Below are 67,696 nucleotides of genomic sequence, written 5' to 3'. Positions count from 1 at the left end.
TGTTAAATTTCATTTATTTATGCCTGTGCTGAGTCATGGCTGCTTTGCATGGGCTTTCCGTAGTTGCAGCAAGCAACTAGGTGGGGTTGGGGTGAGGGAGAACTTCTCTTCGTAGCTGTGTCTGGGCTTCTTCTTGCAGTGGTTTCTCTTGTGGTGCATGGGCTATAGGCACGCACGCTTTAGTAATTATAGCATGCAGGCTCAGTGGTTGCAGCGTGTGGACTCTAGGGTACATGGGCTTCAGTAGTTGTGGCACGCAGGCTCAGTAGCTGTGGCTCACTGCCCTAGAATGTGTGGGCTTCAGTAATTGTGGCACACGGGCTTAGTTGCTCCACTGCATGTGAAATCTTCCTGGACCAGGGAAGGAACCTGTCTCCTGCATTGGCAGGCAGATTCTTTATTCACTGCGCCACCAAGGAAGTCCCTCTGTGTCCCATTTAAGCAAACTTTGCTTACTCCCAGGTCATGAAGACTCCCTCCATGTTTTCTTCCAAATGTCTTTGTTTTGTCTTTCACGTTAGATCTGCAGTCCTTCTGGAATTAATTTTTTTTGCATATCATGTGAGATAGGGATCAAAGTACATTTTTTTTCATATGAATATCTAATTGTCCCTACATTATTTATTGAAAAGACCATACTTTCCCTCCCTATACTGCAGTCTCACCTTTATCATAATCCAGGTAACTGTAGCTATATCTCTATCTCACTAGTATCTCTATCTCTCTCTCCCTGTCTCTGAATTCTTTTCTACTATATTGATCCCCTCATTTGTTTTTATATCTAGGTGATTTTATTAAAGCTATATTAATGAATTTTAATTTTTCTTCTTGTGGCTAGGACAGTACTTGAACTTGAGATTTTTCACCTGCAGTGAAAAGTCTCACCTGAGACTTCCATCCTGGGGATAATGCTGTGCAAAAGACATCCCAATCATTTTTTCCCACTGTTATCTGTCCCATGTTCACCCTACGTCTGTATTCACTCTCTTATCTTTCTCTCTGAATGTTTGTCTTTCCATAAGTATAAAATCATACTCTCATCATTTATTTTACTTATTGAATGTCTTCTCTTCCTTGTGCATTATTTCAAAAGTAGACAAGGGATTTAAATATATTTTTTAAATAAAACAGATATCAAATTACACTTATCTATATAGGCTTCAATAAAGTGTTTTCTACTGTAAATAAAAGTGTTTTCTACTATAAATTCAATGTTTTTTTTGTTTTAGAAAAATATTTTCCACTCACCCTAAAACAACATGGTTATCTGAATTCTACAAAGAAATGATTTTGTTCTAATTAACAACCATTACAAAATATGTCCTTTCTATTATAAGTTTAAAATCTTTAACAAAAAATGGATATTGTGATAACTGTGGCTTCCTAGAATGTTTGCTCACAGCTACAATATTGTAGGATCAAATAAACTTTATCTCATATTCCTTGATTTAGAGTAGATTCATGTTAGTAATATGGGAAGCAGATCCCCTGTTGATGTCTCTTGGCCTTACTGGCTCACTTGCAGGGTGAAGACTTGACTAAAACAGAGATTGTGGGCCATGTCCAGCAGTTCCTTATTTCTGCTTATGGTTTATCAAGTTTCCAGAAGTAAACCTCAGGACCATCAGTTTACTCCTCCCTCTTCCTCATGTCTGAGCTTCAATATTGACCTAATTCCCTCGCCCAGAATTTCTTGTTCCAGTTACTTCTCTTGTGAATTCACTCTTACTGTCTTCTCTTAGCCTTTATATCAGGATGTTCATATTGGCTTAAATAAAAAGGAAGTTTATTATCCCATGCAACAAGAAATACACAGAGAGAATGACACTGTCCCTGTTTCTCTGCAATTTTCTTGGCCCCACCGAACTGGTGACCTGACTCTGTACCCAAGCTTGAGGCAGTTCTAGGTTCCACACCCAGCCAATCATACCTCATGTCTCATTGGCCTTCCAGGCCACATATCTACTCTCAAACCAGTTGTTGGCAAGGATTTACCCAGTAGCCAGGGATGAGATCATCTTCTTCTGTGTCACATGAGATAAGATACCTGAATAAAATCAGGGTCTTGTACCATGCAAAATAGCATTTGAATGCTGATAGATATAACCAATAGTGTCTGTCTCGCTTTAAATAATTGCAGCCGCCTCCTAACTGTGCTCCCTGCCTTTTGTTTTTAGCCCCCATTCTCTCAACATTTATAATATTGAGAAGCCAGTGCAGTCCTCTTTAAACACAATTTTGTCACCATAGGCAGACACTCTTGGTTGGTGGCCTAGGTGTCTCCCTTCTAATTGAAGGATAAAGTCCAAATACCTTGGCCTCTCCAATCAAGATCCCCATAATCCACCCTATGCCTGTTTTCGTCTTCTTTTTTTTTTCCCAAAAAATTTTACTGAAGTATGGTTAATTTACAATGCTGTGTTACTTTATGCTATACAGCAAAGTGATTCTGTTCTATAGACATATACACATGTATTTTTTTCCCATTATGGTATTTATCACAGGATGTTGAATATATTTCCCAGTGTTATACAATAGGACCTTATAATTTATCCATCCTATATATAATGCTTTGCATCTGTTAATCCCAAACTCCCAATGTGTCTCTCTCCCACCCCTATTTTTTGTGTCTGTGAGTCTGTTTCTGTTTTGTAAATATGTTCATTTGGGTTGTATTTTAGATTCCATGTGTGAGTGATATGGTATTTGCCTTTCTCTGACTTACTTCACTTAGTATGATAATGTCTAGGTTCATCCATGTTGCTGCAAATGGCAATATTTCATTCTTTTTGTGGCTGAGTAATAGTCCATTGTATGTATGTATGTATGTATGTATGTATGTATGTATGTATGTATACACACACAAACACACACACCACATTTTCCTTATCCATTCATCTGTCAATGAACGTTTAGGTTGTCTCCATGTCTTGGCCATAAATAGTGCTGCTATGAACATTGGGGTGAATGTATCTTTTTGAATTATAGTTTTGTCCAGATATATGCCCAGAAGTGGGATTGCTGGATCATGTGGCAACAATATCTTTAGTTTTTTGAGAAACCTCCATACAATTCTCCATAGCGGCTGCCCCAATTTCCCTACCAACAGTATAAGAGGGTTCCCTTTTCTCTACACACTGTCCAACATTATTATTTGTAGACTTTTTGATGATCACCATTCTGACTGGTTTTAGGTGGTGCCTCATTGTCATTTTGATTTGCATTTCTCTAATTAGAAATGTAGAGCATCTTTTCATGTGCCTTTTGGCCATCTGTATGTCTTTGGAAAAATGTCTGTTTAGATCTTCTGCTTGTTTTCTGATTGTGTTGTTTATTTTTTCATTATCGAATTATATGAGTTTTTGAATATTTTAGAAATTAAGCCCTTGTAGGTCATATCATTGCAAATATTTTCTTCCAGTCTGTAAATTGTCTTTTGTTTATGGTTTCCTTTGTTTTGAAAAAGCTTATAAGCTTGATTAGGTCCTATATGTTTATTTTTCCTTTCATTTCTATTTCCTTGGAAGAGCAACCTAAGAAAATACTGGTGTGATTATCAGAGAATGTTTTGCCTATGTTCTCTTCTAGGCATTTTATGGTGTCGTGTCTCATATTTAAGTCTTCAAGCCATTTTATTTTTGTGTATGGTGTGATAGTGTGTTCTAAAATCCTCTGTCTTTATTCTTCCTTCTCTCTAGTTCCTTATAACAGGGGTGGACAAATTTTTTTTATAAAACATAAAATAATTATTTCAGGTTTTGTGGGCCATGTGGTTGCAACTACTCAACTCTCTCATTATAGTCAAAAGCAGCCATACTTAATAGGTAAATAAGTGCATGTGACTATGTTCCAATAAAATTTTATTGACAAAAGAGTCATAGATACAGAAGACAAACAGGTGGTGGCCAGAGAAGCAGCAAAGGAGAGAAATAGGTGAGGGAGATTAAGGGATGAAGTAATGTTGTGAAATAAATGACTGGAGACTAGAGAAACCAGGGGAGGTATGGTATAAGATGAGATGGAACCCTAAGGGCCATAGTGAAGAGTTTAGATTCCATTCTCAGTGTAGTGGGAAGTTGTTGAAAGTTTTAAGCCGGGGAATGATTGATCCAGCTTGTGTTATGAGATCACTTTTGTTGCAGTATGGATGAAGTATTAAAGGGGCCTGGAGACAGAGAGAACAGTTAGGTGACAGGTGTCATAAGCTGATGGCAGCTCAGCCATGGCAAGCCTGCTCAGCGTGACAGGGAGCATGTGTTCCTGTCATGTGCTTAGGGAGAAGAGGAGACTCTATGGCTTGGGGTCTATTCTTATTTCCCTCCCCTTCCTTACCCCACTTTTTATTTTTGCTGTTTTGTTGTTATGTTATCGACTTGTAAACAGCCTTAAATCTTTCCTGAATATCCCAAATACTCCTCAAATCCTATGATATAGATCTCTCTCTGATCCAAAATTATTTCATTATATTTCTCAAGAAGAAGAAATACTGCTTCTTATTGTTTCTCAAGAGGGTTGGCATTTCTGGATAGAGTGATTTAGTCCCAGCTGTGAAGATAGTTGGGACTTTTAGAGAAAGGGGATCCGAAAAACCTAAACTGCTGCTAAGGACAATTTATGAAGGTTGGTCATAAACCTTGGAATAAAGCTTTTCTGATATTTTTCTAGGCTTTTGTGAAAGGACGACACTTGGAAATTCTGTGGACAGCCAGGGGAACCTCAAGTTTGATAGCTTTGAAGAGAGGAGTTACAACTGGGGAAACAGTGGTGAAGGCAGAAAAGGTGAAGTAAGACAGGAGACTAGTTCCTCAGAGTCAGCAGGGTTATGAGAATGCTCTGGTCTGAACTTTAAGAGGTTACTGGAAATGGATAGTTGCATACACATGCACGTGCACTCACACATGCACCTCTGTCGAAAAGACAGAACAGGTGAGCCTGTGGCAAGTTAGGCTGGCATGATTATACTTAAAATCACCTGCCAGGGGAGAGAGGTGTAACTGCCCAGTGTGGCTGTCGACAGGGAGTAAAAATCTGGGCTGCTGTACCCGCAGTGGAAGTACAGTGCTCCCCCTCTTAGACCATACCTCTCGGCCAGCTCACTGTCCTTCCTTCCCATCCACTGCTCACTGGCTTGCTGACTCTGTCTGCTCTTTGGTCGCTTCTCCCAGCGTCTCTGTCTCTTCATTCTCAGTATCATATCATGGCTCTGGCCTCTGAATGGGTGTCTAACCATCTTAGGTACCTCATTTGACCCAACTCTTGTCCTGTTTTCTTGAGCAGTGAAGTCATAATTTCATGACCTTGTAAATACAGTACATGGAGTAAAACATTTCCTAAACCTGATGTCTTAATAACATTTTTAGAAAATGAACAATTCGTGGAGACAAATGTGTATGTATGAAATATATATATGTATAGATAGAAATGGATACAAAGATGTATAAATATATACATCTGTAAATTTGTGTGCCTGAATGAGAAATGAATAGTGTGTATGTCTGTTAGGTACAAAGAAGCTATAGCCTATGAGGAAGGGACAGAAGGAACAAGGAAGGAAAAGTAAAGAAACTAAAGCTGACAAAGAGAAAAAGCAAAGATGTCCACTTATCTCTGGCTTTTAATGCAAAACATGTAGCTGTCAGATAATATTACACATCCTCCAGCTAGAATCCCCAGGGTTCTGCCCTTAAAGATGGCGTTTTGTTTCCCAGTCCCTGACCTGGAGGGGCTCCATTCAATCTTCTTTTATTTATTTACTTTTGATCAGTCTTAAAAGGTTTTGCTTTGACCGACAGCTCAAGAACTCCCATTAGCTCTCTAAGGTTACTCCTGGTATGTATGTACATATGTATGTATGTGTATGTATATATTTCTGATTATTTCTGGAGTGTCTGGTTGAAGATGGAATCAGAGACACATATTCTTACCACAGTAAACAAAAATGATAGTAAATAAAGGAACCCCAGTATTAGACATGAGGGTTAAACCTCAATTCACCCATTTACCTGCTATGTGACCTTCACCAAATTGTCTGCCTTCTCTGGGCCTCAGTTTCCCTATCTATAAAATGGGATCCATGAGAGTACCTACCTCCTAGGTTTGCTGTGAGAGTTAAATGGCTTAATATACATAAAGTTATTGGAACTGCCCTGGCAATGTTTAGACCTCTATGAATGTTAGCCTATTACTGCATTCCACTTCGGTAAGAATACTAAAAGTAGTAGCAGACTGCACATTCCCCTAACTCCTTCTGATCAGTCCTCACCCACACCAAGCCTATGTGTCAGAATGTCCACCAAAGACAGTGTCTGAGTGGTCAGGGAGGCTGGAATGAAATGTGTGCAATGGCAGACCTCTGGTTATAGTGGTGGTCCAAGCATTCTCCTCACCTCCCTCCACCTGTGAAGGTCTGATCCAGCCAAATCCCTTGATGCATTTCAGTCTGTATTCATTTCCTTTCCACCTTCTCTTCATCTTTCATTACTCCCTGGTCAGCAGAAAGGGCTGAGTCTCAAGGCTACCACTCCCATTCCACATTCCAGCTTCATTTGCTAAGGAAAATGCTCAGGATCACTGGGCAATTGATGAAGAGAATTTGGAGCTAAGAAGAATCTTTCCCAAGCCTGATTGGTACAAAATACCCTTGGACATTATACCGTTAGAAGGTTCCTTAAAAGTTAAGTGACATTTTATAGCTAGTTAAACTTCCCTAATGGGTTTCCTAGAAAAGCCAGATATTCAGAGAAATTGTAGAGTACTGGTCCTCTAACAAAGAGGTCAGTAAATTCTCCACAGAGTTCCTTCACAGGTTTGAAAAATTACCTGCTCACATAGGAACATGTTGGGAACCTGACAGCAGGGACTGCCTCTCCATTTTTACCCTCCCACAAACTGACCACTGGCCTAGCTGTCCTCCCACAGCTAGTCGCTGCAGAAGCCACATTCACGTAAATTTCTGTCAAGCCAGCTGACTGGCCAGTCTGTTTCCTTGCAATATGAGCTACTTTACTGGGACATGTGTCTTTAGGTTAATACCCTTTTGATCCAGAGATTCCACTTACAGCAAGTTGTCCCAAGAAATAATCAGAGAAGTGCCCATGGCTGACTGTGTGGGTTCAATCAGTGGTGCCAACTGTTTTGTAATATCAACATTGGAAATAACCTAACTGACCAGAACTAGGGGATGGCATAAATTAATTATGTCGCAGTCATACAATGAAATACTTATCACTCTTTACAAATAAGTATGGGATCTATAATTATTGACATGGAAAGACACCCACAATATCTTTGATGAGTAACAATAGCCATTCACTGAATAGTATCCTCAGATAATGCCACTTATTAAAGTTGTATTCGTATAAATGTGTCCAGAGAGCTATAGAGAATTATGCTCACCAAAACATAAAACCAGTTATCTCTAGAATTAGGTAATGGGTAATCTTTACTTTTTTTCATTAAAAATATTTTACAATAATACAGTATATCATTTTACAATCTAAAAAAAGCTACATTTTATTTCTGAGGGAGGAAAATGAGCTAGGTTTCAGGTTTTCGGAGTGAGATCTGATTACACCAATCAGGTAATAACATAATAATAATTAACATTTACTGAGCACTTACTGTGCACCAGAGACTCTAAGTACTTTCCATGTCTCAAATCACTTAATCTATATGACAATGTAATGAGGCAAGCCTTTTACTGCTGGTATTTAATAAATAATAAAACAGAATCCAAGAGAGAAAGTCATTTGTTCAAGGTCTCAGGGCCAGGACATGGTGAAACAAAGATTTGGACAGAGATCTCTGGCCATGAGCCCTGTGCTCCTCCGAGTATGGTTCATCTGCTCCTTCTCGGCAAGGAGGAGTGGGGGTGCCGGGTCTGAGGAGCGGGCCGGTGACAGGAGCAGGACTCTGTCCTCTTTTCCCTGCTGTTCCCTAAGGCTCCTCAGCCTCCCACTGTCCATTTGTTTGCTTAACCCCTCTAAGCTTCAGCTTCCTCTTTTGTAAAACAAGGAAGCCTTCTTAAGCCATCCAACCTAGAATTAATCAGTTCCTTCTCTATGCTGTGTACCGACCTGGTAGCTCCTTCTGTTGTGGCACTTACATTGCTCCCCTACTGTCACCACCAACATCCCATCTCAGGCTGAGGGGCAGGCCCCAGCGTTCCCCGGTGGACAAGTTGTCACAGAGGCTGAAAGACCCCTGCACACTCTCTGTGCCTACATTTACCACCCTCTGTGAGAATCCTGTTCATTTGTCTTTCTCCCCATTGGACATGAACCCTTTGAGGCAGAAACAATGTCTTAGATACTTCTGCATCCTTCATGCCTGGAACATAACATTGTTCAATTATTAAACATTCTTTGTGGACTGAATATCTGAAAATCACAGCCATGTGGCCTTCAGATTCCAGAGTAATAGGAAAGCAGTACTTGTATATTAATTTATTTTTTTGTTTTTTGCTTTCTACCTCATCTGACACCAAGTTCAGAGTAAGAATGGTCATTAAATAAAGTCACTGTTTTTAAATATTTATTTATTTTTAATAGGTTGATGATTGCTTTACAATATTGGTTTGATTTCTGCCATACCTCAACTTGAATTAGCCATGGGTGTACATATGTCCCCTCCCTCGTGAACCTCCCTCCCACCTCCCACCCTTTCCCACCCCTTTAGGTTGTTCCAGACCTTGGTTTGAGTTCCCTGAGTCATAGAGCAAATTTCCATTGGCTCTCTGTTTCACATATGGTAGTGTATATGCTTCCATGCTACTCTCTCCACTCATCTCACCCTCTCCCTCCTCTCCCCCGCCTTGACCATAAGTCTGTTCTCCATTGCTGCCCTGCAAATAGGTTCATCAGTACCATCTTTCTAGATTTCATATATATGTGTTAATATACATTATTTGTTTTTCTCTTTCTGACTTACTTCACTCTGTATAATACGCTCCAGGTTCATCCACATCATTAGAACTGATTCAAATGCATTCCTTTTTATGGTTGAGTAGTATTCAGGTATATATCCCACAGCTTCTTTTTCCATTCATCTGTCGATGGACATCTACGTTGCTTCCATAGAGAAGTCACTAATTTTTGACATGCCACTTAAGCAAAAGGGACCAGAAGGCTCTATTTTACATTGATCATCTAATGTAAGATTCTATTCATTCTATGTAAATTATAAAATATCATGAACAGAACTCCTTCTCTTGTTTCAGGCATTTTACCTGTAGTGCTTAGTTAACTCACACAGCTGGTGAGGAGTGGAACCTGATCCAGCTTTTCAGCCCCTGTCTCAGCTGCTCTCCACTTTCTACATAGCACCACCCCTCTAACCAGTTACTGTGGTTTCTAAAAGCAAACCTGCCACTAACTCTGGCATCTTAGGAGAGATCAACTCATGTCTGAGTGCTTACACTTTTCTCCCCATGATATCACCTCTTTTTAGCCAAAAAAAAAAAAAACCACACAAAAAACCGAAGAGGCATGGACAGATATATTTAAACAGCCACTGTTAATCTCTGGGTACTCACCTACTTTTTCTCCCTTTCACTTACTTTTCTTCACAAGGACTGCTGTGACCATCATCACCTAGGAATTCCCTAATGTTGAGTCACCAATTAGGGCAGACTGGTTAATTCAGAACCACCTGAAAGAAGTTTTGAAAAATACATATTTTTGGATCGCACCTCTGGAGATTTTGAATCAAGAGGTCTGGAGTAATGCCCCGGCATCTGTATGTTTTTTGAAGTTCCCCAGGGGATTCTGCTGTGCAGCCAGATCTGGGAATCACTGATCTGACCCCAAAACATGAGTCAGCTGTCTTGTCCTGCCCTTGACTACATTTGAAACAATGAGTCATCATTTCACTTTTTTTTTTTCCCCAAAGTGAATTGAAGCCAAAGAGCCAAACCTCAGATTTCCTTTACCTGACTGTAACTTCAGATGTCCCCTTCACTTGGTCCAAGCACTGCATCTGCTTCCCCAGGTGAGGCTTCAGGTGATAGACTCCCTCCGCTGTTTAGTCCTGGGAAGATGTTGTAGTCTTGATCAGCCCTGGTTAGGAAGTCCCTGGATGAAATGGCTGTGTGATGTTTGATTTATAATAAGACATATCTATTTGGTCTTTTGTCTCCATTTCTGGCACAGAGTTCCTAAAAAGTTTGGAACTCTGGGGATCCTTCAGTCCTGAGTTGGCTGGGACCACACCGGGTTCATCTTAGAGCAAGCCTAGATGTTTGGGTTCGACACTAATGCCTCCCTCTGACCTCCCAGCGATGAGCCAGGACAAGGGAAAGAGAGACTTTAGAACACATGTGGATTATTTGGTTCTGTAGGTTTACCTTGTTCTTCTCCTCCCAACCACCCTAAAAATGAGGTCGGGCAGTTAGCTTGCAGCAATAGGTAAATCTCAGGCATTTTTGCTCTTCTGTATTATTAGAACTGTCTGATATAATAGAGACCCACTTGAGCAAAAATCATAATTCCACACAGGTATCTGGTCAAACCAGAAGTTGGGACTACAACCCAAACTATAGAAAGGTCTGGAACAAGTACCAAAATTCTGGTCAGGGCCCCTCTGTTTCTCGTCTACTAACTAAAGAGTTTCTCTCTAAAGAGTTTATATGGGCTACATATTCGAAGATGCTCATAAACGGTTTTTTAGAAATTGTTGCCAATAGTTTCCCGTCAAACCTCCTAGCCTGTTGGGTAGAGCATGACCCTTGGTCTCATTTATTTTCATTTCTCTTGGATATATATACCTAGGAGTAGAATGCTGAGTCATACCGTAAATCTATGTTTAACTTTGAGGGGAACTGCTAGAATCCAGTCCCCCTTGAAATTCCAATCATATATCCTTTTCACATATCCCTCCTCCTTCCAGAACAGGCTAAAGTATGGCTCTGTTATCTTGGAGTTGGGGAGGGAAATATTTCCAGGCTTCAGTCTGGCCTGATAAGGGCCCAGAACTCCTGTGCCCCTGATTTCCCTCCCTCTGTGTCACCTGAAGCCTCAGTAACTCTGGGGGTGTTCAGAGGCCACTGAAGGCTCTGGGGCCTAGAATTAGGGGTGACCCCATTTTCTTCATCCTTGAAAACAGCTCTACAGTTTTTCAGACCCTAGAGGTAAAGAACCCCGCCTGCTAGTGCAGGAGACATAAGAGATGTGAGTTCAATCCCTGAGTCCAGTCTTTTCCCTGGCAAAAGAAATGGCAACCCACTCCGGTATTCATGCCTGGAGAATCCCATGGACAGAGGAGCCGGGGGGGGCTATAGTCCATGGGGTCACAGAGAGTCAGACACAACTGAACGACTTAGCACACACACAAGGTATGGGATACTCCAGTGAACCCCCACCCCCACTTCAGGCAAGAAGCAGGTATTAATGTCTTCATAAAAGCATTCTCAAGCATCAAGGATGTATGTCTAGCAACCCCTTTTCTCCCAAGAACCAGCGAAGAAGAAGACAGTAAACATTCCCTCCAGGCCCTCCACAACCTCCTCGTTGTCTCTTGAATCCCTCTCATTTAGTTTTTCTTGTTAAAGACCGGTGAAGCATTTCAATTTCTCCCATAGTCCTCTCTTCTGCACCCTCATTTCCTGTCCCCACCCTTGCACTTGGGAGATTTCTCTAGGGAATTTGACCTTAATGAAACCTGACTTTTGTGACTTCGGTAACTTTTTTCTCTATGAGGAGCCATCTCCCCAGTTATTTCTTCCCCATTCGGTGACATGGGGATTGCTATAGCAGGAAAAGTACTTAATCACTATTTTAAATCAAACTATTAAACTTACAATAAACCTCCCATTTAGATGAGTTTCTTTCAGAAAGTGAAGGAAACCTGGGCCTCGTTCCTTCTAAATACAACCATCTCAGTTGCTCTGGCCAGAATATTCATCCACACTTTTCCCTTCCCTCACTTTGAGCAAGGGTTTTCCTTCATAGATAGAGATCACATGGGATTCCAAGCTACGTGTGTGACTTCTAATATGATGCCAAGTGACCAGCCTCCAGCCCCTGGGTTGACTGCAACTGACGAAGTCTAGTTTTCAGGGTGGCCCACATGTGGATTCCCGCCCCGCCCCCATCTGACTCCCTCAACGTATGACTTTTTCCTCACCTCTGAATCCCCTATCCCCATTTTTCGAGAGAGGAGGTTAGCCATCATTCCTTTTTGTCACATTCCAGATAAACTCATATCAAGACGTTGGCCCCTGACTTTAGGAAGGTTGCTAAGGCTGGTTCTAGCTAAGTTGCTGGCTTCTTGCAGTTCCCGAGAAGCTCTTTCTGGGCTCTTTCTCTTTATCCAAGTCCCCAAAACCCAGGGAACATTTCTTTCTCACACTTAGATTTGTGTTCTTTTTAAATTTTTTCTTCCCAATAAGGCCTAGTAAAGTGGGAAATACTGGACTTATTTTTTGGACCTGAAGTAGCTAACATTGATTTAGCACCTGCTAGTGACAAGCACTGTTCTAAGTGTATATGTGAGCTTTTTTTCTTTTACTTCCCGTTTTATTGAGACATAATTAACATACCACACTGTGTAAGTTTAATGTGTGCAGCATCATGACTTGACATACATGCACCATGAAATGATGCCCACAAGTTAGTGCATATTTATCATCTCATATAAATACAAAATTTAAAAAATTAGAAAAGAAATTTTCTCTTTCTTAGGATTTACTCTCTTAACAACTTTCATATATAACATACAGCAGTGCTCGTTATGTGTATCCTTGGTACATTACATCCCTAGTACTTATTTACCTTATAATACTGAAAGCTTGTACAGTTTGACCACCTTCATCAAATTCCCCCTCCATCCGCCCTTGCCTCTGGTAAACACAAATCTCATCTTTTCCTATAAGTTTGTTTGCTTGGTTTTAAAGGATAATTTACCTATAACACTATGTTAGTTCCTGGTATACAACATAATGACTCAATTTTTTTTAACATTTTATTTCATGTGAATTTCATATGGTACAAAAGTATTATATGTTTGAACTTGTCACTCAAATAGGAGGTTCTTTCAGTTCTCTAGGCCAACCTTCTTTCAGAGGCAAATACTTTTTTTAAAAATAATATTATGTAGAACATATATAGAAAATTTTCTCTTATAAAAACAAAAGTATTTGGACATTTTAAATTTAGTACAGCTTAGCATCCCGGTTTCTGTTGATAGATTTAGTTAATTGTTAGGAGGTTTATATATAGGAAAAACTCTGTAAATGGTAGATATATTTTAACCCTTGATTAAGGGTGACATGTCTGACTTAAATTTGTTCTTATTTTTTAAAATAATTTTTAAATTTTATTCTGTTTTTTTGGTTGCACTGGGTCTTTGTTGCTACACACAGGCTTTCTCTAGTCGCAGCGAGTGGGGTCTATTCATTGCAGTGCACGGGCTTTTCATTACAGTGGTTTCTCTTGTTACACAGCACAGGCTGTAGGCACATGGGCTTCAGTAGTTGTGGCTTAGGGGCTCTAGAGCACAGGCTCAGAAGTTGTGGCACATGGGCTTAGCAGTTCCGCAGCAGGTAGGATCTTCTCAAACCAGGGATTGAACCATGTCCCCTGCATTGGCAGGCAGATTCTTATCTGATGCACCACCGAGGAAGTCCTATGTTCTTGTATTTTTTTAAGAAGAAACCCCATTTGTAAATTCAAATTTGGTTTTCCCTTTATAATTTTTTGCTCAATATTTTGAACACTTTGATTTTCTTCTTTTTGTAAAGACGTTGAGTTTCTCCCTGCTTTCTCCTCTCAAATTCTTGCTTCTTAGCGGCAAGCTTAGCACTTACCTGTTTATGTTCTTCATGTGTTTTTCAATTTGATAGTTTTCTTTTTGTTTTTATTTGGCATAGTAATAGAGTTGTTTCTAGCTGAGATTGCTCAGTATTCAAACATTCTTCAGACAATACCTGGCCAATGCTACATTGCTCTTCTGACAAAGGCAGGTCAACTTGTTCTAACAAAGACTAGTCAGCTTTTCTTTCTTTTTTAAATTAATTGATTTATTTGGCTTTGTTGAGTCTTAGTTGTGGCACTCAAGATCTTTCATTGGGCTCTGAAGCACGGGCTCAGTAATTGCAGAGTGAGGGCTTATTTGCCCTCCAGCATGAAGGATCTTATTTCCCTAACCAGGGATCAAACCTGCATTCCTTACATTGCAAGGCAAATTCTTAGCCACTGGACCACTAGGGAGGTCCCCAGTCAGCTCTTCTAAGTTGCTTCTGGAGTCTTTCCTCTTTAGCTGAATAGAGATGTTTCTGATGATCAGGGTATCACTCTGTGAATTGAGATTCCTATGAGGTTTGAAACTTCTTTTCCCTTCATAGCAATATCTTATAATCTTGCTGAATGTTTAGTTTTTAAATGCAAAGCCTTGTCCCTCAAGAACATGCCCCATGAAGACTTGGAGATGGTTAGATCACCATGTTCTTTTCACATTTTTGAATCCTACTTGTGAAGCACTTTCACCATGTGTCCCGAAGTTCCCTGTCTGCCACTTTCCTGCCAGGCTCACCAATGCCATGGGGCCCGATGAGGTAGAGGAAGGGAAACAGTAGAGAGTATATCTCCCTCCTGAAGAAAGGCAGGAACTCTGGGGGGTGGTATGTGGACCCCACAGATGCTAAACTTTTTAGAGTCTTGCAGGGCACATTCGTCCATTCTCCGAAGGGAGGTCAAGTAACAGCAGGCAACTCTCATTGAAAGCATGTGCCTAGAGCTATGGGTGGAGAAGCAGTTCCCCACACAGCCCAATTCTTGGGGTCTAGACAGCCACTCCTATTTGCAGCTACTACGAGTTTCATCCCTTCTTCTTTAAGAGATAAAATATAAAGAATGAGAAGAAAGAAAGGAGAATGCTACTTTTTCAGAAGAAAAACAGTTAGGCAGGGGAGATTTAGAGGTAAGACATGTTAAGAGGATTAGAACACATCAGAGAAATATGACTAAGAAAACCTACCCTGTCAGGAATTGGGGTCATAGGAATGAAGTTGGTCTTCCAGGACTGCATGCAAGTTGTCCTTTCCTTGCCACCAGGTTTGAGTCTCCCTATTGAAAAGCCTCATGGTGTAGTGGGGCCTCAGAGGCCTGAGTTAAAATACAGCCATGAAACTGAGGAAAGTTTGCTTGATGTCAACTGTTTCCTTGTATGTATCATGGGTCTAACAGTATCTAGACCACAAGTTGCTCCAAGAATGAAATGAAGCTCTGTAGAGGGTTGAATAGTGTTCCCCCAAAATTCCATGCCCACTGGAGCCTCTGAATGTGACCTTATTTGAAACTAGGGTATTAGCAGATATAATTAGTTAAGATGAGGTCATACTGGAATAGGGTGGGCACTAACACAATGGCTGGTGTTCTTATAAGAAGAGGAGAGGACACAAAGAGTATGAGCAAGGAATAAGGTCATAAATAAGATGAAATGAAGGCAGAGATTAGAATGATCAGCTGCAGCCAAGGAATGCCAAGGTTTGACAGGAGCCCCCAGAAGGTAGGAAGAGGCAAGGAAGCATTCTTCCCTGGAGCCTTTAGCGGGAATATGGCCATGTGACACCTTGACCTCAGACTTCTAGCCTCCGAAATTGTGAGAGAAATGTAGATAGACTGTCTGTGGTTTTAAGCCACTCAGGTTGTGGTGATTTGTTACAGGAGCCTAAGAAAACAAATAAAATCTATGCAAACTTCTTGGTGCGTAGCTAGAATGTGCAACGCTGAAAGTGAAACCAAAGCTTCCCAGTAGGCTGGGCTGTAATCAGTTCCTTAGAATCAGTTTTGGTTTGAATCGTCCTCATGTTAAGAGAAAGCCTGAGCTGGATGGGGATGATCTCTTTTCTGCTCTTGCTTAATGTACCTTATCTCCATATTTTTCTGCAGCCGTCATCGTATGTCCCTCTGCCAGCTAGAAAGAACCCAGTGGTCTCGGTAGCAACCTAGGTTTTATTTTCATTTTGGCTGTTTGTTTTGTTGGCTTCTCTGAGGACTGACAAAGAGCAACTGTTTGTTGTTTTATTTTCTTTGGAGTCTTTGCCTGAGGAGCCTCACCAAGGCCTGATGGGAGTATCAAGTGGGCTGTGATTGTCTCGTTTTGTGAGTTGGTGTTGTGGACCATGATGAGGCTGCCACAGTCGGGTAAGTGCAGGCACATTTTCTCTCCAGACTATTGGAGATGTGAGAAACTGCCTCAGAAATTGTGTTCAGGGGCATAAGCAAGCTAATTTCCGCCTGTCCTCAAAACAGTAGGATTTCTCTTGTTGGTCCTATGCTTATCATTCTTGCTGAGCAGTTTTAAAAGATGAGTTTTTTCTTTTCTGCACAAAATAAATGTGAACAGAAAAAATTGAAATATTCCTGAAACTGTCACTCCACTTAGAATTTTGGAAAGTTAATGGAACTTAAAAATTTGGTTTTTTACATCCAACATCTGTTTGTGATTAACCCTTTGGCAGGCAGTCAACATTCCACAGTAGCCTGTGTTTACAAGATGTGTTCTAAAAATCAATTGTTTAAAACAAACAAACAAACCAGGACTTCCCTGGTGGTCCACTGGTTAAGACTCCTAGCTTCCAATGCAGGGGTTGCAGGTTTGATTCCTGGTCAGGGAAGTAAGAGCCCGCATGCTGAGGGACACGGCAAAAAAACCAACCATGCCCGTTAGCTTATAGACAACCATTATTTAACAAAAGTGTGACTTGGGCCTACTAAAGGGCTTCTATTCTACATAAAATGATAAAAGAAAGTTTAGCAAAATGAAGGAAAACCACTATTGGTCACTACCCATGTGTACATAATAGAATAGAGATGATAAGGAACTCATGTGAGAAATGGTTGAAGTGAGGAGGTGAAACTTGAATGAAATAACCTACAGATAAGGTCTTCTAACCCTGAAATTCTGTGGTTCTGTGGAAGGAAATGAATGACATACATTGATAAAATGCACAGTAAGAGTATTCACTGTGAGCAGCAATCAGATAGTTGTGCATGTGTGGTAGGTCATTTCAGTCACGTCCAACTCTTTGTGACCCCATGGACTGTAGCCTGCCAGGCTTCCTTATGCATGGGATTCTCCAGGCAAGAACACTGGAGTAGGTTGCTCTGCCCTCCTCCAGGAGAACTTCCCGAACCAGGGATCAAACCTGCAGCTCTTACATCTCCCGGATTGGCAGGCAGGTTCTTTACCACTACCACCACCTGGGAAGCTCTCAGACAGTTGCAGCAGGAGTTAAATGCCAGTTGACCTGGATGTTCTTTAAGCTCCCTTTGAAGTCTAAGAGTTTATGAATAGATGAACTGTATCTGTTGCCACTCAGAACTGGTCTATTTGCCTTCATTACCTGAACTCTCACTATCAACATATCTTCCTTGCTTTCTGTTCAAGGTGTCTTTTCAGATTTCTTCTGTCTGTGAACCTTTCCATTAAACTTCAGCTCCTTGTAGGCTAAGACACACCTTTTAGATCCTCTGAATCCCCAGTGCCCATCATAGTGTATATGCATATGTATATGCATAGGTTCTCACTGAGTGCTTGTTCAGTTGTTGAATTAGTTGATTTGATGAAATGGCAGGTAAATCATCAGATGTGGGATGTTTGCATAATATATAGCAGGCAATGGGGCTGATGGAAGTGAAGCAGATTCCTCAGGGACAGTATTAGGAGTCATACTTCAGATTGACTTGCTTTAAGATGCTTTGGACAGTGATCCTTAGGTTGTTGTGTGTCATTTTTATTCCACACGGCAACATCCAAATATGCCGCCAGCATTAACTGTGTCATACTTGGGTTACCCTGTAATGAGGCAACTGCATCCTGGTCTCCTCATATCCCATCCTGGGTCTTCTGCAGTGGGGCTTCCTCGGGCTGTGTTCCCCTAATTTTCCAATCAACTCGCAGAATTCTAGGATAGCTGGAGGAATCTGAAAGTTTATCCAGCCCCAGTCACCTCAGTGCTCTCCAGCCTTTTCAAATACCCCTGGGACTGATTCCCAGTTCTTGCTCTCCTGATCTCTCTATTATCAGCCCCTTCTGCTTCTTGGGATTTTCCTCCTATGGCTCTGAGAAATTGTGATAATGAAGCTTCTCCCTCTTAGATCATTTCTTCTCTGCCTTCTTCTCTGGTCTCCAAATTTTGGAGCATTCCTCAGAGTTCAGACTTTTTCTTTCTAATCTCTTTTTTTATACTCTCCCTCTCAGAGAGTTAATTTATTCCCTAGTATCATCTCACATTTTTATTAGAATTAACTTCTTTATCTCTAGTCCCAAATAGTGTCCCAAACTTTAGACCTACAGTTTTCTTGACTGCCTTGTATTACTTCTTGACTCAAACTCAACCCATCATCTTCCCTTTAAAAATCAGTTCTTGGTCTTATATTTGTCCCCCACCCCCAATAACATCAATATTGTCTTGACAGTCTGGCCTCAAAAACCACAATCAACTTGTGGCTTCTCTTTCTTTCCCATGTGGCTAATCACTTGTCAATTGTTTTGTCAATTTTCCCATCAGTTGTCTTATAATAAATTTCTCCTTCTTCTCCCTTTCTTCCTTTTTTTTCTTGACCCTAAATCTGGGGCTTTACCAAACTTCTGGATGAATACTGTGAACCCCCTAATCAAGTAGCTGACCTCTAATTCCACTTTCCCACTATTATATACTAAAGGGGGAAAAAAAACCTCAGATTTAATCTTTCCAAACTTCTTTGTTATTGTCACTCAGTGTTTGAATGACTGTTACTGTCTTTCTTGGCAGCTCTACCTGGTATTAAGCTCTTAACATTCTCAAATTGTATTTCCAGCCAGGTTATGCTCTTCATTGTCTTCCTCAACATGCCCTACATGTTTGCTCCTGGGCCATCTGCAGTGCCCTTAAGAGTTGTTCAGCTCTCCAATTGCTATCAGTGCTTCAAAGACTCACTTCAAATCCCATCACTACCAGTCAGCTTCCAGGGTTTTTTTATCTTCATGCAAAATATTTTATGCCACTTATTATTATTTTTAATGTGTACAAGTTTTAACCTTCTGACTGTGTTATAATGTCTTTAAAGGTAGGGATGCTTTCTTAGGTGAATCCTTCTATTGATTCTCACAGTCTAATACAAAAATTTGCAAAAAATGGGAGCTTAGTATTTATTGATTAAAAAGTTGAGATTCAATTTGAAGTTAAGTTAAATTTGAACTGCTAAGTTAAATTCATTAGAATTGTGTCTTAAGTCTACAGATAGTCTACCTGGGTCTCAGATCAAAAGTTCAATTTTATGTCTATGTACACATTCATATGATGAAAGTGAAAGAGGAGAGTGAAAAAGTTGGCTTAAAGCTCAACACTCAGAAAACGAAGATCATGGCATCTGGTCCCATCACTTCATGGCAAATAGATGGGGAAACAGTAGAAACAGTGTCAGACTTTATTTTTTTGGGCTCCAAAATCACTGCAGATGGTGATTGCAGCCATGAAATTAAAAGACGCTTACTTCTTGGAAGGAAAGTTATGAGCATCCTAAATAGCATATTCAAAAGCAGAGACATTACTTTGTCAACAAAGGTCCGTCTAGTCAAGGCTGTGGTTTTTCTAGTAGTCATGTATGGATGTGAGAGTTGGACTGTGAAGAAAGCTGAATGCTGAAGAATTGATGCTTTTGAACTGTAGTGTTGGAGAAGACTCTTGAGAGTCCCTTGGACTGTAAGGAGATCCAACCAGTCCATTCTGAAGGAGGTCAACCCTGGGATTTCTTTGGAAGGAATGATGCTAAAGCTGAAACTCCAGTACTTTGGCCACCTCATGCGAAGAGTTGACTCATTGGAAAGGACTCTGAGGCTGGGAGGGATTGGGGGCAGGAGGAGCAGGAGATGACAGAGGATGAGATGGCTGGATGGCATCACCGACCCGATGGACATGAGCTTGAGTGAACTCCGGAAGTTGGTGATGGACAGGGAGGCCTGGCGTGCTGCGATTCGTGGGGTCACAAAGAGTCAGACACGACTGAGCGACTGAACTGACTGAACACATTCATATGGGCTTCCCATATGACACAGTGGTAAAGAATCTACCTGCCAGTGCAGGAGCTGCAGGAGACGTGAGTTAGATCCCTTAGTTGGGAAGAGCCCCTGGAGGAGGAAATGGCAACTCACTCCAATATTCTTGCTGGGATAATCTCATAGACAATGGAACCTGGTGAACTACAGTCTACGGGGTTGGAAAGACTCAGACACAACTGAACCCTCACACACATTCATATAAATACACATTTATAAGTTAAAGTGTATTAATTATCTCTATGATATCATCTTAAGTCTCTTTCTTAAATGCCTTTTAGAGGAGAGGAGTGAAAGGCTTTAGCTGGAAAAAGGCCAGTCTTACTTATTGTAACTTTATCTTGGACACTAGTGATCAAATGTTACTGATATGCCAATGGTACTTTTGGTAGTTAGAAATGGAATCACACATTAATACCTAAAAATGTTATTTTCATGGTTCGTCAAAAATCTTGGTATGTTGCATACTTGAGGATTACCTAACATGGTGAAACAAAATAGTTGAGATTGGTTGTTAGCTGCATAGATGGCACATAGAAGGGACTGTGGAAATCACCTAGTTCACCCTTCTTTTGTAGAAAGTGGAGAATAAGTTCCTAAGGCAGCAGAGACAAAGACCGGATCTCCTGTCTCCTAAAACCTTCCACCGTGCCACCAAGAGCAACGGCTTCTCTCATGGCCTGGGTACCAACAGAAAGAGGGCAGCAATTCGAGCAGGACCGTTCACAAATCTAAAAATGGCAGCTTTCACTTCTCACTCTCAAGCTTGATCATCTCCTGACCAAGAGGGCCCTTCTTGGCTCCTCCTGGAGCCACAAGAAAAGTTCTCAAAGCTTATCCTATGCCATTCTGTTCCATTTTAGGTCACTCTTTCAGGCCCTGCCTGACTGAGTATGAAAGAGTTCATACTTCCCTCAACTACTTGCCTTGCCCTCAACTACAACATGCTCATAGGCAGAATTATCAAGAACTACCCAGAACTTCATTAAGAATTATCCAGAAATTAAGAAATTCAGCTAAACTAATTACTTGATTAAAAACTATTTTTTCCACTCACATTCCTAAGTATTTATTAGAGGCTACCCTGCCTGATACAAGGATAGCTATAATCTTCCTCTGCTTGATGAAAAGACTAGCAAAACCAAATACGTCCATAAGGAATATATAATTAAGATGAAAATTAACAATTGACCAGGCATAGGCCAGGCATAGGAAAATATTTATATCCAAAACAAAGGTGAGTTTTAAAAGAGAAAGCTAGAGAAGGCTGTGGTTGTTTGAACATGTTCATTGCATTGTGGAAAAGAGTCATCACAATGCTCATTTGGCTGAAGAAGTACCTCACCCATCGGTGCTCTGTAAATGATGCATCAAGTTAATTGATTTAGCAATGCACCCTATAAGTTCTCCAAATAAATTCTTCTAGGCCCTGCCTGGCTGAGTATGAAAGAATTCATACTTCCCTAACATTAAATGCTTTAAGAATCCACTTTTTTTCAGAAAATGTGGTTCTCATACGGAGCCCAGGAGGCAGAAGTCTTATCCAGATTGCCGTGTTTTGAGGGAAATTGGTGAGGGACTTGAGATACCTGTGGAAACATTCTTCTGGGAGATAATCTTGTCAATAATCTTACTGTTAAAAGGGGATCACTTTCTACCTTTTGTGGAAACTTTTGTTTCAGTGTGTACCCTGTGCTTAAAGAATTCCAGGAATGAGGCCTCCCCATGCATGAGTGGCCCATTCTATTGTGAGTGGCTCTGTTTGATAAAAAGTTCTTGTATGTACCCCAAATAAACAGCCACTATATAGTTTCTGTTTCTCTGATAGAATGTGTCAATTGGGAGTCTGTAGACTAAGATTCCTGAGTATGATGCTAAATTGTCATGCATACAAACACTCATTCACTTGTCTGTTCAGCACACAGTTATAAGGACCAAATCAAGTGCAATCCACCTTTTGCATCCAAAGGGCTCTATGACCCTATGTATATGGCCAGCTATGCTATGCCACTTTACATAATGGACTTGAGTATCCCTGGATTTTGGTATCTGCAGACAATCCTAGAACCAATACCCTGCAAGATACCAGGGGATGACTGTACAAAGAGCTCCTGTTCTAGCCTGGAAGACATCACCATGTAAACAGTGGGAGCTGTTGAAGTCTTTTAAGCAGGAGTGACATGGTTTAGGTTTGATTATTCAGTTTTCAAGAGATTGTTCTGCCTGCTAGGTAAAGGGATGGTTCATCCAATAAATATTAACTGAGCGCCTCCTTATTGCCAGACTGTGCTCTAGGGTTGAAGGCATAGTAGTAAGCAAACAGACAAAGATCCCTGCCCTTTGAGTGATTATATTATAATGGAAGACAGCAGGTAATATTAATAATATAATAAAAACAGGTACATTATATGGTAAATTCGATGGTAACAAAAGTTTTGGGAAAGAGAGACAAACAAGGAAAATTGGAAATGCTGGGGAGGGGAGAGGTGGTGCTGTTGCAGTTTTATATAAGGCAGTCTCACTAGAAAGAGCAAAGAAAACATCCAAGGGTGGGGGTAGGCACACTGGCAGCAAGATCTACTCTTGAAGGGGTGGATCTGAGGAAGGCATTGCACAGGCTGGAGGTGGGCTCAGGGCCATTTGGGCAGGGAAGTCTAGCATCCCAAAGACACAGATTGCAATGGGTCATGGGTAAGGTCGAGGGCTCTAGATAATACCTCTCAGCCCAGCAAACACCCCACACTGCAGAAGGGGCATGGCCACAATAGGGTTTTCTAAAGCATGGCAGGAGAGGCTTAACACAGAGGCCTCTCTTATATGGGTTATTGGAGGGACTTATGATTTTATTCTCAGTGAAATATTGAGCCACCAAAATGTTTTGAGCAGACATGATTCAACTTATATTTTTAAAGACTCGCTCTGGTTCCTGTGTTGAGAATCACCTGTAGGAAGCCAAAGTTAGAATCACCATGAGAGAGAGTGATGGCTGAGATTGATATATTAATAGAAGCAGTGAGATGTGGTCAGATTCTGGATATATTTTAAATAACAGCTTATAGGATTTGTTCATGAATCAGATGAAGGTGAGAGAACATAGGAGTCAAGGATGACTCCAAGATTTGTGACCATTAGAGAAAGATGGAACAGAAGGAAGCAAGACTAGAAGGTAAAAATGGCATGAGGAGACGATTCTATGCTATGTAAGGAGAAATGATGTGAAGCTGAATTAAGGTGATAGTAGGGCTGTGGGAAGAAGAGGCATCATCCAGGAAGTAGAATTAATAGGACTGAGGGATGGACTGAATGTGTAAGATGAGAGATGAGTAGGTTTAAGAGGACCCCCCAGGATTCTGGCTTGAAGTAAGAGTTATTATTATTGACTCTTTATGGAAATGGGATACAGAAGTTTTTATAAACTATCTAAGGTCTTGAAAGTGAAAGCGTTACTCACTCAGTCATGTCCGACTCTTTGTGATCCCATGGACTGTAGCCTGCCAGGTTCCTCTGTCCATGGAATTCTCCAGGCAAGAATAATGAAGTGGGTAGTCATTCCCTTCTCCAGGGATCTTCCCAACCCAGGGATTGATCCTGCGTCTCCTGCATTGCAGGCAAATTCTTTACCATCTGACCCACCAGGGAAAAGGCTAATAATTTGTAGACTCAGAATTTGAACTCAGAATGTTCCTGACATTAGAACCTGAACTCTTAATCACTGCATGGGGCACATTATCCTTAGATGAAAGAAGACTTCTGGTTGGAAAGTACCTTTATGACAGTGACTGTCTCTTAGTTGGCTCAAGGAGGCAGTGTGCAAGGAAAGTCCCCTTGGGTGGGGAGGGAAGAAGGGGAAGTTAGAACCAGTACTGGGTGAATCCGGAGTCCTTTCTGTTGCCAGAACTATATGCTACATGCTATCCTTTTGTACTCTAGAAACAAAAATGCTCAGAAAGTGCTAAGCTACAGATGCAGCTTAAAATGATATCTTTCCTGGATGTATTTGCATTTTCAATAAGGAAGAGAGTTTTCAAGTCCAGCAAAGATGTGTCCTGAGCATTTCTTGCTGGAAAGCACTAGATTTTGTTCCCAGTTGTTCATTTCAGTCGCTCAGTCATGTCCGACTCTTTGCGACGCCATGGACTGCAGCATGCCAGGCCTCCCTGTCCATCACCAACTCCCGGAGTTTACTCAAACTCACGTCCATCGAGTCAGTGATCCCATCCAATCATCTCATCCTCTGTCATCCCCTTCTCCTCCAGCCTTCAATCTTTCCCAGTATCAGGGTCTTTTCCAATGAGTCACTTCTTCACATCAGGTGGTCAAAGTATTAGAGCTTCAGCATCAGTCCTTCCAATGAATATTCAGGACTGATTTTCTTTAGGATGGCCTGGTTGGATCTTCTTGCAGTCCAAGGGACTCTCAAGAGTCTTCTCCAACACCACAGTTCAAAAGCATCAATTCTTCAGCGCTCAGCTTTCTTTATAGTATGACTATATGGGTATGGTATGACTACCATACCCAGTTGTTACCTGCTGTAATATCTCCTTCCCTAAATTAAAAGCAAGAATACAGACCCCTGTGGACCTTGCATTCCCTTCTAGCTACTGCCTCATATCTCTTCCCCTTTTCATAGCACTGTTCTCTAAAAAGTTGCCCATATTCTGATGTCTCCACTTCCTTACTTCCTATTTTTATCTGTATGAAGTCTGTTTATACTGTGCTTACCAGGGTCATCAATGACCTTCATGCTGCTAAATCCAGTGCCTAAGAGCATCTGGCTCAACTGATAACTCCCTCCTTCTATGTTTTAAACTCTAGGTTTGTTTTTGTTTTTTTTTAATTTTTGTTCATTATTTTATCTGTTATTTTATTATTATTTATTAGTGGTGAAGCCAACAGATCAGGAGGTGACTGTAATTGAAAAAATAGTTTGTTATAGTCACAGATCCCAAGAGAAAGGGGCATGCCACACCACAGAGGGCCATACAGGAAAATACCAGTGTTGCACATGAGGCAGAAGGAGAGGGGGCAAAGTGGGCAGGAGCCCTCACTGTGCTTTCCATAGGAAGGAACTGGGCTAGTTTGAATAATCTGTTATTTGGCCCTAGGGTGATTAGAACAGATATATATAAAATGGCCCAGAGTGTGAAAGCCCCAAAGGGAGGTGATTGGAGGTAGGGCTCTGGATAGGTTGATTTGCATATGAAATAGGTAAGTTGCTTACTGTCTCTCCTTTCAGTTCAGTCACTTAGTCGTGTCTGACTCTTTGCGACCCCATGAATCGCAGCATGCCAGGCCTCCCTGTCCATCACCATCTACCACAGTTCACTCAGCTTCACGTCCATCGAGTCAGTGATGCCATCCAGCCATCTCTGCTGTCCCCTTCTCTTCCTGCCCCCAATCCCTCCCAGCATTAGAGTCTTTTCCAATGAGTCAACTCTTCGCATGAGGTGGCCAAAGTACTGGAGCTTCAGCTTTAGCATGAAAGAGTCTTCTCCAACACCACAGTTCAAAGGCATCAATTCTTCGGCGCTCAGCTTTCTTCACAGTCCAACTCTCACATGCATACATGACCACTGGAAAAACCATAGCCTTGACTAGACAGACCTTTGTTGACAAAGTAATGTCTCTGCTTTTGAACATGCTATCTAGGTTGGTCATAACTTTCCTTCCAAGGAGTAAGCATCTTTTACTTTCATGGCTGCAGTCACCATCTGCAGTGATTTTGGATCCCCCAAAAATAAAGTCTGACACTGTTTCCACTGTTTCCCCATCTATTTGCCATGAAGTGATGGGACCAGATGCCATGATCTTCGTTTTCTGAATGTTGAACTTTAAGCCAACTTTTTCACTTTCATCAAGAGGCTTTTTAGTTCCTCTTCACTTTCTGCCATAAGGTGTCATCTGCATCTGAGGTTATTGATATTTCTCCCGGCAATCTTGATTCCAGATTGTGCTTCTTCCAGCCCAGCGTTTCTTATGATGTACTCTGCATAGAAGTTAAAGAAGCAGGGTGACAATATACAGCCTTGACATACTCCTTTTCCTATTTGGAACCAGTCTGTTGTTCCACATCCAATTCCAGCTGTTGCTTCCTGACCTGCATATAGGTTTCTCAAGAGGCAGGTCAGGTGGTCTGGTATTCCCATCTCTTTCAGAATTTTCCACAGTTTATTGTGATCCACACAGTCAAAGGCTTTGGCATAGTCAATAAAGCAGAAATAGATGTTTTTCTGGAACTCTCTTGCTTTTTTGATGACCCAGCGGATATTGGCAATTTGATCTCTGGTTCCTCTGCCTTTTCTAAAACAGGCTTGAACATCTGGAAGGAAGTTCACAGTTCATGTATTGCTGAAGCCTGGCTTGGAGAATTTTGAGCATTACTTTACTAGCGTGTGACATGAGTGTAATTGTGCCATAGTTTGAGCATTCTTTGGCATTGTCTTTCTTTGGGATTGGAATGAAAACTGACCTTTTCCAGTCCTGTGGCCATGGCTGAGTTTTCCAAATTTGCTGGCATATTGAATGCAGCACTTTCACAGCATCATCTTTCAGGATTTGAAATAGCTCAACTGGAATTCCATCACCTCCCCTAGCTTTGTTCATAGTGATGCTTTCTAAGGCCCACTTGACTTCACATTCCAGGATGTCTGGCTTTAGGTGAGTGATCACACCATCGTGATTATCCAGGTCGTGAAGATCTTTTTTGTACAGTTCTTCCGTGTATTCTTGCCATCTCTTCTTAATATCTTCTGCTTCTGTTAGGTCCATACAATTTCTGTCCTTTATCGAGCCCATCTTTGCATGAAATGTTCCCTTGGTATCTCTAATTTCCTTGAAGAGATTTCTAGTCTTTCCCATTCTGTTGTTTTCCTCTATTTCTTTGCATTTATCGCTGAGGAAGGCTTTCTTATCTCCTCTTGCTATTCTTTGGAACTCTGCATTCAGATGCTTATATCTCTCCTTTCCTCCTTGCTTTTTGCTTCTCTTCTTTTCACAGCTATTTGTAAGGCCTCCTCAGACAGCCATTTTGCTTTTTTGCATTTCTTTTCCATGGGGATGGTCTTGCTCCCTGTCTCCTGTACAATGTCACAAACCTCCATACATAATTCATTAGGCACTCTGTCTATCAGATGTAGTCCCTTAAATCTATTTTTGACTTCCACTGTATAATCATAAGGGATTTGATTTAGGTCATACCTGAATGGTCTAGTGGTTTTCCCTACTTTCTTCAATTGGAGTCTGAATTTAGCAATAAGGAGTTCATGATCTGAGCCACAGTCAGCTCCTGGTCTTGTTTTTGTTGACTGCATAGAGCTTTTCCATCTTTGGCTGCAAAGAATATAATCAATCTGGTTTTGGTGTTGACCATCTGGTGTAGAGTCCTCTCTTGTGTTGTTGGAAGAGGGTGTTTGCTATGACCAGTGCATTTTCTTGGCAAAACTCTATTAGTCTTTGCCCTGCTTCATTCCGCATTCCAAGGCCAAATTTACTGTTACTCCAGGTGTTTCTTGACTTCCTACTTTTGCATTCCAGTCCCCTATAATGAAAAGGATATCTTTTTGGGGTGTTAGTTCTAAAAGGTCTTGTTGGTCTTCATAGAACCGTTCAACTTCAGCTTCTTCAGCGTTACTGGTTGGGACATAGACTTGGATTACTGTGATATTGAATGGTTTGCCTTGTAAACAAACAGAGATTATTCTGTCGTTTTTGAGATTGCATCCAGGTTACTGCATTTCAGACTCTTTTGTTGACCATGATGCCTACTGCATTTCTTCTAAGGGATTCCTGCCCGCAGTAGCAGATATAATGGTCATCTGAGTTAAATTCACCCATTCCAGTCCATTTTAGTTCGCTGATTCCTAGAATGTCAACATTCACTCTTTCCATCTCTTGTTTGACCACTTCCAATTTGCCTTGATTCATGGACCTGACATTCCAGGTTCCTATGCAATATTGCTCTTTACAGCATCGGACCTTGCTTCTATCACCAGTCACATCCACAACTGGGTATTGTTTTTGCTTTGGCTCCATCCCTTCATTCTTTCTGGAGTTATTTCTCCACTGATCTCCAGTAGCATATTGGGCACCTACTGACCTGGGGAGCTCCTCTTTCAGTATCCTATCATTTTGCCTTTTCATACTGTCTCTAGGAAATGACTAATCCTGAGGAGGCAGTCCTTCTAGAGTCGACAAGACTCCCGATGTGAAATCATCAGAATATAGAGAATAAGAGATGCTTAATTTGCCTTTATACTCATTCTCCCAGTTCACTTTGTTAGTATTCCCCCCAAAGACCTAGAAATGTTGGAATGCCCCATATCTCAGTCCTTTGACACTGTCCCTTCTCTGTCTCTCTTTAGGAGACACCATGCAGCACTGTGGCTTTAAGTAACACTTAGGCATTAATGACTCCCAAATGTGTATCTCTGCCCTAAACTTTGGACCACCAGTTGTCCACCCACCTACTAAACATCTTTACTTGGAGTCAAGTAGTCATTTCAAACCAAAGATATTCCAAATACAGCTCTTGATTTCTGCTCTCAAATCTGCTTCTTTCTTAGTTTTTCTCTTTTTAATAGGTATCTCCATTCCTAGTGACTCAAGCCCCAAACCTAGAAATTTTCCTAGATTTATTTACACTTGTTAAACTATATTTCCAAGCTGTCAGCAATTCCCATCAAATCTTCTTTAAAAATATAGAATACTTAAATAAATGGAAAAACATGCTGCATTCATGGATTAGAAGACTTAGTATTATAAAGATGGCTGTATTCCCCAATAGACCTACAGATTTAGTGCAATCCCTGTCAAAATTCCAGCTGCTCTTGTGTGGAAATGGAGAAATTTTTCCTAAATTTCACATGGAAGTGCAAGAGAGCAAGAATAGCCACACATCAAATAATAATAAAAGTAAAGTCTTAAAAAAAGAAAAGCAAGTTTGAAGATTCACATTTCCAGATTTCAAAACTTACTGTAAAGCTACCACATAATCAGCAGTCTGTGGTACAAACATAAGACAGACATTTATGTCAATGGAATAGAATTGAGATTTCAAGCTAAGCCCATGCATTTAAGGTCAGTTGATTTTTGGTGAGGGTGCTATGACAATTCAATGGAAAAAGAATACTGTTTTCAACAAATTGTGCAGAGATAAGTGGATGTCCATGTGCAAATGAATGAATGAAATCTTACCTCACACCATTTACAAAAATTAACTCAAACTGGGTTAAGGATGTAAATAAAAGAACTAAAGCTGTGAAATTCTCAGAAGGAAACATAGATGTAAATCTTTGTGACCTTGGGTTAGGCAATGATTTCTTAGAGATGACACCTAAAGAACAAGCAATTAAAAGAGAAAGTTTTAAACAAAACTAGCCTTCATCAAAATTAATTTGTATTTTACAATTAAATTAAAACATCTGTGCTTCAAAGAACTCTGTCGAGAAACTGAAAAGACAATCACACGATGGGAGAGAGCAATTGAAAATCATATATTTGATAACCAGTTTCTCCGTTTCTGGAAAAGTTAAATACAGAGTTAACACTTAACCAAGCAGTTCCACTCCTACATGTACACTCAAGTGATTCAGATACATATCTACACAAAAACTTGTAAATGAACATTCATAGCAGCATTATAGCCAACAAATGGAAACAACTCAAATATCTATCAAATGTTGAATGGATAAGAAAGAAGTGGTGTGAACAACACCAACTCCCAGAGCCCACCCAAGCTCATGTCCATTGAGTCGGTGATGCCATCCAACCATCTCATCCTCTGTCGTCCCTTTCTCCTCCTGCCCACAATCTTTCCCAGCATCAGGGTCTTTTCAAATGAGTCAGTTCTTCACATCAGGTGGTCAAAGTATTAGAGTTTCAGTTTCAACATCAGTCCTTCCAATGAACACCCAGGACTGATCTCATTTAGGATGGACTGGTTGGATCTCCTTGCAGTCCAAGGGACTCTCAAGAGTCTTCTCCAACACCACAGTTCAAAAGCATCAATTCTTCAGCGCTCAGCTTGTCATAAAAAGGAGTGAAGTACTGGTAATGCATTACAACACAGAGGAGTCTTGAAAATAATATCCTCAGTGAAAGAAGCTAGACACAAAAGACCACATATTATATGATTCTATTTATATGAAATAACCAGAATAAGCAGGTTTATAGAGACAGAAAGAAGGTTAGTGGTTGCCAGGGACTGGAGGAAGAGGGAAGAAGAATTGGGGAGTTTCAGCTAATGGGCATGGGGTTCCTTTTTGGAGTGATGAGAATGATCCAGAATTGGATAGTGGTATGGGTTGCCCAGTTCTGTAGAATATACTAAAAACCATGAGTTGTACCACTGAATCATCTGTGTCTTAAATATATATGTATACACACACATAATCCTCTATTGTATGTTGATTATACTCCAATAAAGCTGTTAAGATTTTAATAATTTAAAGGACAAATTTTAAAAGTTCAGTAAGTGTTTTAAATGTATAAATGGAGAAAACCTTTAGCAGACTACCTCTCATTTCCACTGGCCCCACTACTCTGGTCTAAACTATCATCATCTCTGCAAAAAAATTCCTTACTGATCGTTCTGCTTCCAATCTTGCCCATCCCATTGTCCTTTACAACAGTAGTCTATTGTCTACACCAAAATTAAGTCCTCTTTTAAAAATGTAAATGAGGTCATGTCATTCTCCTGATCCAAATCCTTTCCTGGCTTTCCACTGTACTCGGAGCAGCTCTGCTTTTACCTGATTCAGATGTATGCCTCTGTCTGATTAATTCCCCTTGAAGAAATGCTTCCAAGGCCAATAAAATTTAAAAGCCTCTTTGAGGACAAAGAAGTTGACAGTGTTATACCCTGTCCCTTTTGCTTTAGCTGTGAGAAGTCCTTAAGTGGGAAAGTTTGTGAGCTTTGACAACTTTACCTGCTCAGTCAACTAGCAAGTATTTATCTACTATCTAGCTCTGTTCCCAGAGTTGCAGTCCAGCTGGAAATGATGGTGTACAGTATCCATTTGATGAACAAGACTGATTTTCAAAGGCCTACACTGAAACTATGGAAGAAACAAAGAGGTGCAGATAACCAGCTTTTGTGGTTACCAGTCATGAGGACTGGTTCATACTCAGAAAAGGTTGCAAGAAAAGGAAGAAGAGCTTCTAATTTGGATCGATAGAGTGCCTCACTTCTTCTTACCCTATCTCTCATCTCCTCTAGGCAATCAGCCTTTAACTTTTCTTCCTAGCTCTACTCTACTACGGTCCACTGCCTCCACAAAGATTTGTTTACCAGTCATTTCATTGTTTTCAGGAGTGAGCAAATGACCAGATCATGAGATCCAGCAAAACTGCTGAAGGCTCTGAGACTTTCAATTGTCTGTTTCAGATCCGGTACAGAACATGTTCCTCCTACTAATTTTGAGCCTGGGACTGAAGCTTCAACAGACAGAAGGTAAGAAAAGTCAAAGGCTGGGGAGGGTCCTGAGAAGGAGGAACAGATGATGACCCCTAGCTGAAGCTGAGGATGAGAATGTGGTCCTTGGGCTAAAGACTTTCTTTAAGAGAAAGGGTGATTACCAGCTATGACAAGCACAATCAAAACAATGGTGCCCAGGATGGCTTGTGCACACCTGTTTCCTATCTTACAGAAACAGGGACTGATAATATTGGTCCATCTATCCCCACTCTCCAGTAAACATAGTAACAAGATGACAAGACCGTTCAGACCATGCATTGCTGAAATGACCCAAGAGAACATGGGTTAAGTGTCCTGAAAGATGAGATGCCAAGCAGCTGTTCTTTTCTCTTCTGTCAGGGACACTTTCTCTATTAAAAAGCAACCATAGCAGCCATTGGTCATTCACACATTAATGTGGATTACTTGAATTGGGAAATCAGAGTCTTCCTTGCATCTAAATGGAAAATGAACCTTAGGCTATGCCTTTGGATTTTGAAGAAAGATACTCTGCTTGAGGGCATAGATGGCAAGGAGGAAAGCAGTTTCAGAGTTTCACTGTCCTGAGGAAGGCAGTTCAGACCATTCACGTGTCCAGTCAGGATCATGAGCGCTTTATAGTGGTGAACACCAGTATGTAAGAGAGGAAGACAGAGATGGACACAGGGAATTAGGTCCTCTGTAATAGCAGGCCCAATCCCATGGGAAGTCATCCAACATACTGCCTTTGACTGAGAAAGAATGCCTTTGTTGGCACTGATAACTTTTTGAGGAGCTTTCCCCTCTCTTCCAGGTGATCCCAGTAGCATTCCTCCCCCTCCGTTGGGCTGCCCAGCAGGGTCTGGCACTAGAGTCATTGACTTGGGGCCGTCTTTGGAGAACACCCCAATATTCTGCTTACTCCAGCCCTGCCTTGCAGTGGCAGCTAAATGAACACTTGATATTTCCTTCCTAAGGGACCCTGCCCAGCTGGGATTTTTAGACACAGGTGTGAAATTAACTCTTTCCTTATATGAATGCTCTGTGGATGGTCTACTGTGTTATCTGCAAAATAATTTAAAGTGTGAAGTGAAAAGCTATCCGAAAATATTTTCATTTTTAAATTACTAACTTTTAAATTGACATAAAATAAAAATTTATACTTTTTAAAATAAAAGCATCTATGAGTTTTGACATATGCATAATCATATAGCCACTTCCCAGGTGGCTCATGGTAAAGAATTCACCTGCCAATGCAGGATACATATGTTTGATCCCTGGGTCAGGAAGATGCCCTAGAATAGGAAATGGCAGCCCGTTCCAGTATTCTTGCCAGGATAGTCCATTGACAGCGGAGCCTGGTGGGCTACAGTCTATGGGGCCGCAGAACTGGACATGACTGAGCACACGTGCACACACATAGTCACATAGCCACTACCACAAGCAAGACCCAGAACAGTTCTGTCTCCAAGCAAAAACCACCCCTCAACTGTCCCCCAGCTCTAGCCTACAGTTTTAAATTTTCCAGAATGTTATATAAATGGGATCATTTTTAGACATTCCTTTTGTCTGGCTTCTTTCATGTATCACAGTGCATTTGAGATTTATCCATATTGTTACATGAATCAGTAGTTCATTTCTTTTTGTTGCTGATTAGTATCACACTGTATGTACGCACCACATTTTGTTTATTCATTTTCCAGTTGAGGGGCTTTGGGGTTGTTTCCTGTTTTGGGCAATTATAAATATAGTTGCTCTAAACATTTGTATATAGGTTTTTGTGGAAGCATAGCATTTCATTTCGCTTGGGTGAATACCTAGGAGTGGGATTGCTGAGACATACATTAAGTATATATTTAACTTTATAAGAAACCATCAAGATGTTCTTAGTATCTATACTGTTTTTGCATTCCTGCCAGTAAAGTATGAGAGTTCCAGTTGTTCCACATCTTGACATCACTTGGTATTGACATTGCCATTTTTGTTTTTAAAGTCATTCTAATAGGTGTACAGAAGTATCTCATTGTGGTTTAATCTGCCTTTCCCTAGTATCTGGTAATGATAAGCATATTTTCATGTACCTATTGCCCATCCATATATCTTCTTAAGTGCATATCAAATCATTGACCATTTTTAATTGGGTTATTTTCTTATTTTTTAGTTTTGAGAGTTTTTTTATGTATTCTGGATGCAAATTCTTCATCAGATATGTGATATACAAATATTTTCTCCTAGTCATCTTTTCATTCTCTTAACAGTGTCTTTTGCAGAGGAGAGATTTTAATTTTGAAGCTATCCAATTTATCAGATTTTTTTCTTTGATGGTTAGTCATATCTAAGAACTCTTTGCCTAACCCACGACCTGAAAGATTTTCTTCTAGGTTTTCTTCTAAACATTTTATAGTTGTACATTTTACATTTAGGTTTGCCATCCACCTTCAGTTGATTTTTTTTTTTTTTGCCTTTATTTATTTTCTTTTCTTTTTTTTTTAATTTTAAAATCTTTAATTCTTACATGTGTTTTTGTATACTGTGCAGTATAGATTGGGATTTTTCTTTTTGGTATATGGACATCCAGTTGCTCCAGCCCCATTTGTTCACTTGTTGAAAAGACTGTCTTTTCTCCATTGATTGCCTTTGCACCTTTGTAAAAAAAAAGTCAATTAGCTCTTATTGTGTGAGCCTTTTTCTGGATCCTCTGTCTGCTCTATTGATCTATGTATATATACTTTCACTTACACCACTCTCTTATTACTATAGCATTGTAGTTCAGTTTTTTTTCTTATATTTTCATTTCAAAACCTAAGGACATCTTGTAACCTAGACACATTCAAGAAAAATATTTATTTTTGTACTTTGTCATGTCTTGGAAGAAAAAGTAACCCCAGTCTTATGTCTCTCATTGATGTTTCCCTCTTTCTTCGTCCATCTGAGAAGAATAAAACCCAGGAGGCACATGGCCATGGTGATGCTTGATGTCACTCTAGGACAGGGACCACACCCTGGGTCATTCTGTCTAGGTTATAGCCGGCCTTCAAAACTACATCTGCTGACCCCTGAGATATACAAAGCAGAAGAATCAGGTTGGGGAAGGGATTTCAAGTAGACAAGATGTCTCATGCAGCATTCTTGCAAAGAGGAGTGCATGAGTCAGGTGTCCAGAGCAGCATCTGTCCGGAACCAGGAACTAGAGTTTTCTGAAGACTGGCTGTGTAAAGCAGTGCCCTCTCACCTCCCTGCCTAGCCCCATCCTCACTTTTCAAATCCCTTAGGTAGGAAGTCTGTAAACATTTAAGTTTCTGTTAATGCAGAAGAAAAGTATAAAATTAGCTTAAAGAGGAAGCTATCTTGGGAGTTAATGCAAATAAATTGTTTTGTGTTTCCTGGAGATATGACAGGTGCTGACTCCGGATTGCAAATAAAATGCAAACTTCTCCCAAGAACCTTCAAAAAGGCTCTAGCATTACTCAAGCCAGCTATTTTCATCTGTCTAAAGAACCTTCTTGTGTTATTTTTTCATGCTGTCGCCATGTCCTTCACCCTTTAATTTAGTCAAGATGACCAAATGAATATTTTGTCTGCTTAGTTTTGCAGTTGTGGAAACTTTTCCAGTGTTCTCCAGTGTCTCTCTGATGGCATCAGGAGTTCAGTGTTACGTTGAAGTTTAGTTTTGTAACCATGTGACATATGAAATAGAACACAAATGTCTTTTACTTAGTATAAAGCTGAAAAGTATATCTGTTTCATTAATGTATATAGTATACACAGGTCAGTAGATATATAGTCATATCTGTTAGAAGTACAGGCTTTCAGGGCACAGAGATATGAATGTGAATTCCAACTCCATGGGCTCCCACTTTTTTACTTTGGGCGAATTGTATCTTTTCTTTAAGCCTCAGTTTCCCCGTCTGTAAAATGAGTGCAGTGACTCCAGTCTTGCAGCTTTGGGGACATCAAATGAGATGTACAGTTTAGCCTAGTGTCTGGTTCATTGTGTTTAATAAGTGTTAACTATTACTCTATCTTACACAACAGACCAAATACAAACCAGTGTTATAACTCTGTTTCTTAAATGTTAATATGCATTTGAATCCCCCAGCCTTGTTAAAATGCAGGTTCTAGGTCCTGGGAAGGGACTGAGATTCTGCATTCCTAACTAGCTGCCTAAGAAAACTGAGAACAACACTTTGAATGGTTTCTCAATGCTCCTTGCACATTAGAAACTCCCAGGAAATTATTTTTAGTTGATGCTGGCCTCACAAAATGATTAGAATTTAATTTTATAGGATACAAATTGGGGTCTGAGCATTAGTATGTTTTAAAAGCTTCCCAGCTGATACCAACTATGGCTAAGGTTGAGGCCCTCTCATTAGTGACTCTAATATGCAGCCAAGCTTGAGAAAAACCTCTTCACAGAACTGTTTGCAAGAGTGTTTTGATTTCCTCTGTAATTTACAATAAGATGGTTCAGAGGGTAAAGCGTCTGCCTGCAATGTGGGAGACTTGAGTTCGATCCCTGGGTCAGGAAGATCCCCTGGAGGAGGAAATGGCAACCCACTCCAGTACTCTTGCCTGGAAAATCCCACGGACAGAGAAGCCTGGTAGGCTACAGTCCACGGGGTCGCAAAGAGTCGGACACGACTGAGCGACTTCACTTTCACTTTCGAGAATACTTGAGGATTGCAAAAGTGTACTGCATTCCTAAACTTATCATTTTATATCAAGTAATCAAGCTGAAAGCTTTGCATATCTTAAAAACTTCAATTGTGGCAAAATTAGACCAACTAACAATCTTCTAGTTATTCTGAGCGACTCAGATACATGACTCATGTTTGCCAATTGCCCTTTCCTCTTGTGAATGTTAGCTGGAAAATGTCACCTGCCTGAGAGATAGCACACTTTATGCTTCAGGGTTCCATGTGTGTATATACACATACACTCTATAGAAGGCAGAGGGGAAAAGCAAGCAGAAAATGGGTTTTTGTCAAAGGCCCAGACAGTGAAGAGGGGAGTTCTGCTCTATGCTGTGGGGAGTTCCAGAGGAAGTTACAGGTGTTCCTTCTCTCACGAGAAGAAAGTGTAAGTGTGGTAAGTAAACCTGCTAAATAAATCCAATAGAGACTACACCAAAGTCCTCTGATTCTTGTTAAATCCCAGACTCAGCAACTAACTTTCCCTGCAATCCCCATTTCTCTTCCCTCTTTCTTGTTTTATCTTGTTGCTTGTTCTTCTTTTATTGTATAATAAAAGAGAAGGAAGTACTATGAAGAAAGTCAAAGTAGTATAAATTTCTAAACCAGGCACATAGAAGATAGTTAATACATATTTGACGAGTGAATAAATAAATATTTTACCCTTCAGGGCAGAGTATATTTCATAACAGGTAGTAATAACAAATATTTGGAGATGATTCTAGGAATCTACTTTTAAGAGTATCCTATTATGGAGACTTGGGAGAGAGTTATTACAAGTGTTCAGGGCATTCCACAAAATGGAATCATGTGGGAAATTTAGAAGCACAGTGTCTTTTTTCACATGTATCATCCCAGAGTCTTCTCAATGTGGCCAAAAAAATGCAAGCTTAATTAACGTTTTATACAGAAGCACCGCCCAAACCCATTCTGTACAAAAAATACCAGGCAGATGTGAACTCCTTTCTGTTAGAAAGGCACGTTCATTTTCTAGTTGTGGTTAAAACAGGGTTTGGAAGAAAGATATAAACTCATTACTTATTTTTAATAAAACTCATATTTGCGCACTACACCAACAGGTACATTGGGTGGTGATTAAGAATGCCAGTTTGTGCAATTTAGGGCAAAATGAAGTTTGATGAGAGGAAAACAGAAGTGAATATGGTTGCATGCATACTCAGTCTCTCAGTCATGTCCTACTCTTTGCAAATATGGGTAGGCTCGTCCTTTTTTTTCTCTTCCTCTCCTCCTTTTTGTTACTTATATGTTAAACCTTTAACTAGAATTTAGTATGTGCTAGGCACTGGAGACACCAAAACAAATTCAACCTGCACTGCCTTCAAAGATTTTCAGGATGGTAGAAGGAAAAACTCCAGTCAGAAGAGAATTTCAATGTGAATCATTCGAGCAACTAAAAACCCCCTATCTATTTTTACGTGAAATCTGTTGTCCAGGATGGTCAGAATACCACTTTCTCAAGAACTAAAGCATGGTAGAAAAGAAAGGAACCAATGTTTGCTGATTACCTACTACCTGCCAAAATAAGCCATTTTGTGCTGTTTATCTAGTTTTCACCACACTGCTGGCAGGTAGATTTAATCTTGGACCTTTGCAGATAAAGAGGCCGAGACTCATAGAAGTTTAATGACGTGATCAAGATCAAAGGGTTCATAATCTGGATACACTCAGAATTTGAACCCAGGTTCATCTGTCACTAAATCCCAAGCTCTTTTCATACTATGTTTTATGTTTTACAGCATATTCTAGAAGCCATCCCCAAATATTTGTTAAATGAAAGTTTTGAATTAATTAAATGAATGGATTAATGAAGCAAGTCCTACTGAACATAACTTGATCTAATCTTCTGCCATAATTCAGAAGCTACTTTGAGATCGTACACACAGTCTTAATGACTGCCCATTTATTATTGATGGAAACAGCGTAATTTTGTATGGTCTCTCACAAGTTATTCATGCATACACTACTTTCATTAGTTTTGCCAGGTTTGACTACTCTTTGCACTATTGTTTTTATAGAATTATCTAAAATCAACTGAGCTTTTATTTTTTGAACAAAACAATCTACCCCTGTGGTAAATGGAAAACCAGTATCAATGATACTAGTAAATAGAAGATATGAGCAAAAATAAATGCAATAAAAGTAAAGTGGTGCTTTAAAGTCTCCTGATAATATCTGCCTGAGCGCTTCTTGTTTTATTAAAAGGAAAAATAACTATTGTTAGAAATGTGAAAGTCTAGTTGCAAATTGTATGTAATTTGAAAGATTGAAATAGAATTGAAGAGGGAATAAATGCTCTGAATAACCCAACTCCCTTTGGGCCTTGATTCTTTCATATCTAAAATCATTGTGCATACTTCTTGAGGTATATGCCTCACATTTGGGGAGCTACTGTTTCAAAAACTATAGATTTTGAAGTCAACCATCTGACTGGCTCTGAAATTTAACTTTACTAATTGTACATCCTGAAACAACTGTGCATCCTCTTTGACCCAGTTTCTTCAACTATAAAACAGTAATAATTATGTGTATTTTATGGTTGCATTTTCAGTATTGAATGATATGGTTTAGAGTCTAGAACAGTGGCCGACACATGGTAGATATACATTAAGTATTAGTAGAAAAGACATTTCTACAGTGGGCTTGTATGACGTAGTGGTCAAAAGCACTTGAACTTAGCAATACCTAGGTCTGATCCTGGCTGTGCAATCTTAGGCAAGTTGTTTAACCATTCTGTGTCAGTTTCATTTTCTAAAAAGAAGATGGCTCTACCTCATTGGCTTGCTGGGGAGACTAAAAGAAATCATGTGTTAGCAGAGGCCCACCACCTAGTAAGAATTCAACAGTTGATAGTTGTTATTATTACTATCTCTGCTGAGAGGAGGTAAAATTTGGCAGGGAATGATGTAATTTGATCCATATAAAGAAAATGAGCTTGGATCATGGGAGCAGTGGGAGGCCAGTCAGCTGTACAGGTGACGAGTGTTGAGAGGCAAGAACTACCTCACAGCAGGGATCAAGAATTACACTCTTCCGCAAAGTGGATGGGGCAAGGGATAGAAAAGAACTTCTGCAAATGCCCAGATAATGATAGGTGTCTCCTGGGAAACCAAGGTTATATGGGTCTCCTCAGCTCCCCCACTCTGAACAGAACTGAAATGTGAAGCCAGACAGTGGGAGAATGTCTTATTTTCTGTTCAGCTTTGTTCACAGTGACCGTCCCAAAGGAAATGTACATGGTAGACTACAGCAGCAATGTGACCTTGGAGTGTGATTTTGACACTGGAGGTCCTGTGGAACTCGGAATTTTAAAAGCCAGTTTGCAAAAAGTGGAAAATGATACAGTCTTGCTCAGTGAAAGAGCCACTTTGCTGGAGGAGCAGCTGCCCCTGGGGAAGGCCTTGTTCCTCATCCCCCGAATCCAGCTGAAGGATGCAGGGCAGTACCGCTGCCTGATCATCTATGGGATTGCCTGGGACTACAAGTACCTGACACTGAAAGTCAAAGGTGAGTACTTTCAGGGCCTGGAATCCACGGAGGCGCCTCTCCAATGCAGGACCTATTAGTTGCAAGTAACAAGTCCACTGAAGCTAGCCAAGCAAAAACTGGGATGATGATTATTAACAGAAAAAGCTACCTCAGAGAAGACAAAAGCACCTGCTCAGAAGTAGTTTTTCATATCTACGTATAAAGCAATGGAGGTGAGGGTAAATGGGGTAGAGGGAATAAAACGGATATAGAGAAAGCCAGGAAAATGACTCCCTGTAAGTTGGGAGGGTACCAAATTATGTTTTGCCTAATTCACAGGAACGATATTGGCTTGATATTATACTACTCTTTCAGAGTCCAGAGTTTTTTAAACCATGATTTGCCACCCATTAAAAGTTTAAAATATCAGTTTAAAGAGTGACAAAAGTGGGTTCTTTACCAATAAAATTAACAAATGAATAGAATTGAATATATCAGGGCATCACAAACTTTTTCAGAGGGTGTGTGTGTGTGTGTGCGTGCATGTGGGTGTGCATCTTGGCTTGTAGTATAATAAATTCTTTCTCACTCTGGGTCATAGACTAAAATGTTTGGGAAATGCTACTCTAGCCTCAGTCTTATCTATTGCACAGGAACAGCTGAAGTTCAGAGAACTGAAATGGGTAGCCTGAGGGAGCCAGTTCAGTAGCTGTCTCCATTCCTCTGAGTTGAGGGCTCTCTCCACCACAACACGAGCCAAGAACCTAAATCAGAAGAGAATCTTCAAGTTGCTGTTTGTTCTGGAAAAGGTCACTTGAGGAAAGACATAACTACTATAGTAAAGTAGATTTGGCTCTGTTAATCAGCTTGTGTGTCTCAGCCTTTACTAACTGTTCTGAGGTAAACTATGTCAGTTTTCCTCTGCCGCTAGACCTCAGAGGATCTGTTCCGTCTTCTGGAGAGTCTCCGAATTTTGGTCCCTAAAGACCATTGACCTTGACAGCTGTGGTGTAATTTTACAATCTGGAATACAGAAGGACAAACTGGTATAATTAGAATGAGGGTGAATGTTGTTTTCACCTGTGACCTTGAGTGGGTTATTTCGATTTTCATCAGTCAGTCTGAGTTCAGTCGCTCAGTTGTGTCCGACTCTGTGACACCATGGACTGCAGCACTCCAGGTTTTCCTGTCCATCACCAAGTTCCGGAGCTTACTTAAACTCATGTCCATTGAGTTGGTGATGCCATCCAACCACCTCATCCTCTGTCATCCCCATCTCCTCCTGCCTTCAATCCTTCCCAGCATCAGGGTCTTCTCCAATGAGTCAGTTCTTCTCACCAGGTGGCTAAAGTATTGGAATTTCAGCTTCAGCATCAGTTCTCCAATGAGTATTCAGGACTGATTTCCTTTAGGGTGGACTGGTTGGATTTCCTTGCAGTCCAAGGGACTCTCAAGAGTCTTCTCCAACACCACAGTTCAAAAGCATCAATTCTTCAGTGCTCAGCTTTCTTTACAGTCCAACTCTCACAACCATACATGACTACTGAAAGAACAATAGCTTTGACTGGATGGATCTTTATTGGCAAAATAATGTCTCTGCTTTTTAATATGCTGTCTAGGTTGGTCATAGCTTTTCTTCCAAGGAACAAGAATCTTTTAATTTCATGGCTGCAGTCACCATCTGCAGTGATTTTGGAGCCCCCAAAATAAAGTCTGTCACTGTTTCCATTGTTTCCCCATCTATTTGCCATGATGTGATTGGACCGGATGCCATGATCTTCCTTTTCTGAATGTTGAGTTTTGAGCCAACTTTCTCACTCTCCTTTCACTTTCATCAAGAGGTTCTTTAGTTCTTCTTTGCTTTCTGCCATAAGGGTGGTGTCATCTGAATATCTGAGGTTATCCTAATCTGGAATTTTTCTTATTTGTCAAAGAATAGCAATAGTAGCTGGAGAAGGCAATGGCAACCCACTCCAGTACTCTTGCCTGGGAAATCCCATGAACAGAGGAGCCTGGTAGGCTGCAGTCCATGGGGTCTCTAAAGGTCGGAAACGACTGAGCAACTTCACTTTGACTTTTCACTTTCATGCATTGGAGAAGGAAATGGCAACCCACTGCAGTGTTCTTGCCTGGAGAATCCCAGGGACGGGGGAGCCTGGTGGGCTGCCGTCTATGGGGTCGCACAGAGTCGGACACAACTGACCCAACTTAGCAGCAGCAGCAGCAATAGTAGCATGTACCACATAGGATTACTATAAAAATTAAAAGAGATAACATAAAAAACTGAGCATGATGCCTGGCATATGATGGGTGTCCAGAGATTTGCTTCAAAGACCCTCAGTTCCCACAAGGATAGTGCCCTCTTACACATCAACTAACAGTGAATCATCAAGAAAGCCCTCAGCCTGGATGTAACCTCCTACCTTTACTGCGTTTTCTACAGTCAGCTGGGAGGAGCTCCAGACATTGATGTTAGTCTGAGTTTAATCAATGGGAAGAGAGAGAGCTCAACATCCTCACGATCTCCTAGTGTCCTTGGATATCTGCACCCCGAAATCACTGCCCCATGTTTGTTGATCTTTGTGGGCATGCTTTAATGCATGTAGGATCTTTGGGCAATTTGATACCAGTCCCAGTCTTTCTTGCTCTGGCTGAGAGGTGTCCCTCATGCATGGAAAGGCACTCTGCCTGCTTCCTCACCTAGATCAGGGATGGTGTGACAGGATGACTCAAACCTTAAATAATTAATTATTAATCCCTTATACCTTTAATGATTGTCCAGCTAGACTATGCTGCTGCTGCTGCTGCTGCTAAGTCGCTTCAGTCATGTCCGACTCTGTGCGACCCCATGGACGGCCTCCTACCAGGCTCCTCCGTCCCTGGGATTCTCCAGTCAAGAACACTGGAGTGGGTTGCCATTTCCTTCTCCAATGCATAAAAGTGAAAAGTCAAAGTGAAGTCGCTCAGTTTTGTCCCACTCCTAGTGACCTCATGGACTGCAGCCTACAAGGCTCCTCTGTCCATGGGATTTCCCAGGCAAGAGTACTGGAGTGGGGTGCCATTGCCTTCTCCAGTCCAGCTAGACCATATGGGATCACAAAGACTTTCTATGGGATGCATACACATAGACAGTTTTAGGAAATTAGTTTCTAGATTTTCATCTTCTTCAAATACTCTTTCCCTAAATTGACTGTGCCTGAGAATGTGCCTTGCAGGCAAGGCTCTTGGGGTTCCCCTAAAACACTTCCTCTTTTAATTTTGCTTTACACATTTCATATAAAGCCTACCTCTCACCCATCATGAATATAATGCTTTGCTCTGACGTGTGAAAACTTACACAGTGCCAAACAAAAGAATGACTGGAAATACTGATATCTTACCAAATTGTAATGGCTAACAAATCCTTCAGCAAACCAGGAAGTATCAAATTCTCTGTTTTCAGCAAAACTGAAGTAGTCCCTAATAGAGTTAATAGCTAATAAAAAAAAAAAATGAAGTACTTTTGTTGTATAAACCATAAGGCTTTCAAAGAATGAAATATTACTATAACTGAACTCCTTCCATGCCCACCTATTTATTCATATGAGCAAGATTCCTTAGCCCTTATAGCTACAAAAAATGAAAAACAGAAATAGAATTGATTCTGAAGTTTGTCTCATTCCAACTGTTAAGTCATTTGCATCCTCATGCACAGGTAGAAAATGAGAATCCCATCCATCCCATTAAGAGATACATTTCCAGTAAACTTTTCTTATGTTTAATAATTGTCAATATTCATAATATTTGTTTTGATTTTACATGTGCTGATAATAATGGAAATTAGACCTCAATGCTGAATAACAATTTGAACACTTAAAGCCTCATGGTCACAAGAAAAAAAATTAATTTCAATAGCTATACATTTTTGTTGCTGCAAAGAAACAAAAGGATAACCACAAAGGAGTGATCAAAGATGTTGCATTAGGATAAAATTCTGTAGAAGTGTAGAAGTGTAGAGTGATATTTAAGGAATATTAATAAAAAGAAAAGTTCTGACCATTAGAGTAGAATATATGTATTTTTCTTTTTTTATAAATTTATTTATTTATTATTTATTGGCTGCACTGGATCTTCGTTGCTATATGTGGACTTTCTCTAGTTATGGTGTGTGGGCTTCTCATTGCAGTGGCTTCTCTTATTATGGAACACAGGTTCCAGGCACATGGGCTTCAGTAGTTGTGGCTCACGGGCTTAGTTGCTCTGCGGCATGGGGGATCTTCACAGACCAGGGATCGAACGGGTGTCCCCTGCATTGCAAGGAGGATTCTTAACCACTGGACCACTAGGAAAGCCCTGTATTTTTCAGTGGATGGTGGTGTGTATTAAAGACACCTTCTTTGATATCTAGGTGATGTTGGATACATTTGTGAAAGAGTGAAATGCCTTACTGAAAATATGTGTTCATAAAATGCTAAACATTATATATTTTTCCAATATAGAAACCTATGAAATATTCCAAGAATAAACTTAATAATATGTGAGAGGGGGCACACTGCATCACAATTGTTTTAGGAGGAATGCAAGCAAAAAGGGAAAAAAAAGAGGAGGTCGAAGTCAAGCACCTAAGGATATTCTGCCCTAATTGGGGGTCTCTGAAAGAAACAGGGGAGATCTGGGACCTCAGTTAGGGTGTGCTTAAATAGAACAAGACTAGAGGAAGGATGTGTTTGTCTTTAAAATGCCTGATTGTTGGCATATACTTGAAAATAGATTTATAATAGTTTCTTTGATGTCTGGACAACAGTTCATAATAAATATGGTGAAGAGAGGATGGATTTCATAAGGACAGGGAAAGAAAACACCAGATAGCACGGCTAAAGAGTTTATAAAAGACAGTAGCAGAAGGCTGCAGTTTTTGAAATGCCTGGTTGCAACCCGAGATTAGATATCTGTCAGAGAAAGGCCAGGCAGCATGATGGAAGAGGAGAGCACAGCAGCCATGAGAAGCCAGGGACTGAGCACAGTGGCTGAGAACCGGCCTGTGCGTGGATCCCAGACAGACACAGAGCAGGAGCTAAGAACAGAAGGGCCAAACCATCCTGAAGGCCTGAGCAGGCTGAGGCTTGGCAGAATTTCTTTAAATCAACAGAAAGGCCCAGGATAGAGTACAACTTCATCAAAAGGTGGAGGAAGAAGGCAGCATAGAGAGAAACAGCCTTCACCCTAAGAAGGGGAAGACAAACAGCAAAGGGAGGAGACAGCCCAAGAGAAACATCTTAGTAGTGAAATGATGTCTGTACATTGAGCTTCTAGACCCAGAAAAAAGCATTTGCTAAAATAACTTAGTAATGAGGCTAAATCTCTGCTCTGTCTTTTCTCCCTGGGGAAACAGAAGGGAATAAGGAAAGCCTGAGAAGAAAACAATATCCTGAATTTTGAGGGGTGGGAAAGCTCCTGGGAATTACAAACTGTTTAACCTGATGTTCCTCTCCAGGTCATTTAACAGACCAATCGAGAGCAGTCCTAAAATATTTCTTTTAATAACTGCTAGATACCTGCCAGGACTCTTTAAGTTTAAGGCATTTAAAACTACATTTTTTCCACCTTAGTTATGGTCATTATGATGATAAAGCAGATAATACTACGTACAGTAGATAATACAGTGCTATAATATATAGTAAAGATACTAAAGCTTATCTTTATTTTAGAAATGCTAAAGTTGCCAGTAACATTTGAATCATATAGTCAGAGATAGCAGGATAACAGAAAGCATTTAAACCAGTGGATACTGAAATCAGAAAGTAGTAATTCTTTGGCTGAAACAGACTGAGAAGCCAAATGGAGACTAGTGAGGCAAGTCAGCAATTAGTGAAAGCAGGAAGAGATAATAATTACCAGCACTAATTGACTATTTAATACGTTCTAGGTACCTAACTCATTTATCATTCTAACACTACAGTTAAGGATAAGTAATACTGTGCCTATTTTACAAATGAGGCTTAAGGCTTGACAAGTTATGTAAGCAGCACTTAAGTCTAGTCAAAATTTTTGGACTCCAAGGCCCATGTTCTTAACTACTATGCTTACCATGTGTTGTTTTGCTAAACCAGACAAGTAAGTACCAATGGGTTGAAGCTACCATGAGGCAAAATTTGACTTGGCATAAAGATAATCTTCCCAATGAAAGTTTAACTTTCTTATTGTCTAATCACTGCAAGGACCACTTCTGGAAGTAGGAGCTTCCATTCGTAAGTATATTTAACCAAAACTTAGTTATCTAGTAGGTTACCAATATCAAGAAAAAAAATATTAAAGAGAAAAAGGGACATTTCATAATGATAGAAAAAAATCAATTCAGCAGGAAGATATAGCAATCCTAAATGTGTATACATCTAACCATATAGCTTCAAAGTGTATAAAACAAAATTTGACAGACCTAAAAGGAGGAATAAACAGATCCATAATCATATTTGGAGATTTCAGCTCATCTCTGTTATAACTGGAATACCCAAAAAGAAAACAAGAGAGTAGAACAGCATTAGCCATCTTGATTGACTTATATAAAACTCATGCCCAACAACTACAGAATACACATTGTCTCCAAGTGCATGTGAAACTTTCGTCAAGATAGTCATCTAGCAAAGCTGCTGGAGAAGATGCTTCTTGTTGAGCAGGAAGTGAAGTGAAGTGAAGTGGCTCAGTCGTACCCGACTCTTTGTGACCCCATGGACTGTAGCCTGCACCAAGTTCCTCCATCCATGGGATTTTCTAGGCAAGAAAGAGTACTGGAGTGGGTTGCCATTTCAGGAAGTTGGACTAATTGAATTTTAAGATCACTGCCATCTCTGAAATTCTAAAATTTACTCATATTTTCCTAAGAATATCACCCTCAGTCCAGCTTCCCCATTGTGTGTTGCTGATAATGATGTGTTTTCAGCCACTTCCCAAATAAGATGGGGAGACGTCTTTAATGTTATATAAATGAAGGATGTGGGCTCATACCTCTCCCTCAGATCTTGCTCGTTCTTTTTAAAAAAATATATTTAATTTTTTCATTGACGAATAGTTGATTTACAATGTTATGTTAGTTTTGTGTGTGATTCAGTTTTATATGTATGTGTATATATATATATAGATATGTGGTATATATATATATATTCTTTTTCAGATTCTTTTCCATTATAGGTTATTACATATTTTGAATATAATTTCCTGTGCTATATAGTAACTATTTGTAGTTCATCTATTTTATATATAGTAGTGTATATCTGTGGAGAAGGAAACGGCAACCCACTCCAGTGTTCTTGCCTGGGGAGTCCTGTGGACAGAGGAGCCTGGTGGGCTGCCGTCTATGGGGTCACACAGAGTTGGACACGACTGACGCAACTTAGCAGCAGCAGCAGCAGCAGTGTATATCTAGGGCTCCCCAAGTGGCTCAGTGGTAAAGAATCTGCTTACCAATACAGGAGACATGAGTTTGATCTCTGGGTTGGAAAGAGCCCCTGGAGAAGGACATGTCAACCCACTCCAATATTCTTGCCTGGGAAATCCCATGGACAGAGGAGCCTGGAATGCTATAGTCCATGGGGTTGTAAAGAGCCGGACATGAATTAGCAACTGAACAGCAGCAGCAGCAGTGTGCATCTATTAATCCCAAACTCCTAAATTATCCCACTCCCCTATCCCCCTATAGTAACCATAACTTTGTTTTCTATGTCTATGAATCTACTTCTGTTTTGTAAATAAGTTCATTTGTATCATATTTTTAGATCCCACATATAAGTGATATCATATTTGTCTTTGTCTGACTTACTTCAATTAGTATGCTAATCTCTAGTTTCATCCAAGTTGCTGCAAATGACATTATTTCATTGTTTTTTTAATTTAAATTTTATTTCATTGTTTTTTATGGCTGAGTTATATTTTATACACACACACACACTTTGGCCTTGGAGTGCAAAATGAAGTAGGACAAAGCTAACAGAATTTTGCCAAGAGAACGCACTTGGTCACAGCAAATACCCTCTTCCAACAACACAAGAGAAAACTCTACACATGGACATTACCAGATGGTCAATACTGAAGTCAGATTGACTATATTCTTTGAAGCCAAAGATGGAGAAGCTCTATACAGTCAGCAAAAACAAGACCAGGAGCAGACTGTGGCTCAGATCATGAACTCCTTATTACCAAATTCAGACTTAAATTGAAGAAAGTAAGGAAAACCATTCAACCATTCAGGTATGACCTAAATCAAAGTCCTTATGATTATGCAGTGGAAGTGAGAAATAGATTGAAGGGTTAGATCTGATAGAAAGAGTGCCTGATGAACTATGGATGGAGGTTTGTGACATGGTATAGGAGGCATTGATCAAAACCATCCCCAAGAAAAAGAAGTGCAAAAAGGCAAAATGGTTGTCTGAGGACACCTTACAAATAGCAAGGATAAGAAGAGAAATGAAAGACAAAGGAGAAAAGGGAAGGTATACCCACTTGAATGCAGAGTTCCAAAGAATAGAAAGGAGAGATAAGAAAGCCTTCCTCAGTGATCAGTGCAAAGAAATAGAGGAAAACAACAGAATGAGAAAGACTAGAAATCTCTTTAAGAAAATTAGAGATACCAAGCATGCAAAGATGGGCTTGATAAAGGACAGAAATGGTATGGACCTAACAGAAGCAGAAGATGTTAAGAAGAGGTGGCAAGAATACACAGAAGAACTATACAAAAAAGATCTTCATGATGATGGTGTGATCTAGAGCCAGACATCCTGGAATGTAAATTCAAGTGGGCCTTAGGAAGCATCTCTATGAACAAAGATAGTGAAGGTGATGAAACTGCAGTTGAGCTATTTCAAATCCTGGAAGATGATGCTGTGAAAGTGCTGCACTCAATATACCAGCAAATTTGGAAAACTCAGCCATGGCCACAGGACTGGAAAAGATCAATTTTCATTCTAATCCTGAAGAAGGGCAATGCTAAAGAATGTTCAAGCTACTGCACAATTGCACTCATCTCACACGCTAGCAAAGTAATGCTCAAAATTCTCCAAGCCAGGCTTCAACAGTACATGAACTGTGAACTTCCAGATGTTCAAGCAGGATTTAGAAAAGGCAGAGAAAATAAAGATCAAATTGCCAACATCCATTGGATCATAGAAAAAGCAAGAGTTTTTCAGAAAAACATCTACTCCTGCTTTATTGATTACACGAAAGCCTTTAACTGTGTAGATCACAACAAACTGTGGAAAAGTTTTAAAGAGATGGAAATACCAGACCACCTTACCTGCCTCCTGAGAAATCTATATGCAGGTCAAGAAGCAACAGTTAGAACCAGACATGAAAAAACTGGTTTCGAATAGGGAAAGGAGTATGTTAAGACTGTGTATGGTCACCCTACTTTTTTAACTTATATGCAGAGTACATCATGCTGGGCTGGATGAAGCACAATCTGGAATCAAGTTGCTGGGAGAAATATCAATAACCTCACATGTACAGATGACCACCGTTATGGCAGAAAATGAAGAGGAACTGAAGAGACTCTTGATGAAAGTGAAAGAGGAGAGTGAAAAAGTTGGCTTAAAACTCAACATTCAAAAAACTAAGATCATGGCATCTGGTCCCATCACTTCATGGCAAATAGATGAGGAGACAGTGGAAACAGTGACAGACTTTTTATTTTCTTGGGCTCCAAAATCACTGCAGATTGTGATTGCAGCCATGAAATTAAAAGACTCTTGTTCCTTGGAAGGAACGCTATGACCAATCTAGATAGCATATTAAAAAGCAGAGACATTACTTTGCCAACACAGATCCGTCTAGTCAGAGCTATGGTTTTTCCAGTAGTCATGTATGGATGTGATAGGAGGACTATAAAGAAAGCTGAGCACCAAAGAATTGATGCTTTTGAACTTGGTGTTGGAGAAGATTTTTGAGAATCCCTTGGGCTGCAAGGAGGTCCAACCAGTCAATCCTAAAGGAAAGCAGTCCTGAGTATTCTTTGGAAAGACTGATGCCAAAGCTGAAACTCCAATACTTTGGATGTGAAGAACTGACTCATTGGAAAAGAACCTGATGCTGGGAAAGATTGAAGACAGGAGGAGAAGGGGATGACAGAGGATGAGATGGTTGGATGGTATCACTGACTCAATGGACATGGGTTTGAGCAAGCTCCGGGAGTTGGTGATGGACAGGGAAGTCTGGCATGCTGCACAGTCCATGGGTCACAAAGAGTCGGGCACGACTGAGCAACTGAACTGAACTGAACACATGCATAGACCACATCTTCTTTACCAATTCATCTGTCAATGAACATTTATATTCCTTCCATATCTTGGCAATTGTAAATAGTGCTGTAGTGCACATTCCAATACATATATTTTTTCAAATTAGAGTTTTCATATTTTCTGGATACATGCCCACAAGTGGGACTGCCAGATCATATGGTAATTCTACTTTAAGGATCCTCTATACTGTTCTTGGAAGGAACATTATGACCAACCTAGATAGCATATTGAAAAGCAGAGACATTACTTTTCCAACAAAGGTCCGTCTAGTCAAGGCTATGGTTTTTCCAGTGGTCATGTATGGATGTGAGAGTTGGACTGTGAGGAAAGCTGAGCGCCGAAGAATTGATGCCATTGAACTGTGGTGTTGGAGAAGACTCTTGAGAGTTCCTTGGACTGCAAGGAGATCCAACCAGTCCATTCTGAAGATCAGTCCTGGGATTTCTTTGGAAGGAATGATGCTAAAGCTGCATGAGGTCGCAAAGAGTCGAACACGACTGAGCGACTGAACTAAACTAAACTGAACTGAACTGAAAATCCAGTACTTTGGCCACCTCATGCGAAGAATTGACTCCTTGGAAAAGACCCTGATGCTGGGAGGGATTGGGGACAAGAGGAGAAGGGAACGACAGAGGATGAGATGGCTGGATGGCATCACTGACTCGATGGACATGAGTCTGAGTGAACTCCAGGAGTTGGTGATGGACAGGGAGGCCTGGCGTGCTGCGATTCATGGGGTCGCAAAGAGTCGGACACGACTGGGCAACTGAACTGAACTGAACTGATACTGTTCTCCATCATGACTATAGCAATTTACATTCCCACCAATAGTGTAGGACGGTTCCATTTTCTCCACACCCTTCCAATATTTATTCTCTGTAGACTCTTGATGATAGCCATTCTGATTGTGTGACATGATACTTCATTGCAACTTTGATTTGCATTTTTCTAATAATTAGCTATGTTGAGCATCTTTTCATGTGCCTGTTGTCCATCTGTAAATTTTCTTTGAAAAAAATGTCTATTCAGGTGTTCTGCCTATTTTTTAATTGGGTTGTTTGTGTTTTTGATGTTGAGTTCTATGAGCTTTTTGTATATTTTGGAAATTAATCCCTTGTCAGTTGCATCATTTCTTGATTATTCTTTTAGGAGAACATCTCTCCCATCTGCTCCCTTATTTATATAGCCAAAACTTCAACCCAGCTCCTGATTCCTGGCCCTCCTACCTCTGAAATCACCCGTCAACTTGGCAGCCAAGACCTGTATCTTGTCCTAAGCTGCCTTGCTGGAGTAGGCCAAGCCCTCATCCATAAGACACTATTCCTATGAATCCATTTATTCTACTTTATGCCCCTCCCAAACCCCAGAGCTTACAGAAATAATCTACAACATACTAGGATGAAATGATAATAAGGGGACATCAAACCAAGGAAAATTAAGTGTAGATAAAGTAACAAAATGAGATAAAGCAAGTACTTAAAATGCATGCTTCAGGTACTATTGGATTGCTAGAGATAGACCAAAATTGGCTCCAAGGAGACCGATGATTCTAACCAGTTCAAGTTCTTTAGTAGGCTGCTTCAGAACCTAATTCTTCTCATCTTCTTCTATTTCTGAGTACCCCTAAGTCCCTCCAAAAACATCCCTCTTCCCATATTTGATGCTTCATTCCTAGAATTTTGTACTTACTTAGAGAACCATCCTCTTCTGATGATTCCAATGCAGAATTAAGAATGCTGTACCCATGAAGGGCTTGAGTTCAAGTCCCCTCAGTCACCCCCAATTCCAGCCATTTTCTTATTTATTCCTGGAGTATGCATTTAGTCTACCACATAGGGTCTTTGCATGGTTTAAGTGAGAGGAGATATATTAAGGGGATGGAGTCAGGTTTAGAGCTACTCACCCCAGCTGTCTCTAAGTTCTTGGCTAAGTGAGATATACCCAGATTAATTAGTAGCCAAATGGGAAATGACCTCCAGTTTTTAAAATAATAACTGGATGAATATGTAATTTTTTTCCTTTTGCCTCTTCCTACATTGAGCCTTCTCTTATAATCTGCACTGGAGAACATGACTCAGAATAGGGACTTTTGGTTTCTTGTTCCCTTGTCTTAGTTTAAGACAGATTTGCAAATCAGACCCTGAAGTCACTCATCCATCCAGCCTCATAGATAAGAAAATCTTCCCCACCACTCAGTCACAAAGAGAAGCTGGAGTAGTGTGAGTGAGGAAAATGTGAGAGCATTTTGAGGCAGGCAGCCCAGCTGGCCTGCCCAAGCATGCTTAGTGGCATGGAAAAGAGGACTTCAAGAAAAGGCCACAGGCTATAAACAGCTCTTCAAGGTGCAGTCATCCTGCTCTCTGGTGACCCATGACCCCGTAAGTGAAGCAGAAGACCCAGGTTCAGTCCCTGGGTGGGGAAGATTCTCTGGAGAAGGAAATGGTTATGCACTCCAGTATTCTTGCCTGGAGAATTCCAGGGACAGGGGAACCTGACAGGCCACAGTTAATGGGGCAGCAAAGAGTCAAAGACGACTGAGTGACTAACACAATCAAATTAGCAACTCATAACATAGAGACACACAAGGGAGGCTCTCAAAAGGCAAAAGTTGTGGAGAGGGGCTTGATTATTCCTTCCACGTCCACAGAATGTAAAAGTGCAGAACATGAACTCAGTACCTAGAAAACACTTAGTAAGTCATACATATTTGATGTTTTCCATGTGGCTGTTACCATTATTTTAGTAGAAAAATAACTTTTCACCATTTGTATTCATTTATACTCCTCCCAAAAATTTGAGAAAAAAAATGTTTATTCATATCTGGGCCATATATATGTCTTCACGTCAAAGATGGTATCAAAATTCTATTTCTTAAAGACTAGCTAATGAAAGCTAGTGCCCACCCCCTCTTCCTTTCACCAAAAATCAACAGGTTACTTTTTGCCCTCCCTTGTACTTGCATATGTGGTTAACATTTATTTTTAGCTATAGTCTAAAACAGTTGGACAGTTTGTCCTTGTGTCTTCCTGGTGCTCTCAGTGTCACTTGTATCTATTTTAGACCTCAGTTTTCTAGAGAGCAGGGAGGAATATCTGGTTAATTCATTCAGCATCCACTGCACAGAATGGTGTGTGCGTGTATGTGTGTGCACGCACGTGTGTGTGCGTATGTGTGTGTGCATGCATGTGGGGGGTGTTATAGAGGAGAAATAACTAATAAGTATACCCTATTCTTGAATATGTATAGACAGAATCTAGGTCTTTTAAAAATAATGGCACTTATCATATACCTGCTGTTCAGTTCAGTTCAGTTCAGTTGCTCAGTCATGTCCGACTCTTTGCAACCCCACGAATCACAGCACGCCAGGCCTCCCTGTCCATCACCAACTCCCGGAGTTTACCCAAACTCATGTCCATTGAGTCAGTGATGCCATCCAACCATCTCATCCTCTGTCATCCCCTTCTCCTCCTGCCCCCAATCCCTCCCAGCATCAGGGTCTTTTTTTTTTTTTTTTTTTAATCAGGGTCTTACCAATGAGTCAACTCTTCACATGAGGTGGCCAAAGTACTGGAGTTTCAGCTTCAGCATCAGTCCTTCCAATGAACACCCAGGACTGATCTCCTTTAGAATGGACTGGTTGGATCTCCTTGCAGTCCAGGGGACTCTCAAGAGTCTTCTCCAACACTAAAGAATTGATTCAAAGCATCAATTCTTCGGCACTCAGCTTTCTTCACAGTCCAACTCTCACATCCATACATGACCACTGGAAAAACCATAGCCTTGACTAGACAGACCTTTGTTGGCAAAGTAATGTCTCTGCTTTTTAATATGCTCTCTAGGTTGGTCATAGCGTTCCTTCCAAGGAACAAGAATCTTTTAATTTCATGGCTGCAGTCACCATCTGCAGTGATTTTGGAGCCCCCCAAAATAAAGTCTGACACTGTTTCCACTGTTTCCCCATCTAGTTCCCATGAAGTGAAGGGACCAGATGCCATGATCTTCATTTTCTGAATGTTGAGCTTTAAGCCAACTTTTCCCTATCCTCCTTCACTTTCATCAAGAGGCTTTTTAGTTCCTCTTCACTATCTGCCAGAAGGGTGGTGTCATCTGCATATCTGAGGTTATTGATATTTCTCCTGGCAATCTTGATTCCAGCTTGTGCTTCTTCCAGCCCAGCGTTTCTCATGATGTACTCTGCATATAAGTTAAAGAAGCAGGGTGGCAATATACAGCCTTGACGTACTCCTTTTCCTATTTGGAACCAGTCTGTTGTTCCATGTCCAGTTCTAACTGTTGCTTCCTGACTTGCGTATAGGTTTCTCAAGAGGCAGGTCAGGTGGTCTGGTATTCCCATCTCTTTCAGAGTTTTCCACAGTTGGTTGTGATCCTCTCAAGACCTCTGAAGGCCTCTACCAGGTTACCAGTGTTCTGCGCCTAAAGCCACACCCCAACAGCCACAGATTGTGATAGGATAAAGCACCATTGAGATTTGAAATCAAGCCTTGATTGTGCATAATTGGCTCCACCAGTTAATAATCCTGTGACTTAGAGTGAAATAAACCTCTCTAGCCTCAGTTACCTTCAACAAAAATTGGGGATATTGATGATGCTCTTTTGTTGTAAAAATTAAATTATTCAGTGATGTAAAAGAGCATGATATCTGGGTCACAGGAAATGTTTTAAAAGTTAAAACCATTTTTATTTAATATTGATAATGATAATTTATTTCATAAGACATTAAGTACAGGGATCTATAGGAATCAGAAACGAGAGACTTATTTCTTCTTCTTCTTTTTTTTTTTTTTTTTTGTCCCAGCTTCCTACAAGAAAATAAACACTCGCTACCTCAAGGTCTCAGGGACAGATGAGGTAGAGCTCACCTGCCAAGCTGAAGGCTATCCCTTGGCAGAAGTGTCTTGGCCAAACATCAGTATTCCTGCCAACACCAGCCACACCAAGACCTCTGAAGGCCTCTACCAGGTTACCAGTGTTCTGCGCCTAAAGCCACACCCCGGCAGGAATTTCAGCTGTGTGTTCTGGAATGCCAATGTGAAGGAACTCACTTCAGCCACCATTGTCCAAGGTAAGAGCTGCCCACCCTTCCTAGCTCTACCAGTGAGGGTTCAGGCAAGAAATGGATGACACAGTCAGAATGAGTAACCTGAGAAGAGTGTAATAAAGAGAGTGATTAAGATTTAGAGAAACTACTTAAAGTACCTGGGACTTCAAAAGTCGTGGAGCTGTACCACCTCTGCCTCCAGGAGAGTCTGCTGGAACCTGGAAAAGGGACCTGGGGCCTCCAGTACAGGGGTACTGCCACCTGCGGCCACTCCCAAGAACTGAAGGTGATGAATGGATGCCCCAACCTTGTTCTCCCACCCTCCAGTCTCCTGCTGGAGCCTCCCACTGGCAGAATGCAGGTGAGGTCAGAGAACAAGGGAGTCCTCTGATATGTTCATAAGGTCAGCCTCTCAGGGCTTAAAATAGAGTGTGCAGTGAATGGACCCAAAGAGGAAACTGAAAATACCCAGCATAAGGGCTGATCACCTTGACTCAGGCATAATGCCATGAGTCAGCAGTATGAATATTACTTTGCTGGCTTTTCTGCCAGTCAAGTGGTTTTAGAGTTTTCCAGGAAAACTGACCTCTTTAAAAAAATCACTTATAGACCTCTCTGGCTATGCTGAATCCTATACTTTAGAACTTCATGCATCAGTAAAATTTATAACAGTTCTCATAGTCTGCTAATTTTTTATCTGCTAAAAACATTCATTTGACAAATAAGAACAGCTAACATTTAGTATCAAATCATTTAGTATCAGCTAACATTTAGTATCATAATCATTTTATAAGACAAGTCATTTTTTTGCAGAGGCATAAGTCTCCTATTGTTCCACAACCATCATGGGCTTTATTTTTTTAAAGAATTTTATTTATTTATTTAGCCATGTCAGGCCTTAGTTGTGGCATGCAGATCTTTCCTTGCAATGCATGGACTCTCTAGTTGTGGCGCACAGGCTTAGTTGCCCCAGGATACATAGAATCTTAGTTCCCCATCCAGAAATCGAACCCATATCTCTGCATTGCAAGGTGGATATTTTAGCACTGGAACACCAGGGAAGTCCCCACTGTGGGCTATAGACAATACAAATTTATTAGATCACACTTCCGGAGGTCAAAAGTCTGAAAAGAGCTTTACTGGGCTCAAATCAAGTTGTCACGGGACTGTAGAGGCTCTAAGAGAGAATTCATTTTCTGGATTTCTCCACCTTTGGGAGGCTACCTGCATGCCTTGGCTCATGGCCTTTCTTTCCACCTCCAAAACCAGCATTAGATTTCTACTTCTGCCATCACATCTCTTTCTTTAACTCTCTTGCCTCTCTCTTCTACCTCTTAAGGACCCTTGTGATTACATTAGATTCCCCCCCCACCAATACATACCTCAACCTGATAATTCAGGATAGTTTTCCCATTTCAAGGTCCTTAACCACATCTGCACAATCCTTTGTTATGTAGGGTAATGCATTCATAGGTTTCAGAACATGGACATCTTTAAGAGGAGCCATTATTCTGCTATCTTACCAATAAAGGATATAATTTCAGAACAAAGACAGTCCTTAGTAGTGATTAAATTTGACTTTACAGAAGATTTGCTATATTATCATTATATTCCGCTATTTACTCTCTATCTTAGTTAGATAAAAGAACTTATGATGAGGACTTGTGTGGCATGGAGGCATTTAGGTGGTGACCCCAAGGGGCAGAAGTGAGACATTCAAAAATTAAGACAGGAAAGAAGGAAGAGAAAATAGAAGGGTGCATTATTCCAATTGTTGGCATGAACAGTAGAAGCTGAAATACTCAAGAATCTCGTGAGAAGTGTATAGATCATCTCCTAAGATATTTACTCAAAGAGCTTCAGACTGAAGGACTAATCTTTTGCTTTTACCCCCAGTGGTGAGCAGTTGTCCCCAGGAGTGTAACTTCCTTCTGCTGTGAGCTATGCATGAATGTGGGCTGAGAGAACTCCCCCAGCATCTATGGCATCAAAGTCATTTCAGGGCAGAAAGCAATGTGTCCACCTGAGGGAGTCACTGACCATGAAGTGAGTTGAGGCCCACCCAGAATTCTACCCAATATGTGGTTAACTCAGAAGAGAGGCTGAGAGAAAGTGAGGCAGGACGACAGTAGTCGATCCCTTCCACTGCTCAGGTCTGTCCCTTCATGCCTTGTATTCAAACTACTGTCTCCGAGCCTTTCCGAGCCTTTGGGCAGGGAAATAGCTACTATCACTGCACGAGATACATATACCAGAGTTCATGAAACAAGTTAGTTTCTGCTGCTGCAACTGATCCCAACCCATAGTTGATATTTGTCATCTCTCTCATCAGCATACATTCTAGCTTTCCCTCACTCAGCATTTCAGATGGAATAGTTTGTTTGCCTGGAGGCACCCCTTGAGGGTGGAGGGAAGGAAGAGTGTGGGGGTGATTCAGACTTTCAACACTGGGAGACCTGAGCCCTAGTCGCCTCATCCTCAGCAGACTGCAGTTGCTACAATTGCCTTTTCATTGTTATCACTGGGTATGGAAGTAACAAGACTCAGAGAATCAGTGGATCCCTGAGTTCCAGACAGTCTTCCCTGCCTCCATTGTGTAGCAGCATCGGAATTCTTCATGGGAACCATTACTTTGCCAACAAAGGTCCATATAGTCAAAGCTATGGTTTTTTCCAGCAGTTATGTATAGATGTGGGAGTTGGACCATAAAGAAGGCTGAGCATTAAAGAATTGATGCTTTTGAACTGTGATGTAAGAAAAGATCTTGAGAGTCCCTTGGACTGGAAATCAATCCTGAATATTCATTGGAAGGCCTGATGCTGAAGCTCCAATATTTTGGCCACCTGATGTGAAGAACTGACTCATTAGAAAAGGTCCTGATGCTGGGAAAGATTGAAGGCAGGAGGAGAAGGGGATGACAGGATGAGATGGTTGGATGGCATCACTGACTCAATGGACATGAGTTTAAATAAGCTCTGGGAGATGGTGAAGGACAGGGAAGCCTGGCATGCTGTAGTCCACGGGGTTACAAAGAGTCAAATACGACTGAGAGACTGAACAGCAGCAACATGGGAATCAAGATCAGCCCCTCTACCAGTATTAGTATGCTTTGCTTTGCCTGCTGGTCTGACAGTGGATAGAGCTCAAGTTGACTAGGCAGTAGCTATAATTTTACATGTGGTAGAACATGCCCCTTGGTACACAGCATCCTTGGTAGAAGTATTGGCCGTATAGGGAGCTGGAACTTTAATCCAGGGCAACCTAAATTTGTAGATAGGAGAAGCAAAGACTCTACAAGTAGGTCACTGGAAAAAGTGATGAGAGGAAACAACCCTCAGCACTGGGGAAGCCCTGGCACAAAAGCAGCACACTGTTGAGGGATGGCTGTCATGGCTGAAGTGAGTTAGAACCTGCAAAGAACCATCCGTCATTCAGCCACATTGAGCCATGGCTGAAATCAGGTGGGACAGACAGAATATGAGTTGAGGCACCAGAGATACTGCTCTATCTCAAATTAAATTTTGTCATGGACTGGCACTGATCCACAGGCCAGTTGGAGAACTTTGAAATGACTCAGTGCCCATCTCATCATTAATTTCCTAGCATTTTTTCTCCTAGAAAATAAAATCCTCCCTGATATAGTTTTCAGAGCAGCCAGCTCCATTGTCATTCCAAACCCCCATTTCCCCACCTCCCCACACTTCACTACACAATTCCAACACTAAAGTTAGCCCAGCTTCTTTCTAAGTTATTATGATGAAGTGAAAAGGCAAAGAGAGGATTCATGCTAAGAAAATGGACAGAAATGAAGACATTATAAGTGTAACATTTTGAGAACGAATTTTAAGTGAAAATAATGAATTAGGCAGGTTGACCTTTCAACATTCTCTACATCTCCTTTTATCACAACTAAGACCACCAGACTTGTCACCTTATAAAAACTGAGCTATAACTAATTTGAAACCAGAGCTCCACAGGCTCAAATATTAAGAATCCCAGGGGAATTCGTTTTTTCCAGGAATTGTTTAGTCAACTTTCCTTTGTTATGTAGAATTTTCTGTCTGGTTAAGTGTTGGCCAATATTGGATGAAATATGGTTTTCTAAAGTGACTCTTACATAAGGATCTTCACTGGGAAACAAGGGCCTGGATAAGAAGAATTTGGAAATAACTACAGCCTACCCTTGTCATCACTGATTATATCAGTATTTTTCTCTTCATAGTAATGAGGTGGAAGGGCAGACTGACCATTTGTCTAGAAGCCTGAAGGCAGTGAGAAGTTGAGAATGAAGTAAGCTGGCCCTTCTCTCCATGGGAGAGACCTAATAATAGTAAAGTCAACAGTTGTGGGAGGTACCTGTGGGGTCTCCTAGGAGAGCGCTCATGAATGCAGCCAGCAGGGAGATGGAGGAGTCTTGGTACAGTTAGATTCTCTGAGTTGAGAGTCCCTCTCAGCCCTACATTCCTCCTGCCCCCAGACACAGATCCTCTGCTCCAAGTAGTACCCTTTCCTCACCCTGTACTCTCTGAACCTACCTGCACCTGTCTGGTCACCGTGACTTCTTTCCTCAGGCAGTTTCTTCCACACAAAATATCATTCTTCATTGTCCTCACCAGCTCTCAGGGTAGTTCAGGTATCTCCAGAGTACAAGGCATCTTTCCCTCATCTCACCTCCTAAGACCTATTTCTTTGCTTGCCTGCAACTGTGCTTGTCTTTTCTCTTTCATTGCTCTTTTATTTTCCATGCATTTTAATTGTTCACATGAGTCTTCTTTATATCCAAACTAAAGCAAAACCTGAGTGCTCTGCCCATGGTAAGTGCTCAGTAAATGTAAGATTAATGACTTGGAGACTTACTCCTGGACTATCCCAGTCCCATCATCCCAGCTGCCAGTCTGTGTGGTACAAATGATTGCCTAGTTTTGTGATACAAGTACCGGCAACAAAATGACCAAAGTCACACATCCTCCCATGGGTTCCTTGCTCCTATTTCTCAAAGACATTTTTAAGTTGTCTTATGACTGTGCCCTTTCTCATAAATTGGCTGCTCATTGCTGACATCTGTGACCCACACATACTTCTTCAGAAGTCAGTGAAGAAAACACATACAGCAGTTGAGATTCTGGGGTGGGAGGTACTCCAGTAGCTCCAGAATAGATGACTGAACATCCTAATTTTCAATCAGAAATTAAGGAGCAGTGACACCATTTTCCTTTTGAAACAGGGTTCTTTCCACTTGACCAGGGATGCATTTTCATTAGGAAATATAATGAGATGGGAGCACAAGAAATAACTATAACAAGACCTTTGTAGGGCTGGCAGAGAAGCTCTCCCAGGAGACTTGGAGGTGACTCTCTGGCAGTGCTCAGGATCATGGGCTCTGAGGTCAGATGGACTAGAATTTCAAATCCTCTCTCTGCTACCTCCTAGCTTTGAGAACATGAACATATGACTGAGCCACCCTAGAACTCAGCCTCTCATCTGTAGAATAGGGATAAATAATGGTAGATACCTAATAGAATTATCATGAGGATTAAATGAAATATGTAAAGTCCTTAGCAGTCAGAAAGGATAGAAACAGGAAAACAAAAAAACATGGTTTGTCCAGCAAGAAGCCTGGTTTCCTTATAAGTGCATGAGACTGTGGATAAAAACAAATCCAATATTTTTCCCATTTCATCAGGACATCTCATTGTTAAGTAGCATGCAATTATTATAAAACAGTCTGGAATAATATGCATTAGGATTTAGGCTAAGAGACCTCAAAATATAGTAGCTTAAAGGCAGGAGTATACTTCTCTCTGATGTCACATTCAGAGATAGAAGGTGGGTCAGAGCAGGTAAGTTGCTGTTTCCTGTAAAGTCATTCAGTAATCTAGGTTCTTTCTGTCTTATTGCTCTGGGACTCTCCAGGATGTTACCCTGTTGAACTGTCAAAGCTGGGTCACTGCCACATTCATGTTTCAGCCCACAGAAAGAAAAAAATACACCCAGTGTTTGAAGGCCAAGACACAATAAAACCCATTCTCTAGGCCTGAACTTAGTTCACATGGCTGGCCATACCTAACTGCAGGGAAGGCTTAGACATGTATTCTCAGCAAAACCATGTGTCCAGCTAACACCTAGCTAATACTAGAGAAGAAACAGAGAATGGATTTAGCAGTCTGCCACAAGATTTGACTAATGATAAGAAAGATTGGGCAAGGTAGACTAGATGGACAGATAGTCAATTCAGTCCAACAAATCCTCATTGACACCTTTCATGTAGCTGGTGCTTGGCTCTATAGGGGATCCAGAGATGACTTTGCAAAAGTCTTTGTAATTTCATGTACTTACATGCTAAGCAGACTGATGTCTTATTGCATGTTCAGTGTTCGAAAATCTTTAAGAGTAAGTAGAATTTGTGTTTGGAAGGAACTATGAGGGAACCTTACAGGACAAGGGTTTGCATAAAGGCACTGAGGTAAGGACATCTCCTGCTGTGGGGACAGTAAGAACTCCTTGACTTATGGTGCTATAAGCAGCAAGTAGTTAATAAGCACTTCCTGCGTATGTGTGCTCAGTCGCTCAATTGTGTCCAGCTCTTTGCAACCCATGGCCTATAACCCAGCAGGCTCCTCCATCCACGGAATTTTCCAGGCAAGAATACTGAAGTGGGTTGCCATTTCCTATTCCAGGGGATATCCCAATCCAGGGATTGAACCTGCATCTCTTGCGTCTCCTGCATTGGCAGGCAGATTCTTTATTACTGCACCACCTGGGAGGCCCCAGTAAGCACTTCCAAGAAAATATTAGTTACTATGGGTTATGTGTGATAAGGGCTGTTAACTAGATGTATTGTGGTGATAATTCACAGTGCATACAAATATCGAATTTTTATGTTGTATGCCTGAAACTAGTATGTTATATGACAATTATACCTCAATTAAAATTTTTAAATATGGATTATCTAATGTTTAGATGAACCAAACTTCTTAATGCTTTTTATCTTTATGTTCACTACATCTTAAACTTAGAGACAAATACCTGAGGGGCCTGAGCTTTGGATCAGACAGATCTGGGTTTGCAGTCCTGGTCTGGCCGCTTACTTTGCAGGGATGTGTGCATGCGTGCTCAGTTACTAAGTCGTGTCCATCCCTTTGTGACCCCGTGGACTTCAACCCACCAGGCTCCTCTGTCCAAGGGATTTCCAGGCAAGAATACTGGAGTGAGTTGCCATTTCCTTCTCCAGGGGATCTTCCCAACCCAGGAATCAAACCGGCATCTCCTACTTGGCAAATGGATTCTTTACCACTGAGCCACCAGCCCATTAGCAGTGATGACCTCAGGAGCAGTTTTGCCAGACTTTTCCAGGACCAGGCTATGATGCTTATTCTTTTTTTGGCAGTGCCCAGGCCCTCAGCAGAGAGAGTGCAGACTCCCAACCACTGAACAGCCAGGGAATTCCCTGTTATTTTTATTCTTTATGAGTTACTCCATAAGGCAAAATTCAGCCTGTTGTAAAGGGCACAGTTTACTTGAGTATGCTTCCATCTCCCTGTAGTGAACCCCCATCCAGGCCTGTCCTTGGTCAGTCTGGAGCCCTCATTCTAACCAGAGCACTCCTTTACAAGGCTTTCTCCAGCCTCCAAACTTACTCTTCTCATCCACCTCTCTACTAAACTCATCTCTTCCTCAGTGCCAGACCTTGATTCTCTGAGGAAAGGAAAATGGCTAGCTGTAATGATTCACATTAAGGTATGATATTCTGTTTTTTCAAAAGGATCCTCTTAATCCTGGAGATTGAATAACTGATCAGATATATTCTAAGCATCATGAATGCTCAACAGTGGAGGGGGAGACATATTTGGGCTGAGGGACTATCCTGTAAAAAGAGAGCTGATGAAGGAGAAACAGCAAGGAAGGAAGGAAGAAAAAGAAAGAAAGGAAGGAGAAGGAAGGAAGGGAGGGAGGAAGAAAGAAGAGAAAGAAAGAGAACATAATACAGTAGGTATATAAGAATGGTGAAAAAGATGGAATGTGGAATCAGGCAGCTTGGACTATATCTCAGCTATGTCACTTAATGTGTAATTTTAGGAAAGTGTGCTAGGTCTCTGTGCCTCACTTTCTTCATCAGTAAAACGAGAGTTATAGTACAGCCTGCCTCATAGAGTGGTCATGAAGAGTAAAGGAGCTCATACAGATATCATTCATATATATACAGCATTCATAGAAAAATACCTGGCATGGAGTAAATGCTCAATGCAAGTTGGCCATGTTGGTTATAACTCACTTACTTGGCTGCATTGTTGGTTTGCCTCTGAGTTACCATACAATGGGATTCTGGTGCTTTTTCTTTCTGCCAGGTCCTATGGAAGACCCCAAGATCCCTCCATCTTCACTGCTTCATGTTTTCATTCCCTCCTTCATCATTGCTGTCATGTTCATAGCCACAATGGTAGCCCTAAGAAAACGACTCTGCCAGAAGTTGTATTCTGGAGAAGGTAAGTGAGTTTTATTCATGGTAACCAAGTAGACTGGGTGTCTGCAGTGTGAGGCCTTGCTTGGCTCCACTGATCTGTAGCTTCACACTGTGTCCACTCAGGGCTCATGAGTTTCTTGGAGCTTGTCCTGATGATTATTTTCCAGGAGAAAATGCCTCTGGTCTCCAGTAAGATGCAATATTTTTTTGAATAAAAATATTGATAAAAGTAAAAATTAAAAAACTGAATATTTTTAAATGAGTGTTTCATTCTGTAGCTGAAATGGTTTGCTTTGTTCTCTGAGCCAAGAAGTGTCATCAGCCTCATGAGATCAGTGTTATTTGGGCAATGCAGATGGTTGTGCCGTCAGCGTTCACTGGTGGGAGGATGGCAGGATCCTTCATGAGGACTCCTTTAGTTCTCATTCCTCCTTTGCCCATTCTGGGTCTGAGCTGGGCTTAGCCATCCTCTTCCCTACAGGAACCTGAATCTTCTGGTTGAGTAAGGAAAGGAAAGAAGTGTAAGGCCATCTGGTGTAGGGAAAGCACCCGACTGGTGCTTTCAGTCAGGAGATCTTTTAGCAGCTCCCTCCTCAGCCCATCACAGGCTTACCAACCTATTCCCATTCCACTGTGACAGTGAGACAGAGCATGCCTGTGGTGTTTGAATCCAGGCCAGAATACCTGCAAGCCCATCTGATGCTTTCCTAAACAGGTCCTTTCCTACACAGCACCCAGTGAGGCTCCTCTCAAGATCTATAGAGCCTATAGAAAAGGAAACAGCAGCTAGGAATAATTCACTAAGAATTTGAAGTGGTCACTGTTTGAGGACTGGGGGGCTTTTCAGTGATTGTTATCCTACATTTACAATCTAACTTCTATATTCTCATCTGCCATGAAATATTATCATCATCTATTTGTCCATTGACCTATGTGTGCATTAGCTTGGGTAGTAACCACAAACCCTCTACTGTAGAATCCAAGATCCATGAACTGTTGTCCAAAGAAAGAGGGGGGTTGGGGAGGAAGGAAGAAGGGAATAAGGGAGGGAGGAAAGGAGAAAAAATGATAGGGAAAAAGAGTGGAAGTAGAGGAATTTCAGGGTCTTGCCCAAAAAATCTTGGGGTAAACAGAATCACTTCTGCAAATCTGTGACTTCAGAGAGTTATGACAGATGCAGCTCATCAGAACCTTATCTTTGGTATCTTTTTTTTTGGCTGCCCTGGGTTTTCGCTGCTGCTTGGGCTTTCTCTAGTTGTGACAAGCAGGGGCTCCCCTAGTTGCAGTGCACGGGCTTCTCACTGTGGTGACGTTTGCTGTGGCGCACAGGCCCTACAGCATGTGGGTCTCAACAGTTGTGGCTTGCGGGCTTAGTTGCTCTGCAGCATGTGGAATCTTCCTGGGCCAGGGGTCAGAAACATGTCCCTTGCACTGGCAGGCAGATTCTTAACCACTGAACCACCAGGAAAGTCCTGCATTCCTCTAGTACTACCCTCATGTGTGCCCCTCAGAAGCATTTTATAACCAAGGTTCCAGGCTTGGAGCCTGGGAACCCATTAGGCACCTCATAAATGAGCAGCGGATTTTTTATCCTTACTCTCTGAGAAAATGAAGTAGAGCCACATCTCTTAAAGATAGAATGGAGAAAAGAAATTTTCCCCTCATCCCTTATCCCAATTTCAAGTGTAAGTAGCACCAAGCTGAGTGTGAGTCTCAGGCACCAACTAGACTGGGAGAGATTTGTTACTAATAAGAGTTAAGTGAATACATTTTCAAGTGATTTATTTTTTAATAAACTAAAGTGAAATCACTATTGCTATGTAATAGCCCTCCTCTGTAACTCTTGTGCTTTGGGATCTGCTCTCTTAGAAGGGAGTACACAAGTACACATGAATTCAGGGATTATGGTTTCTCTTTTTCATCAGTATTTGTCCAGTGTCTAAAACATTACCTGGCATATACAACAAAATTGTTCAATAAAATTTTAGACTTTGAATCTTTGATATGCAGATATGTATGCTAACCTGCTCTATACAATATGGCCATATGTGGTTATTTAAATTAAACAAAAATTCAAGTCCTGGGTCTTATTTTAAGTGCTCACATATTGTAAGTGTTCAACAGTCACATGGGGCTAGTAGCTACTGTATGGGATAGAGAAGTATTTCTAATTTCTATTGGATTTAATAAACATATGATATTTCAATAAATATGATCATAAAAAACCTAACATATTAGAAGAGATGTCTAATGTTTGCACTTTATTTCTATGCCTGTCTCATTATCGACTGTTAGTAATTAAGTCACCCACCAGTACTAGCCTGTGCACCACATTTTGCCCTAAAAGACTGAGCCAGAGTTTTGCAGAGATTTAAACCAAAGGCCAAATATATTGACTAATGTTTGCATGAGAACCACAGAAAATGACAGCACTGACCTCAGGCATTAGAGTCCTTCACTGAATCTCCAACATTCAAGGGCAATTCCTATAGTTTAGCCACTGACCCCTTTCAAATACAAATGCTCTTGGAGGAGACTGCAATGCTGGATAGAAGCCCTCTAAATCTGGGCCAACGTCAAGATGGATACAAAGGACTTACTAAGAAGCTGATATGCAGAACAAAAGCAGATTAGGGATGGACTGAGTTCAGGAACCCAAGCAACTGCAGCACATGGGTATTGAACCCTGTAAGAAAATCAGAATAAGAGAGAATGTGTGAGATCAGGGCTTGATAAAGATATAAAGCCAGGGAAACAACGTTGAGCAGCAACCCGTCTTGTGAACTTGTGTTTCTGTTCCCAATGTTACTTTGAACCAGTATCAGTCAATTACACCTTAGTGCAGATTTATTGATTAGACCTTCTGCTCTGTGTAGGGAAAACAGGAAGGAAGTGGTATTCAGGACTAAAGTAAAACAGGGAGTGAGAACTTCAGAGGTATTTCCAGGGCCAAATACCCAAATTAGCAGTCCCTCAGCCTCTGAGGACCTGGGGGCCTGGGCAGACAAGGGAATGGGAAGTAAGCAGAGGCCTTCTTTCTTCACAATTTTCTCCTAAGGGTATGGTTTTAGTTTGTATCCAGCCTGAGGTCTCAAACCACGGTGGAAATTTATGCTTCTCTATGTGGATTTATTTGGATTTACTTTTCGTTCTGACATTATTTCGCCTATAAACAGAACAGTTTCCTTAACCCACCCCTGGAATTTTTCTTTTTCAGATGCAACAAAAAGATCTGCCACCATGGTAAGGAGAGAAGTGGACAGAGCTGTGAGTAATCATGATTTTTCTTTTCTGTTTCACCTTCTTTTCTCTCCCAGATTAAATTAAGAAATAAAACCTCTGCTTTGTTGCACGAAGGGCAAATAGCCTGGGCAGAATCTTCCTGCTAAGTGGCATTTAGTTTCTCTTGCAATCCTGCACTGTTCCATACCTTTCTTGGAAAATAAAGATGGTATCAGTTAATAGCCACAGAACAACTATAAGGCCTTTAGTCTGTTTATATTCCTAAGCACTCCTAGAAAATAATGCACGGGAGATCTGGGCTCAAATTAGAAACATGGTTAAATTTAACAGCAGAAAGAAGGTAGTCTACTGTGACACAATCAGCAGCTGGGATTTTTGCAATAGTCGTTAAGTACACTGTGGGTTGTGGGTTAAGGGTATTTCTGGAGATGTAGAAGTCTCTTCATGAGATTGAAAGGCTTGGAGCTGGAATTTGTGGAAGAGGGAGGAAGTGATCTAGAGGTCAGGAGAAGCAGGGTTTCTGAAACCATTCAGCTTCATCAGATGAAAAGCATAGACACTGGGGAAGTGGTCTGTTGGAGATCCATGGCTCTAGGTCACATTGTAAAAGGGGTATTTCTAGCTCTCTTGGGAAAGCTTCTTTTGCCCGAAATCTAGGGATCACATGGTGTCACACAGGACTTTATGAGTTCACCAAAATAATGAGAGGCAATTCGTAGACATTTCTAAATAACTATGTATTATCAGCTGCTCAGAATATTAAGAACTGTTTATTTTTGAATTCTTTTGAATATATTCCCCAGATTCCAGGGACACTGATTATGAAAATAACCCTATAAAACCTTCAAATACCAGGGTCTGCATTTGGCTAATCTATCACACATGGCAGTTCATAAGCACAAAATATGACTTAAAAGAATGAAATGAAAAGAGGCTCCTGCACCCTCCCTGTCTCCACCACTTCCCTGAAAGAGATTCTTGAAAATACATCCTTTCACTATAGGCTCATTCCTGGACCCAGTGCCAGAG

General features: G+C 40.9%; 1 protein-coding gene across 1 annotated transcript; it reads left to right on the top strand.

Annotated features, from left to right (window-relative positions):
- The first annotated feature begins 31,419 nt into the window (after positions 1–31,419).
- Positions 31,420–66,751, top strand: PDCD1LG2 (programmed cell death 1 ligand 2). The gene is made up of 5 exons (XM_052645394.1): positions 31,420–31,483; positions 39,376–39,681; positions 54,721–54,987; positions 63,309–63,446; positions 66,642–66,751. Exons 1-5 carry the CDS (start codon positions 31,432–31,434, stop codon positions 66,749–66,751), a joined length of 873 nt encoding a protein of 290 aa, XP_052501354.1. The 5' UTR covers positions 31,420–31,431.
- The last annotated feature ends 945 nt before the right edge of the window (positions 66,752–67,696 follow it).

This window comes from Budorcas taxicolor, chromosome 8 (assembly GCF_023091745.1).
Source record: "Budorcas taxicolor isolate Tak-1 chromosome 8, Takin1.1, whole genome shotgun sequence".
Classification (NCBI taxonomy): Eukaryota; Metazoa; Chordata; class Mammalia; order Artiodactyla; family Bovidae; genus Budorcas; species Budorcas taxicolor.
Note: the sequence above shows the minus strand (reverse complement) of the source record. Positions and strands in the feature narration are given on the sequence as shown.

Excerpts from the sequence above, each read along its gene's own strand:
- PDCD1LG2 (XM_052645394.1), top strand. The coding sequence starts at position 31,432 with ATGTTCCTCCTACTAATTTTGAGCCTGGGACTGAAGCTTCAACAGACA. Across the intron at positions 31,484-39,375 it reads GAAGCTTCAACAGACAGAAG|CTTTGTTCACAGTGACCGTC; the intron begins GTAAGAAAAGTC and ends TTTTCTGTTCAG. Across the intron at positions 39,682-54,720 it reads CCTGACACTGAAAGTCAAAG|CTTCCTACAAGAAAATAAAC; the intron begins GTGAGTACTTTC and ends TTTTTGTCCCAG.